General features: G+C 34.1%; 2 protein-coding genes and 3 non-coding genes across 5 annotated transcripts; 2 read left to right on the top strand and 3 right to left on the bottom strand.

Annotated features, from left to right (window-relative positions):
• Positions 1-7,254: 7,254 nt before the first annotated feature.
• Positions 7,255-11,873, bottom strand: LOC110659959 (putative leucine-rich repeat receptor-like protein kinase At2g19210). The gene is made up of 13 exons (XM_021818077.2): positions 11,700-11,873; positions 11,060-11,603; positions 10,456-10,937; positions 10,228-10,366; positions 10,066-10,137; positions 9,876-9,947; positions 9,713-9,793; positions 9,199-9,359; positions 8,836-9,065; positions 8,628-8,754; positions 8,433-8,516; positions 8,161-8,350; positions 7,255-7,829 (listed from the first exon to the last, which is right to left on the bottom strand). The coding sequence occupies exons 1-13, from the start codon at positions 11,767-11,769 to the stop codon at positions 7,421-7,423; spliced, it is 2,661 nt and encodes an 886-aa protein (XP_021673769.2). The 5' UTR covers positions 11,770-11,873; the 3' UTR covers positions 7,255-7,420.
• A 4,311-nt stretch (positions 11,874-16,184) lies between these two features.
• On the top strand, positions 16,185-18,043 carry LOC131180711 (F-box/LRR-repeat protein At3g59190-like). Its single transcript, XM_058148081.1, has 3 exons — positions 16,185-17,411; positions 17,539-17,733; positions 17,831-18,043. Exons 1-3 carry the CDS (start codon positions 16,185-16,187, stop codon positions 18,041-18,043), a joined length of 1,635 nt encoding a protein of 544 aa, XP_058004064.1.
• A 7,845-nt stretch (positions 18,044-25,888) lies between these two features.
• LOC131181234 (small nucleolar RNA R71) lies at positions 25,889-25,995 on the bottom strand. Its single transcript, XR_009149860.1, has one exon. It is a non-coding gene; the product is annotated as a small nucleolar RNA R71 (small nucleolar RNA).
• Positions 25,996-46,923: 20,928 nt separating this feature from the next.
• On the top strand, positions 46,924-47,031 carry LOC131181206 (small nucleolar RNA R71). Its single transcript, XR_009149834.1, has one exon. It is a non-coding gene; the product is annotated as a small nucleolar RNA R71 (small nucleolar RNA).
• A 19,553-nt stretch (positions 47,032-66,584) lies between these two features.
• On the bottom strand, positions 66,585-66,691 carry LOC131181076 (small nucleolar RNA R71). Its single transcript, XR_009149703.1, has one exon. It is a non-coding gene; the product is annotated as a small nucleolar RNA R71 (small nucleolar RNA).
• Between the last annotated feature and the right edge of the window lie 5,398 nt (positions 66,692-72,089).

The raw sequence follows: 72,089 nt of genomic DNA, 5'->3' as shown, positions 1-72,089 counted from the left end.
TTCTGAAAAAATTTATGTACTAACCCCGTGTTATGGGCTTCGTGTAGGTATTCTCAATTCGCGGAAATTGGAAAAGTCTCGATTTTGCCTACCCCCATTGTCGACGTCGGCGCGTCCGGAATCGGCAAATCGAACCTTGTTTTCGTAATTTTCTAGTGCTTAAATAGGATTAAAAATCCGTAAAATATTCGTGGTAGCTTAGAAAATTACGATTCTTTTTGCAATAGCTTAGTAATATTGCTAAGGACCGGGGCAAAGTTTTATAATTTTTAGAGCTTGTTTGGGCAGTTTTGCAAAAATGATCAATAATAAGGACTAAATTGAAATTTTGCGTATTGTGATGGATAATTGATTTGATGGGGTGTGATATGATTGATGATATATGGATTGTGAATATAGAAGTGCGTTTTTAGCCCTTTTGCGGGTTGGGTAGGTCCTAGGTATAGGGAGAGATTTTCGACACGACTTAGGGCGTAATTGGTCTTTTCTTTGTTTGTATTGAGTCAGATTGTATTAATTAGATGTAATGTAATTGTCCTTCTTCCTCAATTTGTCGTCAAGTAGTAAAATATTAATTTTAATTATAATTTCGATATTATTATATGTTCGACATGCCCATGCATCACTTATATGAATATATTTATGTAGTTAAACTCTAGGCACGATTTATGTTGCATTCATAGTTAATGTGCCATGAGTGTTGTTGTAGTAATTTGGCGTGCGTTGGCGTGCGTGTGATGTGGTGTGGACTATGGATAGGGCGGGGTAGTCACGGCGTTCTTGGGACCCGTTCCTTGAGGGGTAGTCACGGCTTGAGTTCTTGGGACCCTCGATTTGGTTTATTGCGAAAGTCCGCTTTGAGTTCTTGGCACGGGTTGGATTTAAGAGAGGCATGCAGGATCGGCTCCCAATATATTATGATTGATGCTACGAGTGCGTGAGTGCTCCAAATTACCTTTTGATGCTATGATGTGAATATGATGTTAATGTTGCATTTCACTCTACAGTTGCATTAGTTTGAGATAGTTATAGAGATTATAGTTAAGATTTATATTTTACTCTGCTCACTCTGTTCAAAAATTTTTGAGGATATTTTATTAGGTTAACTGCTTTTATCCTTGTTGTTTATCCATGTTTGTGTAATTTTAATTACTCCTAGAATTTCCGCATGTGTTAGCAGTATTTATTTGAATTTGGTCTGTAATATTTTTATCATGTTGGACCTGTAAACTTAAATATGTTATGCATGTTGATGGATTGGATGAGGGAGCTGAGCTCCCATTTATTTTATGTTGATGAGTATGTGGAGGGTGAGCTGAGCTCCCCAATTGAGTATTTATTGTGTTTACAGGTCGGGTGAGTCAAAAACTCCCCGTTGGAAAGTCCATTTTATGGCCGGACTCTGTCCGTTTGGTTTCTTGAATTTGGGCCCAATGGGCCTTAGAATTGGGTAAATGAACAGTTAAGGCTTACTACGGGCCTCGGGGGCTTTACTAGTCCATAGGTTGGGTCGTGACAAAATAATTTAACGAAAGTAAGATATAAAAACTAAGTAGTTTATTTTTAAAATACAGACCAAATAATTAATTTCAATAAAATACATAAACTAATTAATAATTTTCCCAATTTTTAAAGGTGACAAGTTGGGAGAGTTCATATTAGCTTACGAATCAATCCCGTCGATTTTTAGATAAACTCAACTGGGATTATTTTGAATTGTAAATTGATTTAGGTTATTTGTGGACACTGAATAGAAATGATTTTAGATGAATTTGATAATTTTTTTTAGTCAAAATTAAGTCTTATCAATTTACTTTTAGATCAAAATTCGGATTGAAACGAATTTGTTCAAATATATCAGTTTTGGATTGGCTCATATGATGAATTGTCATGTTGATCCTCAATTTTTTAAATCATCTAGTTCAAATAATTTCAAATTTTATGTAATGATGCGATCCATACAAATTTCTTATATGTATGAATTAAGGATGGTAATAGATCAGGTTTTAGTGGGTATTTGATCCGACTAAATTCTAATAGGACGGATTTAAGTAATATATAATTGGGTATGAGATGGGTTTAGGTTTGAATAATAATACTGTGACGGGTTCAGATTTTACAAGTTGAGTATCCGTTATCCAAAATCATTTATATAAATATTTAATTAAATATAAAATATATGTTTTTTATAATAATATTTGTAAATTTTTTTATATTTTTTTTATGCAAAATAGAATTTAAATATTTTATGAAATTATTAAATTTTTTAAAATGTATATTATTAATAAGAAAAATTTTATGGAGATTATTAATTAAAATATATAGAATTAAACGGTTTCAGGCATTTTTTGGGTAATAATCGGGTTTGAAAATGATTTGGATAGTTGAGAATAAATTTTAAACCGGTTTAGGATAGGATTAGATTTTGAGAATATTAATTGGGTTTAAGTTCAAGTAGGGTGATTTTTGCGGTTACCCTAATTATTCCCATCCCTAATATGGACCTACTAAATAGATAACAAATAGGTCAAAAGTCTACCAGGATTGTCTTGGTAAGAACCTTTTGACGCTTAAGTTAGAGTTAATGTAAAAGAATAATGTATTAAATTGAATTTGATTAGGAAAAATGAACTTACCTTCATATATGATATGATCTTTTATATAGGATACACACAAAAGTTGATTTTAGTAAGTCAACTACGTACTTTTTAGCTAATATAATTATAGGAATATATTTTTATTTATATTGTATAATTATAGGCATCATTATCTTCGACAATTCTATTAAGATAATGATTGTTATATTTGATTGAGATTCTTTCTTTTTATTGTATTATAGTGATTAAACCAATTTGAACAAACTTCGTAGTTGAACAATTAAAAATGATTAGGTATATTAGTTATCCAAAAACCCGAATGGCTAGTTAAGTGTATATATATTTTGGGGAATTATATAATTTGAAATATATTATAAATCATTTTAAATATGACAAATTCAAGTATAATATACACCTGCATCGCTTTGGTCCAGTGGCAAGAGCACAATAATCCTAGGGTCACGTCTTCAGTTTGATTCCCACCCTCCCCATGTATCTATTGACAAAATATATATATATATATATATATATATATATATATATATATATATATATATATATATATATATAATGTACGAGTTAAGTAAAAATTTGTTATCCCTAATTAATTTCAATCTCTTTTTATTTCCCATTAAATATAAATTTTATATATAAAATAAAGACTAAAATCATTTTTAAATCAGAAGTAAGAATAAATGGGAAAAAAAATGCATGCATGATAACTCAAACAGTAGCATGTAAAGAGACTTTGAGGTTTTCATCTTAGCGTAGAATATGGGGAAGAAGTTATAAGTCGTTGGAGTTGTGGAGAAAGACGAGCAGCTGCTTGTAACCTTGTGGTTCAGTCAATCAATGAAATAGACGGTCAGCCATTTTCTATTTAATTTGTCAATTCTGTGGCTTACCAAACCATTTAATATTTATTAAACAATCATGCACCTATTAATCAACCAACCTATTTTTTCCTCAAGTCTCCTACCATGGGCAGATACTGCCCCCATGAAATCCTTAATTTACATAGTTAGTTTATTTGCAATGTTGCCCCATTAAATTTGTGAATTTAATTTTCCCACATAATTCACTTAATTTTTTAAGTTATTTATTTATTCTACTTAGACTAAATATGAATTATTATTTTAATTTTATAATGCTACTAAAAATTAGAAAATAAATAGAATTATCATATTAATTTATTCATTGTAACATATATTTTCACTAGGTTCAATTTCATTGGTGACAATCCATCCTTAAACTAAAGAAAAAAATATTTTTTCTATGTATATTATAAAATTTTTATATTTATTGCACATTAGTTTCTTTTCTCAAGAAAAATGAGAAATTTATAATAATTGATTCAAATTAAATTTTCTATATATAATAGGACCCTCGTGAAGGAGCTAGTAATTTAGTTTTGGGGCTCAATTAGAATATGTTATTTATTAAATAAATAAAAATTAATAAATTTTTTTTTTTGCAAAAGTTAATATGTTATTACAATTAATCTATAATAACAAAATTAAATACCTTAATTTTTTTTAACAAAATTGACTTGTTAAAAATCAAATAGAACTATTGTCAATTCAAAAACATAATAAATGTTTTATATTATGAATATCTATTATGGCCTAAAATCGAAAATTTTGTCTAATTTATCTTAAATCTATTTTTTTCTAAAGCAATAATAAAAAGCAAATTTAATTAAAAAATATATATAAAGTTATTTTAACCATCTTAATTTTTGACATGTTTTTATCACACTCACATATGTTTAATGAATCTATAAATTATAAATATATATATTATTTAGATATAAAATATGAAAAGTGAAGAACTACCTTGTTTGATTTTGAAAATATAATAATTAAGCTGTTGGTTTTATCAAAATGACAAAAATTTAATTACTTCAATTGAAATGGGTTGGAATTAAGAATCTATCATTTGAGGGAAGGGAATAAATATTAATAAGAAAAAAAATAAAATTTTTATAAAAATATAGGGACTAAAATAAAAATATAAAATATTAAGATATTAAAATTAAATTATGAGTGGAATTTATATAACGATAAAAATATTGGAGGGACAAACAATAATTTTGTAAAAAAATATATTAAAATTTATAGGTAAAATTTTAAATTTAAAAATTATAGGAGGGTAAATAGTAATTTAAAAAAAAGATTAAATTTATGGGTAATTTTTTTAATTTTAGAAACTTGGGAGAGGGAGTGGGGGAGGGGGGCATGGCCCCTTATCTGTATATAGTTTTGCTATTGAATTGAAACCTTCGTTAACAATACAGTTTGAACTATTTTGTTGATGGATTATAAAATATAAAGTAAGTAATTTGTTTAATTTTGAAAATATATATATTAAATTATATATTTCACAAAATATTAAATACTAAAGTGTAAATTATCTTATAAAATATTTATTTTTAAAAAACTGCCATTATACTCTTAAAAATTTTTAAAATTTCAAGGGGATCAGTTCCCCTTACCAGAAGCTCCTTATGTCCCAGGGACCCTACTGTCTTTTTCACAAGACTAATGAAGTTTTTGAGAGAAGAAAAAATTTAGAAAAGTATATCATGCTATTTTATAATTTAATATTTAATAAAATTGTCATAAATAAAAAAAAATCTTATTTATTTGATATTTTTATATTATATTAATTAAAATTATATATATCGATTGATATTAGAATATAAAGTTAGAGATATCTTTTGAAAGTCTTATTTTATCTAAATATCTAAATAGAATGGAAGAAAAGTTTTATTTTTTTTATATTTACTTTATCATTTTATAGTTGTATTATACACTAAATTATATAATAATAATAATAATAATAATAATAATAATAATAATAATAATAAATAAATAAATAAATAAATAAATATACAAATCAACGTATCAACATTTTTCTCAGTGAGAAAATTTGTAAAAAATAATCCTCACTCAATAAAATATTAAGATAATCACAAGCAATGCTGTGTTAAAATGAGAAGGAATAGATAAATGAAAAAAAAAAAAAATCTATAAATCTATTGAGGCAATGATATTGCATTGATTTGTTAAAAATATCCACTCCAACAATAATTGACAAATTTCTCTATTTTATAAGGTGTTAAAAAGTCGAGCCACTTATAAATTACTCAAAGTTTAATTTATTAATTGTTTGATTCAATTCAAATAATTAAATTTGTGTTTAATTTTTAAACTCATTTAATAAATAAATAAAATTTAATTTATTAATATTCAATTCATTTAGAGTTGCAAATTAATTTATTTATAGGCTCATTAATGACTCTGGAAGCTGTCTTATTGAACAAACTTGTAAGTATCATTATTTTGCTGGCTCATAATCTGATATGTTTGTAAACTTATTTTAATTTTGTTTATAATTAGTTTATTAATTGATGTATTATCATGATAATTTAAAATTATAATACAATTAAATTATACAAGATATAGTATAATTAAAATATAATTAATCCCTTTTTGGACATTAATAATGTTATAAATTTTTATTTAAAATTGAATTTTTTTTAATGATTTTTATGAAAAGTAACTTAATTTTTTGTTAATATCAAAATGAAATTTAAAATTATGATGATAGAAATCTTTCAGTCTCGAAGTTGTATTTGAATTTAGAGCACCTCATCATTAGCATCTTATATATTTATTAAAATTAAAATATTCATTAAAATTAAAAAAGAAAAGAAAGGCACCAGTAATTCCATCTTTGCCCGGGAGGCTTTCACTTCCACAATTTCAGCAGGAGAATTTGACTGATAACTCTGTTTTCCCCTGTCTTAGCCATCTCAGTTGCTAAACACACATTCAATTCCACCACTTGATTCGTCGTTGACCTTGTAGCGGAAGTTGCAGATACACAAGCCATTGCTAATTCCACATCTTTCCATACAGAATTAATGTCGAAATCTCCACCTAATCTTGAATCTACAATGTTTTCAATGGCCCCATTTTGAATCATGGAATCAATCTACTGACTTAAATGAGTCCTGTCATGGGCTCTGGCGATCACAGGTTGGCATGTGATGCTTTCTAAAAGCTCACCATCCTAAAGCTGATTGTACGGGTAGCCGCAATTTGCATTATTACAATCTCAAAACTGTTTGGTTAGTGAACCTTGGCGAGCATCCACCTATTTGTAGCCCCTGTTCTAGAACAATATCAAGTTATGCTGGCAGCATAGTTTCCCTAAGAATCATGACAATTTGCTACCAAAAATAAGAGGCAGGAAGAATTGTTTTGAATTTCAGGCTGACTCCAGGTTTTAAGCTCAGATAAACACGAGATTTTGCGTTATTTGGTCTATCAATATTTATGTAAGGCTTGTATAAACATTAGAATGCCAGCATAATTACTCTAGTTTTTTTTTTTTTTGAATTTTTTTATTTCCTTTTTGTTTTGGTTTTACAGTTTCAGATCAATCCTCTAGAATCTTGATTGAAACTACTGTTTTTTTGTTAATTCTAATATTTGAAATAAAAGAATTTAATTTTTTTTAATTTAAAAAGAAAATTCATTTAAAACAAGTAAAAATCAAATATAATAGTGTGAGAATTCATTATTTTTTTTTTCTCGCAAATTTTGAAGGAAGTCATTAGTTAGTCATATTCAACCTCTTGCTTCTCAGCTAGAGAAAACAGGCTATTTTATATTCACAACATCATTCCAATTTATTATAACTACTACACATATTTGTCTTCTGGTTTGGCTACAAATCACAAGACAGAGAAACTAGCAGAAAGGGAATGAGGTCCGAGGCACAAAACGTGAACATACTCTAATTTCCTGAAAATACTACCTTGCCAAGGGAGATAGTCCAGCAGACAAATTCACACTCATATATTCAACAGAATTATATGATGGACTACGCCCCTCCCTTGTTCGAGCCATCTCTGTTGCTAAACACTCGTTCAATTCCATCACCACTTGGCTCATAGTTGGTCTTTCAGCAGAAGTTTCTGACACACAAGCCATTGCTAATTCTGTAACTTTCCATAGAGAATTGATGTCGAAATCTACATTTAATCTTGGATCAGCAATGGCCTTAATATCCCCCTTGTCAAGCATGGAACTGACCCAGGTGCTTAGATGAATCTTATCAGCGGTTTTGGCAATCACAGGTCGGCTTGTGATGATCTCTAAAAGAACAACTCCGAAGCTATAAACATCGCTTTTTTCTGTCAACCAGTTTGTCACATGGTACCTGCAAGCGAAAACATGTCATTAATTTAATTCACACTCATTTGAGCCAAGAAACTAATGCTTCTTGATTTCATCATTTAATCATTTCTTGGTTTTTTCAATGGATTCTTGGGTGATTCAATAAGAGCCAAGTGGTAGCCTTTCCTTGCTTTGTAACCTTCATCTCCCATTATTAATGATTTGAAAAGTTAAACCACTAAGATAATTGGTTAGTAATCTAGCTAATGGTTAAATAAATATATCTCATAGAATATAGTTTTGCTTAAGATTGACATAGGCATGCTCCAGAGTTCGAGGCCCAGCCAAATTAATTGTACAAAAAAAAGACTTACTCAGGATCAAGGTAGCCCGGAGTGCCAGCAACAGTTGTTGTCACATGAGAGTCACCTTCAGCTGCAAAATTTCTTGATAGCCCAAAATCAGCTAGTTTGGCTTGGAATTTATCGTCCAATAAAATGTTTGTAGTCTTCACGTCTCTGTGTACAATTGGTGGCTTGCAACCATTGTGAAGATACTCCAATCCTAAATTTTCCATTTTAATGTCATTTGCCATAAAAAATGGACAAGAAAATCTTGTACGTGAATCATATATATGCTTACTAACCCTGTGCTGCCCCAAGGGCTATACGAAGTCTCCCCTCCCAGCTTAAGATATCTGCTGGGTCATCGACTACATTCACACGAAGCCCTTTTTGGCACAACAATGGAATTTCATACAAGTTGACTAAATTATTATTTCACCTGATGCGCTTACTACAGCATAGGAAAAAATATATATATATATATAACAAAGGCAAACCTGATAGATGGTGTTTTAAGTCTCCATTGGCCATGTACTCATAGATGAGCACCAAGTGGTTGGCTTCCTCGCAGTATCCAACAAGGCTAGTCAAGTTTTTGTGATGAACTCTCAAAAGAAGCTTGACCTGCCATTGGAATGCACACTATATAGTATTATCTCCCAGGGAAGAGAAAAATTTATGTAAGGCATGCTTTTACACAGATACCTCGGCCTGGAACTCCTTGTAGCCTTGAACTGAAGATGGAGAGACCGTCTTTACTGCTACTTCAATATCATCCAAGTAGCCATGGTAAACGGATCCAAATCCTCCCCTACCAAGAACTCTCTCAAAGTTGTTAGTAATTTCCAGGACTTCCGAGTAGGTGAATTGTCGTTTTCTTGACTCTAATGCATCACTAGTTTTCCTGGTTTGAGCTTCCATCATCTCACCAGCTACTGCAACATATATGTAATTTCATATATCTTCTTACATGGAATATATAAGTAATTTCATTCTTATACTACACGTATATCTACACTGAAAAGAAATAAACACTGTCTGCAAGTAGTATTGCTCATATAAACATACCTGCTGCCTGTTTCTTTCTTCTTTTAAGACATATTGCCAATAATATTGCAGCTACTATCACAAATAATGCAGCAACCGATACAGTTACTGGAACAACGTACTTCTTATTCTTATTATCGTTGCATGAATCCGATGCACAAAGTTCTGGATTTCCGTCAACACTAGAATTGATAATGACAAAAATAAGAAAATATAGAAGACTTGGATATAATTCTTGCTCTTTTTAAAAATTATTTTTTCACAAGTCAGAGTCAATTTTATTAATGAAAAAGTAAAGAAAAACTTAGCAAGACATATTCAGACTTAGTTAAAATTGGGAGACTAAATAGTAATTTTTCCTAATTTTAATTATTTATTTTATAAAATTATTGATACTTTTGATAAATGAAATTATAATGCTCTTTATACATGTGGACTCTTTATATTATGAAAGATCATAAATTTCACCAAGTAAGAACAGAAAATGAGTTTCACATGCATCTTTAAAAGGTAATATGATTCTTGGAAGCTAGACCTTAGCAATAGCAAACCACTTTGCGATCTTTTCAAGAGGTCAACTGGAACTGTACCTGTGAGCCTGTTACCTGTCATGTTTCTGCAGAGGCATATAGAAGAGACTCATATGAGAATTTCTTATCATAAAGCTTCTATGCTCAGTTTAATCACTATTAACTTACAGGACTTTCAAAGACGCCAACTGAGAGAGGAAATCAGGCACAGGTCCAGTTAAACTATTGTTTGACAAGTCCCTGGCATTATAATGGAAATTGAAACTAAATTTTTTTTCCTACTTCAAATTGAGAAATTTTTTTTCCTACTTCAAATTGAGAATTCATGGTGTTCAATTAGATTAATTAAGATACTCACAGAGATTTTAGTGATTTCAGATTGGCTATATCAGAAGCTATCTCCCCTGTCAATCCACTCGAGGACAAGTTCCTAATTGAATTTTCTTGAATACTCGTTAAAAGGAGATGGAATTAGAAGAAAATTCAATTCATTATGCTAACCCAGAAGGCATAAACTTACAAGGATGTGATTATAGGTGGAGCAGTCCCATTATAGCTGCAGCTAAGACCATCCCACACATAATCCTGAGGAGCACATGGATCTCCTTGCCAGTTTCTTGTTATTCCATATGTTGACTTGATTTCCATGATTGCGTCAACTATTATATGTTCAGTTGTATAAATGGTTATGAAATAATGCAACAGACAAACACTGATATTTAACGTATGATCATACTAATAAACATACTATCAGCTTGGCTAGTTTCTGATTGCAAGAGCTCAACCACGTAATAAACTTCAATTGCATTGAGAAGGGGAGGCAGGGTTGACCCACCAACTTTGAAGAGAGAAAAATCATAGTTTCCTCCAGTGATGGCTGATCCGCTATACGCAGTGATTGTGTACAAGTAAAGAGGAATAATAGGTCCAGCCCAGAAGGTTCCATTCAAAGAAATGTTGAATTTACGGGATTGGTTGGCTTCAAGCTTCTCAATTTCAGCAAAATGCATATACACATAAAATTGGTAAGTTTTATATTCCACACTATCGCCTATGGATACTAGCAAAGGATTGCTGCTGTTTGCTTGTGTGACTGCGCTCCTCATCACAATTGATGGTGGCTGGTAATCATTATGGCTCCCAAAATCAACAGTCAGATTGGTACTTATATCCGTCAGTTGTATTAGATGAAAGGGATGCCATAGACGATCGTAGACATCATCAGGATACCTGAGGGTGCGCACACATGCTTGTTAAAATTAATGCAAACAGTATACTTTGAGTTCGAATCCTAGTTAGAGCACTTAATTACTTATTGCAAAGGAAGTTGGAGATATAGAATAGTTCATCACCTGACTGTTTGATTGGTTATGGAACCAAGATCCAGCCGTTTATTTAAGAGTGCAAGCGCTCCGGACTGGGCTACATATGTGGTATTCTTCAAAGGCCTTAATTCCAATGTTGAAATGAAGGGTGTTCCTGAATTTTTATTTACAAGACATACGCTTGTGTATTTCAATGGAGCATCATATATGATCTCCTGTACTAGAGGAGTGGATGCATTGAGAATTTGCACCGTAACCCATTTATTAGGTCCTATATGCAGATCAAATACTGGTAGCTGATTTAGGTTATCATAATTTCCATACATGAAAGTAGCTTTGATCAAATATTTGGTATCCGCAATAGTTGTCACATTGTAGCAATTTCTGCTGCCCTTAGGAAAGCTCCTGACGTACCATAGCGGCCTGTCAATGCTATTTGTACTGAATTCAGATGATATACTCTTAGTTACACCACTGTTAATGAATGATGCATCTGAAATATAATGGAGGCTGGTTTTTGGATCAGAATAGCTAGCATCTGCTGGCAAGCCACAATCAAGGCTAAGGAAGCCTGAACAAGGAAAAGACATGCATGTGGTTAACAAAAATGAAAATTTAATTATTTAAACTGATATGTCATATCAAGAAATTGAGATTTCTTATAGACCTGATTGATCCTGGCCCTGAGCCAGACTTGTAAGAGCTAAAACACCAAGAACAAGAAATGAGATCTCCATGCATGCATTCCTGTTTAGAGTTTCTTCATATAGAAGTAATTAATAGTCTCTTCATAGACTAGCAAAATCATATGGTGATATGATGAAATTTAGCAAGTGACTAGCTCAATAGAAACGGCTTTAAGTTTTCTCAACTAGCCTATATTGATCTACAAAAGAGAAAGGTCAATTTACTTCTTAAAAAAGTAAAAGAATAATGTCAATTTATTGAAAGCCGAGGAGATAATGTTTGAAATTTTCATTATCGATATTTTTTATTCAAGATGTGCAGGTAATGTGGTATGCAATCTAACAACTCCTAAAACATAACGTATCATACTAGTAAATAGCTATAAAAAAATTAAATTAAATATTAAAAATAATAATAAATGCAATATTGATTGACGTTACTTTTTTTTCGAAAATATTAATGATATAAAAGGGGTAGACATCTGGGTTAAAAAAAAAAGCATAAAATAATACTGATGTTTGATACATAATTTCTGCACTATCTCCCTCTTAAGTGTAACCACATAGTTATCGCTTGACAAGTTAATATTTAACTCAATAACAGTGCAATTACTCTGATATCATAATAAATTTTGAAGAAGACACTAGGCAAATTCTATATGAGTTCATTTTTAATATGAGTTTATCAAACATTTGAGTTATTTTACACTAGCCAAGTCAATGTTATAACCTATCTATTCATATTCACTCTTTAATATAATCCCAACAACAATTAAATTGGAGATATAATTGATACTTTTGAAAGGAGAAGTTAAAGCTAACATTCACCAGTATTGAAATTTTTTTAAGTGATTTGCTGAAGCACTTATAACACAACCTAATTTTGTTTACCACCTCAATTTCACGAGTCATTGTCTGAAAGTCACCCCTTAACATAGTCTACCACCTTAACATAGTCTGAAAGTCACCCCTCTGCAACTTGTTCGTTTTAAAATGATCAGATGGATTCAACTTCTTATAATAAATATTTTTGGCAAAATCCCAACGTCACTATAGAAGATTTTAGTTGAAAATTATGCTGCAGAATTTGTTTGACTTGGAGGATATTTAAAAAAAAAAGGCAAAAATATATATAATTAAAAGGTAAAAATATTTTTCACAAAACCAAAAATGAATATTCTGTTTGTTTCAATTTTATATATCCACACATAAGATTTAAATTAGAAATTAGTTTAAATAATTTTTCTTAGAAATTTTTTAATAGATATATTTAGAATTTTTTTAATGTATTTTAGATTTTAACTATATTTTTTACATTTTTTTAATTATTGAGGCTTCATTATGCAATATTAACTGTTTTAATAAATATTAATTATTTTAATAATTGTTAGCCATTTTACTAGCCGTTAGCTATTAAATATTAGTTGTTAGTGATTAGCTATTTATATAGTGATTTAAAACAGAAGTGTTCTGTAAAAATAACTGTTGGATTAGTTGTTAAATGTAAAACTCGTGGTAACCCTCGTTAAAACGATCTCCTAACCTATAAAAGTTGGGAGATGTTACTCATGAACCATTCTCTCAAATTCTAATTACTATAAATACTGTGTTAACAGAATAAATAAGAGAATTAGTGTTTTGATATTAACCAAAATATTAAACACTACCTTAAATTCTTTTGCTGAACGGCGCCTAACAAATAAATAGATGAAGTGAATTAATAGTTTGATTTGAATGACTCAAATATCACAAACTAATTATTTTGATTTTCAAGCAGCCATGAATCTACTAATAATTATGATCTAATTTAGAGCCAAATTATAGTAATTCACTTTTTTATATAATTTTAGCTAATTTTAAAGAATTGAATTTAAAATTCAACCCTTCTACACATTGCTCGCATGAAAAAGTACAACAGGGTTTGGTTAATTTCACCATCATGTGAGAAACAGTCATAGATTCATTTAAGGGAAACATGAATTTTGAGAATTGGTAAAAGTCCACTGATCTTATTTATAAATATTGATTTGAAGGTCTACTAATTAATTTTCTGACAATTAAGAGGGGAAAAAATATATGAAATTCAGATTAAGAGTTATCAATGGTTTGGCATTATTATTATTAGTAATATGAGAGTGTGTAAGTCAATATAAATATATCAATTAAATTCAATAAAATAATGTAATCCAAATAGATCATGGATATATAGATATCCAAAAATCTCCCCTGTTTTACATAGATATGATGTATAGAATGCTCAGATTTGCTGTATATATGAGCCTGCAATGTGTCTAAAGCTGGAATAGCCAGTCTAAGAGAGAACTCAGGTTTAATTCTTGCAGAAAACATTGCTGGGAGGGGATCTTCTGTGGACAACGGACATAGAGAATATCTTAACGTACTAAAAAAAATTAAACAAAAAAAAAAGCAAAAAAATACTTCTTTGTGGCAGCGGCGGCGTAGGAGTCAGCGTGTCCGCCTCCTCCGCCCAGAAATCACAGAGAATAGAAAGCTAAGTAGTTTAGCTACGAACAAGCATAAGAGACACAAAGAAGATACAGCCATCAACAATGCAAAACAAAGGACAATCTTTGAGGTTACTTCATCCAAGATTCTGGTAAACAGTTTGTTATTCATGGATGAAGTGGTGTAACGAAAAGATTGATCAAAGAGGAGAAGTGAAATATGAAGGGTGCTTATGCTATAACGATGCAGATATTTATACTGGATGAGGGAATACTTAGTTTGGTGCCCGAAAGCAATACGTTGCTTCCATGCTGGTTTTCGCATCAACCTTTCTCCAAGAAATGCCTATATTCGTCTGTTTCTTTTTACCAGTTAATAATTTTATACCATGTTCAGTATTTGTTTTCACTTTCCATGAATGACATTTATAAGGTAAATAAATGGCAATCAAATGATTTCTAATGACTTTCTTTAGATATTAGATCAATTTGCTTTAGAGGATTTCATTAGATAACTACAATTATTTCAGAATTCAGATTAAAGTTGGGTCAGAGATAAGTTTGAAAGAGCGAAAAAGAACAAACTTAAACATAAGAAATTTATGACACCAACACGTGGGTATTATATATTTAATATGGAGTTTTGATTTTCATAATGGACTAAGGAAGAATTTCGCTATCTTCCTATAATATTCTTTTTAAAGATAGCATGCCCTTAATGGTGGCTTGTATTTTAGATATATATAGGCCTTATTTGATTGAGAGTAAACCAATAAAGTAAAACTTCTTAGGAAGTATAAAAAAATAGTCTTATTTGATTTGCATTATCAAATCAACTTGGTAAAGTACTCCAATTCTTTTGTATAAGGGAAGTAACTTATCTAGCAAACTTAAGCATAAAAAATTTATGACACGAACACGTGGGTATTATACATTTAATATGCGAGTTTTGATTTTCATAATGGACTAAGGAAGAATTTCACTATCTTCCTATAATATTCCTTTTAAAGATAGCATGCCCTCATTTAACGGTGGCTTGTATTATAGATATAGGCCTTATTTGATTGAGAGTAAATAGACCAATGAAGTAAAACTTCTTAGGAAGTATAAAAAAATAGTCTTATTTGATTTGCATTATCAAATCAACTTGGTAAAGCACTCCAATTCTTTTGTATAAGGGAAGTAACTTATCTAGCAAACTTAAGCATAAAAAATTTATGACACGAACACGTGGGTATTATATATTTAATATGCGAGTTTTGATTTTCATAATGGACTAAGGAAGAATTTCACTATCTTCCTATAATATTCCTTTTAAAGATAGCATGCCCTCATTTAACGGTGGCTTGTATTATAGATATAGGCCTTATTTGATTGAGAGTAAATAGACCAATGAAGTAAAACTTCTTAGGAAGTATAAAAAAATAGTCTTATTTGATTTGCATTATCAAATCAACTTGGTAAAGCACTCCAATTCTTTTGTACAAGGGAAGTAACTTATCTAGGTAGAGTTTGATTAGTTGCACTTTTCTTAGTTAAGCATAATGAATTTATTAATTTGTTATGTATTTTAAATTATTTTATAAGCATTATTATCTTTTATAATTTAAAAGCAAATTACTTCTTAAGAATATGCTTCCCGAAAAATATACTTCTCAAAAGTAAAGTATTTTAAACCAAAGAAGGCCATATTTTTTTATTGAATTCGAATTATATTCGACTTAAAAATTCCACTTGGTTGAGGAATGTAAATCCTAGTAATAGCAGGCTATTGAGCATTCTCTTGAGACCCAAAAGCCTAAAATTAGAATTTGAATAGGATTTGGAATTGGATTTGAATAGAATAACCGGTTGCCATTCCTGGCTGAGGCACCTAGCACCACTCAGTCGGTAGTCACATATATATAAAACAGAGTCGCGAGGGCACAACCTGGTTGTGAATTGTGATCTATAGCGTCGGAGTCCCTGTCTTCCATGTCTCTCTGCGATATCAGGGCGGATATGGAGGAAAATACTGCAACTCCCAACAAGAAGCAAAAACGAACCAAATACGATGGCACGATGAACACAATGCACACCGCTGATCCTTTATCTCTATTGCCCGAAGACCTTGTGCAACATATCTTATTCTTTCTACCACCAAGAGATGTGGCTCGTACCTCTATTTTATCCAAGTCATGGCAGATATTCTGGAATTCTCTCCCAACACAAAATTTCACATTGAGCTACTACCACGACGATAGAAGGGAAGATTCTGAAGCTACTAGCAAGTTCATCAAATTCGTTGATGATTCGTTGCAAAAACTCCGGGGCCAGATAGCAAAAATCAAATCATTCTGCTTATTTATATCCAATTATCAACAAAATTTGTGCTCTTGCATGGATGATTGGATCGGATTAGTAACCAAGAACTGCATTGAAGAGCTAGATATTTGCATTTTCGTTATCTCTGCAGAAGGGGTCAAAAGGTCCGTTTTGCCTCAGGCCACTTTTCTGGCAAAATCGTTGTCTGTATTAAGGTTACAAGGTTTTACTTTGGAGGACAGCTTGTTGAGAGGTGATATGATGCTGCCTTGCCTGAAAATTCTGTCTCTATCCCACGTTCATCTTAGTGAGTTGATGACAGAAAAGCTACTGTCTTCTTGCCCTTCACTTGAGGAATTTTCTCTCTTAACATCAAGAGTGGTGAATCTTTATGTTCCAAACCTTCCCAAGCTCAAGAAGGTAGAAGCAGATGTCTTTAATAAAATTCAGATTGAAGCACTGAATCTTCAAATTCTTGATTGTACATGCATTCTATCTGAATTAGAGCTGAATAAACTTCATTGTAATAATCTTAAGGAGTTAAGATTATCTTCCCCCATTACCAACCGATGGATTCAGGAACTTTTTGATAAATTCCACTTTCTTGAGACCTTGCACTTGAAATCTTTGAAACGCTGCCAATGGGCTTTTATTTCAACCCATAAGCTCAAGAGATTAAGCGTGAATTTGGACATATATCATCCAGAGGTACTTCATATTGATGCTCCAAATTTGAGGTCATACACTTACCAAGGTGATATTGTCCCTTCTTCTTTTCATATGAATACTTCAGGTCTACAATTTGCCGAAATAAAAATGACTGCCACTAGTGACCTTGACATCTCGTGGTTTCTCAAGTTGAATAAGTATCTTGGAATGTTCCACAAACATGATGTTTTGGCTCTGGTTATTCACTCTGATGTGGTAATAACAAAATATTCTGTTATTCTCTTTGTTTTCTTTTTACGTTTCTGCAATAGGCTTGTGTATGAATTTCCTTTGTCCTGACCATATATTTTCTGTTTTCCTTTCTTTGATTTAATGGATGAAGATTACATTCAATCCAGAGGAGTGGACAGACATATATACACCTCAGCCTTGCAATCTTGATCGTATAAAGATTATTCATATTTCATCAACAATTTTCAGCAACTATTCAGCTCTTTTGGATGGACTATTATGTTGTGCTCTTCCAAGAACTCTACAAGTCAAATATGGATCCGGGTGCAACAATAAGCTCATCAAGGTAATATAGATCATTGTACAATATCCAACTGGTAAAATGTAATTTGACAGTTTGAGGATCAATTGCTTATGCATGATTTGATTTCATGATGTTGCAGTTCCTTTGTAGGACTTTCACCAACAAGGAAGAAATTCAACAGTGTTCGTTTAATTGCAATTTCTTGTGTTGGCGGCATATCTTGAAAGATGTTAAGATCAAGACTCAGTCTTACAGTGGTACGGAGGCAGAAGTTGTTGAGCAGAAACGAGTATTTGAGTCTCTGCAAAATCTTGAATATGGGGAGCAAGTTATCTTTGAATTTACATGGTGAGGAGAATATCTCCTAGTTGATTCGACTATGAAGTTATCATCTTTTTGTTGAATTTGATAAAGAATTTATGGCGTCTAGATTTTTATTTTAATATTAAGAGAGGGAATATTATTTGATTATTCAAATTTTGGTAGCTTTTATTATTCCAATTTTTATTTGTCATATTTGAGCTCTACTTATAAAAACATACTAGTAATTGACTAAATTATCTTTATCTCATCTAATTACAATTTGTATAAATATTTATTATATTTAATAGAGATAAAGGGTAAAATTATAAGTAAATAGTTAATGTTCATTAATTATCTAATTGCAATAGATAATTTTGGACAAAAGAAAATTTAAATGTGAAAGATAAAAATAAACGGAAGGAATATCTTTTAATTGATAATAGTAAGCATCTTATGGACTTATGTAAAAACACAAATGTATAATTCAAATAAGATTTTATAATAGACATCAAAGGTTTTTTATATAAATTTGGAAAAAATTTAGAAAAATAGATATGATGCGATTTAATAAATAAAAAGAAAAAAGAGTAAACCAAAGATTGATCATGGTTACTTTCTCCTGAAAATACAAAAGCATTAATTTCCCATTTCTTAAATTCAATATAATAATGTAATCCAAATAAATCTTCTCATGGATGTATGGATGTCCAAAAATCTCCCCTGTTTTACATAGATATGACATATTGAATGCGCAGATCTGCTGTATGTATGAGCCTGAAATGTGTCTAAAGCTGGAATAGCCAGGCTACAAGATATCAACAAATGTCCCTGTCTTAAATCCTAATCTTAAAAGAAAAGCCAAAAACAAATGCCCCTCTTCACCACCATGAATTTTGCTATTACAAATGGACAATTACCAAAGATTTATTAATGAAAAAAGTTCGGCTAGTTAGAGCTGAATATATGGTATCATCTATGGCAGCAATTTTTCACCACTAAATCATTTAATCGCCTCCAAGATCATAGTGTTGATTTGTCCCAACTAGGAGTCTCTTTAGATGATGCTCTGCACATTCTTTCAGATACAGAGTCGACTGCTACAATTGTTCAAATACTGCTGCAGTTATCCAGAGATGAGTTAGTAGAGCTGATCTCCATGGAATGGCTGACCAACTATGAGAAACTTCACAACAATTCCCATCCTATACAACCCACAAACTCTAGATTGCCAAAGTGAGCCAGATTCTCATTTAATTAATGACTCCCAAACTCCATCTAATCTACCTTATAAATATTCCGTTCGAGTTAGGGCCTAGCGTGCATATGATACAGACAATTCTGGTTAATAGTTTCAGTGTGATATGGGAAATATTCTAGTGTTATTTTCAGTTTACATTCTATCAAGCTTGTTGCTGCTAAGCAATATTGTTCTGGGAAATCTGATTAATGCTGGCTTAACCTGAATCTCTTACACCTTGACTCCTTAGAGTCCCCTTTATACTAGGGCAATCTTATCGATATTCAGAAACTCCAGAGGTTTGGTGACATCTCCAGAGCCCGTGCCAATTGCCTTCCCCATATGCAAGAAAATAGAAATGCAGCTACATACTCCCGAATGGAACCTGTTTGCTGTAAATCATTTAATTTGCACCGTGTATTATAGGCAACATTCTCAGGGTAAAATTGTGCTTTAAATTCCCTTTTAAAGTCATCCCAACTAGCAATTGAGCACTGACCTAATATAGTTTCTTCCACTTTCGTACGCCACCATAATTTGGCATCCTCAGTTAAGTACATGGGCACCATTTTCAACTTGCCTTCATCAGAATTATTTTTAGTAGTATTGAAATATAATTCAATATCAAAGAGGAAATTATCTACCTCTTTCGCATCACGAGCACCCCGAACTCTTTCGCATCACGAGCACCCCGAAAAGCCTTCGGCTCAGGGATTTTGGTATTGCCTACCTCGTAAGACCCCATGATAGGGTTACTGGTAGCTCTTATTAGTAAGTTTACCTTCCCTTCCAGTTCATGTAATTCACCTTGGATTATCTTCACGGTCTCCCTGACATCCTCTTTTATATCATCCACAGCTCCTACAAGAGAATTATGAGAAATAGTAATAGATTTTAAGCTTTCAGCAAGCTCTTCCATATCGGAGGCCACTGCCTCAAGATTTAGCATTCTGCTCTCAAGGTTTCCAAATCGGGTATTTCTTTTATGCATAGGATTTTGGGTGGCCTCAAGCTCTATTGGCACACCCTCACCTCTGGGATTTTGGGTGGCCTCAAGCTCTATTGGCTCACCCTCACCCTCAGATAGTTTGGCTACCATAGCTAAAAGATACTCAGTTTTCTCTTCTAGCGCTTGAATGCGCTTATCTCGTTGTTCAACAATGAGGTAGACTGACTCAAGCTCTCTTGTCAGCTCCTCATGAGTGGGCTTCTCATTAACCTAGGCAAGAATTTCTTCGACCCTTTTCTCCAGGGCCTCAATGCGTACGGTTGATTTTGTCATGCTTTCCAGCCATTCAAGGATCAATTGCTCTGATACCAACTGTCACGGGCCCAGGTTTTAACACTCACTTGGGACCGTGTGGCACTTGGCTTAAACTCTTTCAAGACAAGTCAGCCAGGAGATTCTCACAATAATCTGCACATCAAAAGGGTATTTCATTAGAATAGGGCTTTAGCAAGCCAATTAAGGGAAATTCTCCCACATGTCTCATATAAGCAAGCATCCCAAGCACAATAGACACATCAAGCAACAGGGCAATAATATATATAAATAAGCATCTCAAGCTTCAAGAACAACGAGGCACAGATATATCAAGAACGGGCTACTTATTTCATTCGAATATCATAATCAATACAATAAAATAGAGATTCCTCACTTTCACTTGTAGGCAGGGGGGAAAACCTACAAGCAGTGAAGAATAGGGACTCACCAACCGGTGACTGTCGGGCCCAGCACTTGTCGACTAGTCACTTCTCCCTAAAGAGCATTAAGAACACAATGAGGTGTGACAGGAGGAGACATCAATATGCTTGAGCCATCACACCCCAAATAATCATAAATAGAAAATAATTACAAAATATCCCCTTTAGTCCCTGAAATTTACATATTACTACTTAAACTTTCTAACCCCCTGACATTCTCCCCCACTTGAATGGTCGACGTCCTCGTTGACTAAGCTTATGGCAACTCTTCAATCTTCGGTGCATGTGGTTGTAAGATAAGTGATGGGATACTGCCTCATTAAAAAACCTTGACCAAGTAAAACCCAGTGGGAAAAAACCCTGGTGAGGAAAAAGAGTGCAGTGCGTATTTACAACCAAGATTGCACTTGCAAGAACTTTCCACTGTGCTGCCTTTGTGGTTGGATGTCTGTTTCTAATTTGATGAGGTACTCCTTGTATGCCTGACGCTGGGTGATTTTGACAGCTTGCTCTAGTAGGATTTCATCTACAGCTCTGGTGGATTTATCACGGCTAGGATCTATCTCTTTTGCATGGTGTTGCTTTGTACTAGTAGGATGGCAAAGTGATTGAATCTTCATCCATTTTGATAACTCTGCTCTGCAAATTAGCTGGTCGACCCCGATAATCAGTGATATTGGCTTCTTATCCTTGTGAATTGGTCTCTTATTTCGATTGCGAAGGAGTTGTAGTTGGTCTGGCAGTCGTATCATCATCATTTGATCTTCAGCTTGCGATTCTTGTGGCTGTTGGATTTCATTTGCCCAATCCTTCATCTGATTTGATGCTTGTTCTAATTGGACCCTTGCCTTCTCTCCATTTTGATCTCACTCCTTTAGGAAGTAAGTTGTGGTGTGATCTCTAATCTGCTGGGATTCATAGCTTAGGAAGTTGACTTGCGTCTTCCGGAACACCTGGTTTGCTATAGTGCAACAAGTAGCCAAAGTATTTGTTAGTCTAAAAGGCATAATAAGAAGTTTATAGTTATCATACCAGGTCACAACAATGATTTCATGTTTGTCTCTTGTACGTGTTGGTTCCGTATTTTTGACACTCCTTGTGAGCTAAAGAGAGGCTATTAATTTCTTTTCACAAATGGGATTAAAGCTTATGGGGACAATGCAAGGTTTATCCCCCATCAATAGGAGACAGTCTGCTATTGGAATGGGGATGGCCCGTGCTTTCTTCAGAAATTCCATCCCAATCACCACATCAAAATCATCGAGAGGAATTACTGTAAAATCAATCTCACCATTCCAAGACCCCATTTGACAAAATACTCTATGAGCCACTCCCACAATGTTTGTTGCCTTAGAGTTAACTACTTTGATCTTCCCTGTATCTTCTTGCATGTTTAGATGAAACTGTAATGCTGCCATATCAGCTATGAAATTATTAGTGGCTCCAGTGTCCACCAAAGCTCTTGCTGCTTTTCCATTGATCCATAAATCAATATAGATCAATCCTTTCTCAGTGGATGGTTTATGTTTTTGCTTCTCCAGAGCTCCAAGAAAGCATATGGCACCTATCATTAATGGAGTACTATCATCCTCCCTTTGTTCCTTTCCTTTGAGGCCTTTCTCTTCTTCTCGAATTGCTCGCAAAACATTTAATGCACCCTTATGTGGGAAATCAGTGAAACGATGTGGTCCATCACAAAGATAGCATTTTGATTGTTTGGGCTCAATCATTATCATGCTATTTATTCTCGGGGATTAATCATTCCATGATCCTCCATCATTTGGCTCTTTCCCCAAATTGGTTGGCCTATATGCTCTAGTCTTAAAGCCCCAACTCTTACTTTTTGTCCCTTCAAATGGGGAGTAATCCTTGTTCACTCCCCCACTTGAAGTCTTGCCCCATTTAGGGTGATTTTTTACGCTTGGTGAGGAATCAAACTTCCTTTTGGAAGTATTAGTAGAATAATCATCTAGACTTTTTGCTATGGCCAAGGCTGTCTTCAGCTCTTTCACATTGTGTCTCATTAACTCGTTCCTCGCCCCAAGGTTTCCAACCTTTTAGAAAGTTGAATAGCCTATTTGTTCCTGTCATATCCTTGATATTTAGCATTAATGTCATTCTGTCGGCCTGTCGAAGTTCAACCCCCTTCCATCTTCATGGTTCAAGTAGGCATTGTAATGTTCCCTAATCAAAATCCTCAACACATACCATACTTTTTGATGTTTGATACTGGTAGTGACCTCACATGGGTGCAATGTGAAGATTGTAGATCCTCAGGCAACCATTGTTTCCCTCAGACAAAACCTCTTTTCCCAAGTAGTAGGTTAGGAAGCTATCAACCCATCCCTCGTAATGACCACCGGCATTGCACATCAAAACGATGCAAAGGTGATAAGTGCATAATTTATTAATTTTACTCCCATCACGTTTAGTATTTCTAGTGTTTTTTTTATGTTTAATTCAGTTGGTTAGGCATTTAGTATCAATTAGGCATGACCTTAATGAGTTTTTGGAATAATGGCATTAAATTGGGGAATTTCCAGCATCTTTTTACCTTGACCTTTGTTTAGTTTTTCAGGTGAAACTTAAGTTTTAGGTTTTCAAATTGAGTGTCGTTTGATCCGTTGGAAAGTTAAGATAGAGTACTACAAACATCTAAAAGGGATCAAAGCCCAGTTCAGCCTCGAAGATAATCAAAATTATCCCTGAATCCAAAACATATTTTTAGTATGGACCTGTGAGACCATGTTTAGTGTTTATCTAGAGCTCTAGATGTCCAATCAAGGCAAACTCAGGCCCATTCAAACCTCAGAGGCCGCCTTTACAATTGTTTTGAAGGGCTGGAAGCGAGATAAGGCCGTTTTAATTGTCAAAAACAATAGCAAAGTCGTCATTTTGGGCTGGATCGCTTGACATAACCTGTTTCGATTTTTAGCCCATAACTTGGGCTGTAGACCTCCGATTTGGACAAGTGAGTACTCGTTGGAAAGCTAAGAAGTAGGGCTACAACTTTCCTAACGAAGTTAGAGACAGAATCGCAAGGGAAATGGTTAAAAATTGGCCATGATTGTAGAGCAGAGAATCTATCTTTTTGAATTTCAAAAATCTTCCAAGTTTGGTTCTTATTTGTGGATTAGGTTTTTGATTATAAAGATCATCTTAGCAGTAGAGACAATTCATTCACACCTTCAACACCTTCATTACACCTTCATTCTCCATTCACGTCCATAGTTTTAGATTTCTCCATTTTATTTTTCTTTGCAAGCCATGAACATGAGCGGCTAAATTTTTAAATTCAGTTCAAGGGATTTTAGTTCTTATGTATGATTTGTGAGACCAGGTTCTTAATTTAAATTATGCCTTTTTTAATATCTATTGTTTATCAATTTCATTATTTTTGATCTATTGAATGATTTGCTAAAAAGGCCTATAAGTTAATTGTTTGATGTTATCAATTGCTAGTTCATCTTCATAACCCGTAATTGTTGTGTAAGATTGAATGTGAGTAGCAATTAGGTTTTATTGATTATGATCTAAGTTTTCAATAATAATCTAAGGAAATAATAGGGTGAATTAAATGATTTATGCTTTATAAATAATTGTTCAAGCTTAACTACTTCCTGTTCTTAAAACAGTTATTAATTTGATGAGGATTGCTTAATACCAATTCAGTTAATAATTAGAGTCAACGAGAGTGCTGGGCTCGAATTGATGAGTATAGGAAAGTTAGGGGTTTTACCTCGCTGTTTGGTAAATCTATATTAAATATTCAATAAGAGATAATTGTATTTTTTTTGTCTATGATCGAGTCATGCATTGGAATACGAATTACCTTGGACTGAAGTTTTTTTAAATTGAGAGTTTCATATCTAAATTTAGTTCTTTAATTTCTAAACTTGATTTCTTTTGATTTAGTGTTACAACAACCCCCCCCCCCCCCACCTTTTCTTTTCCTGTTACACAATTGCACGAAATTTAGTAATTCAATCTCTAGGGTTCAACCTGGATTACCACTTATTGCATTCATTCAGAAAATATTTCATTACTGGTAATTTCAGTTAATTTTTGATGGAATCGGCAACCATAAAAAATTTTAGCGCAGTTGTCGGGGACTGAAAGTTTATTAGATTTCGTGTTTTTAATGTTAGGATATTTTGTTATTAACTCTGTTTGTGAAGTGTTACTGTTTTTAGGTTTTCGGTGAAAATTATGGTGTTACTATTCATCGATAGAATTTTGGTTGAAATAGGAGGGCGCTCTATACTTATTTTGAAGGAAACGACGTTCTGAACAAGACTGATAAATCCATAGGATTCCTTGGCCCCACCCTCTTGAGGCCAAATTCCATCATCTTCTAGGGTTTTGAGGCATTTTTCTATTTTTAGTTTTTTTTTTTTTTTTTTTGTTTATGATAAGAACTTCTCAATCTGGTGAGTTACTCTTTGATCCAGAAGTAGAAAAAATAGCTAAACAGTTGAGAAAATTGGCTAAGCAAACTAAGCAGATTCCGAGTACATCTGAAAGAGTCCAATCTCCAAGGGAATTAAGTTCGGATTCAAATTTAGAAAATGAAACCATGGCTGCTAGGACTTTGAAAGACTTGGCTGCTCCTAATCTAAACCAACAGCCTTGGTGTATTCAATTCCCTGCTTTAAATGTTGCTTTTGAGTTATTGCTTTTGAGTTAAAGTCTAGACTAATCCATTTATTGCCTAAGTTTCATGGTCTTTCAGGTGAGGATCCACATAAGCATTTAAAGGAATTTCGTATTGTGTGTTCTAGCATGAAACCTCAAGAAGTTTATGAGGAGCAGATTAAGCTTCGAGATTTTCCCTTCTCATTGGAAGGTGCAGCAAAGGATTGGTTGTATTACCTTCTGTCTGGATCTGTAAATTCATGGAATGAGATGAAGCAGATTGTTTTAGCGAAGTATTTTCCTGCTTCCCGTACCGCTAACATAAGAAAAGAAATTTGTGGCATCCGGAAGTACAATGGAGAGAGTTTGTATGAGTATTGGGAGCGATTTAAGAAGCTGTGTGCAAGCTATCCCCATCATCAAATAAGTGAGCAGCTTTTGATTCAGTATTTCTATGAGGGACTTCTACCAATGGATCACAGTATGATAGATGCTGCTAGTGGAGGAGCTTTGGTTGACAAGACACCAGAAGAAGCAAGGAGGCTGATTGCTAACATGGCAGCAAACTCTCAGCAGTTTAGAATGAGAATGGATCACACACCTAAGAAGGTTAATAAGGTAAGTACATCTAACCTTAAGAAACAGATTTTTGATTTAACTTCTTTGGTGAGGCAACTGGCTGTAGGGAACATTCAAACTGTTAAGGTATGTGCAATTTGTTCGAGTTCAGGTCATGCTACTGACATGTGTCCTGCATTACAAGAGGATGAATTAATGTAATATGCCAATGCAGTAGGAAATTATGGACAACCACAACGCAAGTATGACCCCTTTTCTAATACTTATAATCCGGGATGGCGAGATCATCGCAATTTGAGTTATGGGAATCAACCAGTACAAAACCGATATCAGCAGTAGAGACCACAAGTGAATTAACCACATCTGCCTCCTTCTCCTTCAAATCAAGGTATGTCACTCGATGAAATTGTTAAGGCTTTGGCTAGCAATGCACAATAGTTTCAACAAGAGACCAGAAATAGCATTCAAAACATAGAGAGGCAGATTGGTTAGTTAGCTTCATCTGTGAGTAAGCTTGAAGCTCAAGGTTCTGGAAAGCTTCCATCACAAACAGTCATGAATCCCAGAGAAAATGCGAGTGCTATAGTATGGTAGAGTGGGAAAAAAGTTGATAACCAGACTCCACATGAGTTAATAAAAAAGAAGAAGCAAGGAGCAAAAGAGTCTGAAGTTCCTGAAGTTGAGGTAAATACTGAACCTAAACTGAATAAGGTTAATAACTCTGTTCTTCCTCCATTCCCCTATAGGTTGGCTAAGACTAAGAAAGAAGAATAAGAGAAAGAAATTTTGGAGACTTTCAGGAAGGTAGAGGTTAATATACCTTTACTTGATGCGATCAAACAAGTTCCTAGGTATGCTAAATTCCTTAAGAAATTAGGCACTACAAAGCGCAAGTTGAGGAATAATGAGAAGATTAGTGTGGGGGAAAATGTGTTGGCATTAATTCAGCGAAAATTACCCCCTAAGTGTAAGGATCTACGTTCGTTTTCTATTCCCTGCAGAATAGGTGATTTTAAATTTGAACGTACAATGGCAGATTTAGGAGCATCTATTAATGTCATGTCATATTCAGTTTTCCAAACTTTGAATTTGGGTCCATTGAAAGAAACCAGTGTCGTTATTCAGTTAGCTGATCATTCTAATGCTTACCCATTGGGAGTAGTTGAGGATGTTTTGGTGCAGGTTGGAGAATTGATTTTTCTTGCAGATTTTTACATTTTGGATTTGGAGGATAGTGCTCTCACATCAAAGTCAGCTTTGATTTTGTTTGGAAGACCTTTCCTAAAAACTGCCAAGATAAAAATTGATGTAGATGATAGTACCTTAACTATGGAGTTTGATGGAAAGACTGTCAAATTTAGTATCTTTGATGCCATGAAGTATCCTGCTGATGATATTCTGTCTTTTTTATTGATGTTGTTGATACATTTGTGCAGGATGTCTTTGAGTTAAGCATGGAGGATGAGTTAGAAGTGGTGATTGGTCAAGGAATTCAAGAAGTTAGTACCAATCAGCCATTAAGTGTAGAGGTTCAAGATGCAGTAATGACATTGCAGTCATTACATTCTATTCCAAGAAGGTATGGAGTATCAAAGATTGACTTACCTGTATCTCACACAAAATTATTACATTCTATTGTGCAGGCACCAGTTCTTGAACTCAAGTCTTTACCTCAGCATTTGAAGTATGTTTACCTGGGAGACAATGAAACGCTTATAGTTATCATCTCAAGTAATTTAACAAAGATTTAAGAGGAAAGATTGATTAGAGTTCTGAGAATATACAAGGAAGCAATTGGATGGACAATAACTGACATCAAAGGTATAAGTCCATCAGTGTGCATGCACAGGATTTTACTAGAAGATGATGCTAAACCAAGTAGGGAAGCTTAAAGGAGGTTGAACCCATAGATGATGGAGGTTGTGAAGAAGGAGATTTTAAAGTTACTGGATGCAAGGGTTATTTACCCAATTTCAGACAGTAAATGGGTGAGTCTAGTCCAAGCAGTGCCAAAAAAATCAGAAGTCACTGTGGTAGCAAATCAAGATAATGAGCTTGTTCCAATAAGGATTTAGAGTGGATGGCAAATGTGCATAGACTACCACAAGCTGAATTCGATAACAAGGAAGGATCACTTCCCATTACCATTCATTGATCAGATGCTTGAGCGGTTAGCAGATAAGTCTTATTTTTGCTTTCTTGATGGCTTTTCTAGATGTAATCAAATTGTGATTGCACCAGAGCATCAAGAGAAGACTACCTTCACTTGCCCTTTTGGAACTTTTGCTTTTATAAGGATGCCCTTCGGGCTTTGTAATGCACCTGCCACATTTCAGAGATGTATGATGAGCATATTTTCAGATTACATTGATAATTGCATTGAGGTGTTCATGGATGAATTTACTGTGTATGGTGATTCATTTGATGCATGTTTACATCATTTGACTTTTGTTCTTGAGTGATGCATTGAGAAAAATCTTGTTTTGAATTATGAGAAGTGTCATTTTATGGTGGAACAGGAGATTGTTTTGGGTCATGTTGTCTCTAATAGGGGTATTGAGGTGGCTAAGTTTGAAATTAATTTAATTGTGAAATTATCCTACCCCTTAACTGTGAGGGAAGTACACTCTTTTCTTGATCATGCAGGATTCTATCGCAGGTTCATTAAGGATTTCTCTAAGATAGCATTACCTTTGTCTAGACTCTTACAAAAAGATGTTTCTTTTGAGTTTAGTGAAGAGTGTAAGGAGGCTTTTGACAAGTTGAAATCTGCATTGACATCACCCTCTATTATTCAGGCTCCTAATTGGACTATGCCGTTTGAAATTATGTGTGATGCGACTAATTATGCAATGGGAGCAGTTTTAGGGCAGCGTGTTGGGAAGCTCTTTCATGTAATTTATTATGTATCTAGAACACTTAATTCAGCTCAGCACAATTATTCTATGACTGAAAAAGAGCTTTTGGCCATAGTTTTTGCTTTAGATAAATTTTGATCATATTTGCTTGGCTCTAAAGTAATTGTCTTTTCTAATCATGCAACTTTAAAGTATCTATTGGCCAAGAAGGAAGCGAAACCAAGATTGATTAGATGGATCCTTCTGCTGCAAGAATTTAATCTTCAATCAAAGATAAGAAAGGAGCTGAGAACCTGGTAGCAGATCATTTCAGCAGGTTAGTGACACAAGAAGAGTCAGTTCCTTTGTGAGAACTTTTTCCTGATGAGCAGTTATTTAAATTGTAAGGTATGATCCCTTGGTATGCTGATTTGGTGAATTATTTGGTTACTAAGATTGTGCCTTTTGATTTAAGTAGAGTTAAGAAAGAGAAATTGAAAAGTGAGGCTAAGTATTATGTGTGGGATGACTCGTATTTGTGAAAATTTTGTTCAAATCAAATTATTAGGAGATGTGTTCCTGATAATGAGATTCAATCTATTCTTGCTTTTTGTCATGCCTATGCTTGTGGAGGTCATTTTGGACCTAAAAAAATGGGTAGGAAGATATTGGACTATGGTTTCTATTGGCCCACCATATTTCGTAATGCTTATATTTTTTGCAAGAATTGTGAGCAATGTCAAAGAACAGGAAGTATATCTCATAGGAATGAGATGATTCAGAATCCAATACTTGTTTGTGAGATTTTTGATGTGTGGGGTATTGATTTTATGGGTCCATTTCCTTCTTCTTTTGGCTTTGTTTATATATTACTTATTGTTGATTATGTTTCGAAATGGGTGGAAGCCAAAGCCACCAGGACTGATGATTCTAAAGCTGTTGTAGGTTTTATCAAGTCAAACATTTTTAGCAGGTTTGGAGTTCCTAGAGCTTTGATCAGTGACTGAGGCACTTATTTTTGTAATAGAACTGTTGAGGCATTATTGAGGAGATATGGTATTTTCCATAGAGTATCTATAACTTATCATCCTAAAAAAAGTGGGTAGGTTGAGGTGTCTAACAGAGAGGTAAAGTCCATTCTAGAGAAGACAGTGAAGCCAAATTGGAAGGATTGGAGCCTTAGATTAGATGATGCTTTGTGGGCATATAGGACTGCCTATAAGACACCCGTAGGTATATCCCCCTATAGATTTTTATTTGGTAAGTTATGTCACCTTCCTGTGGAGTTAGAACATAAGGCTTATTGGGCTGTTAGACATTGTAATTTGGATTTGGACACTGCTGGTGTGGAAAGAAAATTACAATTGCATGAATTAGAGGAAATTCGACTTGAGGCTTATGAGAATTCTAGGATCTATAAAGAAAAGACCAAGGCATTTCATGACAAACTAATTTTAAGAAAGCAGTTTGTGGTTGGGCAAAAAGTTTTATTGTATAATTCCATATTGAAGCTGATGCCTGGTAAGTTGCATTCTCATTGAATTGGACCCTTTGTTGTTACTAATGTGTTTCCTTATGGTGCAGTTCAAATTCAAAGTTTAGGAACTAACAAAGTGTTCCAGGTCAACGATCATAGACTCAAGCCATTTTATGAGGGGTTTCAGGAGTATTCAGTAGAGAAGCTCAAATTGAGTAACCCAATTTATTTAGATTAAGGAGCTTTGTCATGTCGAGCTAACGACGATAAACAAAAGCGCTTCTTGGGAAGCAACCCATGGGTGGCTGGTAGCCACGATCAGATTTGTTCTCCTCTTTTTCTTTGACTTTATTTTATGTTATTTCCATTTTTTTTACATTGGGGACAATGTGAGGAGTAAGTGTGGGCGAGGAGTTTGAAATTTGTTGTCGCAAATTTTTTTAATTAACATCTTAAAAAGAAAAAATTCATTCTCATAAGCTTGATTCATGATTCTATATTAACTCTCGGAGAGAAGTGCTTTGTCCTTGAAACGACTTTTCTATTTTAGGTTGAATTTTTAAGATTTTAGGCAAGGTAATAGTAACTTTAATAATGGATTTTCCCTCTTTTTCATACCATAGAGCAATTTTTTTTCTTACATAAATCATTTAGGCTTGATTTAATGGTGAAATGATTAGTTATGTGTGCTTTAAACTAGTGTCATGCATATTTCAGAACTTTGTTTAATCTATCAGGGCATTTTATAATATGTAGATGCATAAATTGGGAAAAATAAAAGGCTGAACTTGAAAATTGCTCCGCTATTTTAGTTAAGCAAAGTAACCAAGGGTCTTCATAAACCCCATGTCGATTCTCAGGCCAAAAGCTAGCTAAGATATGAGCAAGGTACTTTTCTGAAGGTGACGGTTAAAAAAAAAAAAAGTAACTGTGACGAGAGAGAAGTACCAATTTCAAATTTAAAAAAAAAATAAAAAAAAGTGCCATTTCTATCTCCCCTAAGATTTGCAAAGAGCTATAATTGTTGTCCCTTGATAAATTAGCCTTGTGTTTTGGTGTGTACTGATTTAAAATTTTATGGAACTTTAATTGTATGAACTTAATTGATTTCAAACCTTTTGTTTTGTGTTGGAGAATTGTTGATATATTGGTATGGTGTTGATGGAATTTGTTGTAATAGTTATTACCTTACTTGCCTTTTCTTTCAAACTTTTAATCTTTTGTTAAAGAATGTTGTGATAGGGTGAAGTTAAGTGATCTTTTAAGTGGAGTTGATTGAGAGTTTAAGTCATGCTTGAGGACAAACATGGAATAAGTGTGGGGGAATTTGATAAGTGCATAATTTATTAATTTTACTCCCATCACGTTTAGTATTTCTAGTGTTTTTTTTAATGTTTAATTCAGTTGGTTAGGCATTTCGTATCAATTAGGCATGATCTTAATGAGTTTTTGGAATAATGGCATTAAATTGGGAAATTTCTAGCATCTTTTTACCTTGACCTTTGTTTGGTTTTTCAGGTGAAACTTAAGTTTTAGGTTTTTAAATTGAGTGTCGTTTAATCCGTTGGAAAGCTAAGATAGAGCACTACAAACATCTAAGAGGGACCAAAGCCCAGTTCAGCCTCGAAGACAATCAAAATTAGCCCTGAATCCAAAACATATTTTTAGTATGGACCTGTGAGACCATGTTTGGTGTTTAATTCATATCTGGAGCTCTAGATGTCCAATTGAAGCAAACTTAGGCCCATTTGAACCTCAGAGGGCTCCTTTACAATTGTTGTGAAGGGCTGGAAGCGAGATAAGGTCGTTTTAATTATTAAAAACAACAACAAAGTCGTCATTTTGGGCTGGATTGCCTAACATAACCTATTTCAGTTTTTGCCCCATAACTTGGGCTGTAGGCCTCCGATTTGGGCAAATGAGTACTCGTTGGAAAGGTAAGAAGTAGAGCTACAAATTTCCTGAAGAAGTCAAAGACAAAATCACAAGGGAAGTGGCTGAAAATTGGCTATGATTGTAGAGCAGAGAATCTATCTTTTTAAATTTCAAAAATTTTCCAAGTTTAGTTCTTATCTGTGGATTAGGTTTTTGATTATAAAGATCATCTTTGACAGCAGCAGAGACAATTCATTCAGACCTTTGACACCTTCATTACACCTTTATTCTCCATTCACGTCCATAGTTTTAGATTTCTCTATTTTATTTTTCTTTATAAGCGATGAACATGAGCGGCTAAGTTTTTAAATTCAGTTCAAGGGATTCTAGTTCTTTATGCATGATTTGTGAAACCAGGTTCTTAATTTAAATTATGCCTTTTTGAATATCTATAGTTTCTCAATTTCATTATTTTTGATACATTGAATGATTTGTTAAAAAGGCCTATTAGTTAATTGTTTGATGTGATCAATTGCTAGTTCATCTTCATAACTTGTAATTGTTGTGTAAGATTGAATGTGAGTAGCAATTAGGTTTTATTGATTATGATCCAAGTTTTCGATAATAACCTAAGGAAACAATATGGTGAATTAAATGATTTATGCTTTATAAATCGTTGTTCAAGCTTAACTACTTCCTATTCTTAAAGCAGTTATTAATTTGATGAGGATTGCTTAATACTAATTCAGTTAATAATTAGAGTCAATAAGAGTGCTGGGCTCGAATTGATGAGTATAGGGAAGTTAGGGGTTTATCTCGTTGTTTGGTAAATCTACGTTAAGTATTCAATAAGAGATAATTGTATTTCTTTTGTCTATGATCGAGTCATGCATTGGAATGCGAATTACCTTGGACTGAAATTTTTTTAAATTGAGAGTTTCATATCTAAATTTAGTTCTTTAATTTTTGAAGTTGATTTCTTCTGATTTAGTGTTATAACCCCCCCCCCCTCCCCACCTTTTCTTTTCCTATTACACAAGTGCATGAAATTTTTTAATTCAGTCTTTAGGGTTCGATCTGGATTACCACTTATTGCATTCATTCAGAAAATATTTCATTACTGGTAATTTCAGTTAATTTTTGGTGGAATCGGCAACCATCAAAAGATAAGTTTTTCACATATTTCATGGATTATCAAGATCAAGCTCCAAACTACAGGAATTCTTGCACATGAATCATTCGCTTTTGGTTCGAGTACTGGCCATGGTCTAGATGTAAGTATTCCAGTGACGTTTGGCTGTCGATTCGACCAGATACATTTTGATTACATTACTAACACAAAAAATAGGATGGCTGATTATCTGGGTTTGGGAGTGAGTCGAACTTATTCTTCTTTCATTGATCAAACAAGGTCTTAAACTGATGGCCATTTCTCATATTGTCTCCCATCTTCGAGTGAGGATGGTCATGAGCCTCCTAGTTTCTTAAGATTTGGTGCAGACATACCAAGAAGACATGATTTACATTCAACGAGGTTAAGAACGTATCCAGATGTACATGATTTTTTCTTGACGCCGAAGGATTTGAGACTTGCGGGCCAGCGGCTACACATTCCTGAGAGTTACTTAGAAAGAGGATCCAGAGGCAGCCTTGGGTTTGTAGTAGACTCACGAAGTGCATATTCTTTTGTTGGTGATTACCCTTTTAGTTTATTAAAAGTTGCAATGATAGATTTCTTCCCTGGCAATTCTGGCTTTCGCATAGTCGATGAATTGTTTGGTTTCAACCTTTGCTACGAGAGGCCAGAATTTGCAGGATACAGACAACTTCCTAGAATCACATTCCATTTTGAAGGGGATGATATTGTAGTTAGCCCTGAGAACTTGTATTTACCTGGTGATTTGGGCATCTGTAAATTTTTTTGCTTGAAGATATACAAATCATCAAAAGGATTGAACATTTTAGGAGCATAACAACAGGTAGACCATTGCGTTATATACAACACTAACCATATGCAACTGCATTTTGGTCCTAAGGATTGTGCTCATAATGCGTGAGATTTGCCTTGTTTTTTTTTTTTTTTGTGTGTTTAACAGTTAATTTGAAATAAATTAATCATTCACATGAACAATTTCTCTATGTTATTGGCTTCTTCTGATTAATTTCTATTGTACTCCCTATAGTATTGTTAGAGTCCAAGTTCAATTGGAATTAGAAAATATAATTAATTTAGGAAGTTTAGTAGAATTTAAATTATGAAATTTAATAATTAGAGTCCTAAAAGGACTAAGTTTTAGTGGTCTATATATATAAATAGTTGGTTGGTCATTATATAGAATGTATTGCAGATAGCCCACAAAGTGGAGAGGTGTGTTGAATTCCGTGAGTTTTGTTTGAGTGATTTTGAGTGTGAGAAAAATAATTAATGGTTGTAATTATTTTTCTTTGATAGTGAATTTGTTGGTGGAGTAGGATTACGCTGAACCACGTTAAATTTTGTGTTTCTTATTTTGTGTGGGTGTGATTTTTGACAAGTGGTATCAATTTGTTGTGCACTGCAGAAGCCTGTTAACTGCAAAGAAATAAAGCAAACACATAAAATACCAATATTTACGTGGTTCACTCTCTCAACATAGAGTTACATCCACAGGCATGCCATCTTCCACTATCATCAATAAATAAATCATCATTATAAGCTCATAGCTATACTACCCATCAACCCAATTGCACCCAAAAGATCTCACAGTACATCAAATTGCTCATAGTAAATATATTAGTTAGTCCGTCTCAGTCTCCTTTGGATATAACCCAATATATTTACTATTACAACACTACATTGCAAAGGGTGCCTTCAACTATATGGGCAAGAGCCCTCTCACCACTGAACAAGAATTCTTTCCTTTTGAATTCTATGTCCTTACTCTACCTTAGGCCGAAGCTTCTCTCCACTGCAATGAGCAAATGGCTCTCATCAATGGGCAGAGCCAAATCCTCAGCAATTGGCAAAACCATTCTCTATAATGGGTGACAGTCTCACTTCATGGGCTGAAAGCCACTCTAGTCAATGGGCAAAAGTCAAATAACATTTTCTATCATTTCCCTCAATCCTTATCTAATTATGAGTCCTACTCAATTTAGGAATAACACTAAAATAAGAGTTCTACTCATTATAGAAAATATTCCTCTATCTAAATCCCATTAAGATTTTGAGTCATAATTCTAATAAGTATATTTGTTCAATGAACTTTGCCAGGTGTATTAACTTACTACATCCTGTATAGGTGAAGCAGAAATCACCTGTCTTTTTCTCGTGTACAATTTTCCTACCAATTTCTTCTCCATTGCTGCAATCAGAAGATGCAATTTGACTAAATAATACAATGGCCATGAATCTTCTATGAAAAATTTAAATTGCAGGTAGAAAAGCAGCAAAGATGGATTAAATGAGGGTAAAAAGGGGGAAAAATGGAAGCTAAATTGTTTCATTAAGAAAGGCTTCAAACATCCCCATTAGAAAGTAACCATCCACCTCCCCAACCCACGCCTCTGTTCTCATCGATCAGTTTTGCTTTTCATTGTCATTGATATTCTCTTCCCAACTGGAGGCAGAAATGCAACCATTCACTTCCCTCACATGACGCCTCTCCCCTCATGGATCGACAGACGGTGGAATCAATTGTCTTGATCTCTTAGTGTCACGGGCATACTCTGCTTAACCCAAGGCTAAGTGGAAATCCGAGCTTGCATGGCTGAGAAATATTTTCTATTCCATTCATCTATTCATTTTTTTAACTATTGTTTTTAAAATTACATATCTGATTTTCATATGAGATTCATTTGCGCTTTTTCAGGGGGCCAGTCGAATTCGCAGAAAGACAAAGATAAAAAATTGTGGACTGGTGGTTTAGTTTGATACGGCATGAACCACCTTGTCATCATGCAGATTGACGGCGATGAGAACCTGACATGAGTTTCACTTGAGGTCTGATTTCTGCTTGTATCATTTCCTTTTATATGCAACATGAATGCGATGGGTAAAGAATGAATGCGGCGTCGTTTTGGATGAGAGCCATGGTCAAAAGAGGACAAAAACAAGCCAGATGGCATCGTTTTGAATGTGGGCCTCAGCATGGGGGCATATAAAAGAGGGCCGAAAACGTGCTTTCAATTTCAATAATAAAAAAAAAAAGGGCTTGAAGGAGAACGAAACACAGGGCAACAAAAAAGAATTTAGTAGGTCAGGTATTTTAGGCATCAGATTTGGTTGAATACTAACAGAATAAATTTAGATCGTATATATTCAAATTTGAGTTTAAATTTTAGTATTTATGATAGATTTAAATTTTATATATTAGGTATTTATTATTTGAAATATTTATATAAAATTTTATAATAAAATAAAATTAAAATATTTTATGAAATTATTGTATTTTTAAAATATAAATTATTAACAAAATTTTTTTATGTAAAATTTTAATTAAAATATATAAAATTAAATATATTTGAGTATTTTTTAAATAATAATAATTAAATTTGAAATGAATTTAGATAGTTGAAAATAAATTTTAATTGAATTTATATTTTAAAATATTAATTAGATTTGAATTTGGGTAGTGTGATTTCGCAATACCCTACCTATAACTATTCCTAATTTAGTTTATATCTTATAGAATATCCATAAAAATTACTCTAATTCCTAATTTAGTCTATATCTTATAAAATATTTACGAAAATCATTTTACTTGAATCTAAATTTGATTAATTTTTTTAAAATTCAAACTCATTTCAAACCTGATTAAAATTTATTATTAATTATCTAAATTTATCCCAAATTTATTACATTTAATTTTATATATTTTAATTAATAATTTACATAAAAATTTATTTTTTATTAAAAATATATATTTTAAAAATTTAATAATTTCAAAGAATATTTAAAACCTATTTTATTTAAAATAAAACATAAAATTTATAAATATTATTATAAAAAATACATATTTTACATTTAATTAACTATTCACATAAATAGATTTAGGTGTGGTAAAATTTAAATATGACTCAAGCCCATACTTGAAACCGTTCTATTAAAATTTAATGGTTCGAATGATCGCAAAAACCTTTCATTGCTATTTCTAATGGGCAAGGACAAATTTATATTCATAACTCCTGAAAATCAATTGCGGAATCACTGTACATTTCACTGTTCCAGCACAACTCACTTTTATCATATAGTAACAGTAATATAAATTAGAACCATATGAAAACTAAGTGTGCGCTTATATATATATATATATAATTTAAATATCAATTTAATAATTCAATTAATGAAGTATTAAATTAAATTAGATAAATGAATATTTTGAAAACATATTAATTAAATATTAAATAGTTAATTTATTATATATATTTATATAATATAATTTAAAATCTAAATAAAATTTAATTATTATATTTAATAATATTATAAAATTAAACTCGCATATTTAAAAATATATTTTAGTCAATTATAAATATTTTAATTAATTATAAAATATAAAGAATCTGAATAGTATGCTCTCTGGTAAAGAATACCTTTCTTATTATTTTCGTTTCTTATTAATTTCTGGTTACGTTTATTCTCAGTCTTGGTTTCTTACTCTTTGTTTGGATGGAGTGAGGGAAGAGTAATTAAAGGGAGGGTGAAAAGAGAGAAGGGTAAAGAGGATTACAATAAAAAAAAATCACATATTTAGAAAGAGGTGAATTAATAGAAAGGAAAGGAGAAATAATGTATATTTTTTATATTTGAAAAAAGGTTAAAAATGATAAATAATTATTAGAAGTACAAAAATATCATTTCCTATTAAATAAAAATTTATTCTTTAGAATAGATTATTTAGGAAAAAAAAGTTGATAATTAAAGCATTAAAATTGTAGTAAACTATTAAAAAAACAAATGATTTAACAATTTAAATTAAATAGAAAGGTAAAACTAATCTTGTTTCTGCAAGAATTCAAAATCTATGAGAGAGAGTAGATAGATCAGGTATGGCCACTTGAGAGAGAAGATATTGTTTCTATTGGTAAACTAGATTTATTTTTAATGGCTATTATTGAATTTTTAATAAAAAATTGAGGACACAATAGAAAAATAAAAAATAAATTAATTTTTAGCTCTCACCTTCCCCTGTTTATACCACAATTTGGGGTATAAGAAAAATTGAGATTTGAGAGATAAGAGAGGGTAAGCCTTACCCTTACTTACTCCTACCCTTCACTAACTCACCTCTTTCCAAACACCAAAAAAGGTATAACTTACCCCTCCTTACCTTTATTTGCCTTTCCCTCACCCCCATCCAAACAGAGCTGTTTACTGGTTGAAGCAGGCCTTTTGGGAAACAACCACTGGTGTAGACAATCCTTCACTTCAATGAAGGCGTTGAAGAATCAATCGAGCTCGGCATCTTTGGAGAGCCACAAAGATTCAGTCGAGAATTCTTGAGGGTGGTGGTGTTGATTATCGGGTGGCGCCTAAAGTCTCACGTCACAGAATAAGGTGCCATTCTTACTCATTTCTTTAATTTATATCATCATTTATCATGATAAATTTTGATTTTTTTTTCACCCCGATGCGCATAAAGTAGAGAAATTTGAGAATCAAATGATGATTCTGATGAATCTTGAGACAAGGACAAGGTGCCATTCTTACTTGTTTCATTATCAGTTGGATCATAATAAATTTTGAAATTTTTTTTCATCTTGATGCCCATAAAATTCTAGTATTTTTCTGGCCTCTTTTCTATTTGGATCCTACTCCCTTCATCGTCTTTCTGTAGACCCCAAAAAAGAGATGGGATGACATTTCTGAATGCTAGCCTAATGATTCTAACTACCCTTTTAGAAAATAACATATTATGTTCAATAAGGAATGGTAAGCACTTTGGAATATCCATTCTTTTGCTTCAAGCAATTTTTTTTAGGAAAATAATTCACATCTACGATTAGGCCCTAGGCTACTTAGTTTATTATTGTGGTGGACAAACGTATGAAGTTTCTTTATGTAGGTTTTATAAAACAGATCAGAAACTGGTTAATCTTTTCTGCACACTTCTTTGATTTCTATTGTTCCATATATATAGAGTACAATGAGTATCTTTAGCAAATATACAATGAGACTAAATCCCTGCATAAGAGGAATTGATACAATAGAAATCCCGTAACAAATGGGATTAGAATGGACTAATTTAAAATAGAAAATCATATCTATCATCTTTCTTTAATATTCCCCCACAAATGGATGGGAGGAACAACCAGTAGTTGATGTGTCCCAACCGCAAGTGCACGGGTCGTTCAAGTAGTATAGAAAAAGATATCGTTCCCACGAGGAGTTGTGTTAATGATTGAATTTTTAATGTAAAATAAAATATGTTAAAATTGTATTTTAATCAAATTAATAAAAGAAATTTAGGAAATTGAAGCATAAGGTATGAAAATGCAAAACTAAATTCAAACAATGACTAATTTAATAATTCGCAAAATAAAGAAATTGATAATAATGAAAATTAATAAAATGAGATTAAACTAAACACTCAAAAGTAAAATTCCAAGCAATAATTGATGAAAAACGATTCTGGAGTTAAGGGTTCATATTTAAGTCATTTTGGGATTTTCCCTAGCTAGCCCAATCCATGAAATTTATGGGTTTAAAGGAGATTAATTCTAAAATCCTTTGAAAACTCTTTCGAGTGAGACAAAGAGTGCCTTAATTAACTTAATCCTACTTTCGTGGAGTTAAAATTAACCAAGACCCATTAGGTTTTTTAATCAATCTATTAAACCCTCTTAACCCTTAGTCTATTTCTAGATCTAAGTTAATTAAGTCCAATTTCTTGATTAACTATCACTTGGTTTTCTCCTTTCGGTGCTTCAACCAAGGATTAAGAACATAACTTAATGGGACCCTTCATTAAGCATGTGAATAAGCACACAAGAAAAGGATTAAACCTCATAAATTCATTAAATTGGGACTAACCCAGTTCAAATCCACAAAAATAACTAAATATTACATCCCTTACTCCAGAATCAAAGTAAAACTACTCACTATCCATAATGTTTACAAGAAATTCTGAGTTTATAAGGAAATAAAGCTTTTATCTAAGCTAAGAAACAAGAAACTAAACACTAGAAATGTAGGAAAAATGTAAGAAAAGAAAGAAATCTCCAAATCTGGTTGGAAATGGAGTGGGAGATGATTGTGACTCTTCAGCTGCTGCCTCCCCTATTCCTTTTCTTCCTCTATTTGCTTCCCCTCCTTTCTAAAATGGGAAATGGGGCTATTTATAGCATTTTCTGGCATGGAGCCCTAAAATGGTGTGTTTTAGGAGGGATTTTCTGAGGGAATCTTCTGCCAGCTCATTAATGAAATCTTTGTGGGACTGCATAAGTGGACTGCATAAGTTATGCATTCCATTATGCTTCTGGTTCACTTATGCAAAACTGCATGACTTGGCGCATAGGTTATGCACATTTCCGTGAGATTACATAAGGGAGGCGTGAATCTGCATAAGCTATGCACTCTCCTTATGCACAATTCGGTAGGTGTTGGAACAGTATTTCTTCTCCTCATGCGGATCTGCATAGCTTATGTGGCAAGTTATGCGCAATTTTGTCAATGCATATTTCCACTTGAAAACTTGTTTTTGACATCTTTGGCTGTAGAAGTCACTCCTCAATGGCAAAATTTCTTTTCAGTCCTTCAAAAATACCATTTTTCCTACAAAACAAAGTAAAAATTACAAATTAATTCAAAATTGACAATTATGAAAAACTAACTAAATAACTAATGAAATTTGCTAAAAGTGACTAATAATCAAATAAAATGGCTATGAAATTAAACCTAAATGATTATGCAAAATGTATGCATCAAATACCCCCAAACTCAAGCTTTTGCTTGTCCTCAAGCAAACTTTAAAGTGTGATGCAATTTTTAGGGGTGCCTTATCCAAAGAGCTATGAAAATCACCTATTAAAGTAACTTAACACACCTTTAGCCATACCAGCAATCCATATACCCATCCTTCAAAATGCAAAGAATCTAATGCTTATCCAAGCTTTCATCGCTTAGCCATCAAGTCAATTATCATTCAAAATCCCCAAACCAACCAATCAAAAGAGAGAGTCATGCTCAAAAGGAATTCTAGGACAATCAATAGTCAGAGTGTCTCTATATGGAATGATGGAATTGAATGAATGAATGAATAGTTTTCCAATCCCATAGGCAAATTCCCTACTCCCATCTCCACTAATGTAGCAAGTACTATCAAGAGATCAAAGGTCTTTTTAGGGATGTAATGGGGCCATGGGGTTCAAAATGAGGCTAAGAAGAAAGATGGGTAAAAAGGATTCAAAGCATGAGAATATTTTCAATCTTGACAACATAAGGTACACTTCTTATTTTATTATTTTTTTTCTTTTTCTCTTTTTTTTTTTTTATATATGGAGGAGCGAAATACACAATGAGAATTGTCAAGTGCTAGCATAGTTTACAAAACACATAAAAATGGAGGGACATTTTGATACTTTAAACTTGTATCTTGCATTTTCTTTTGATGATTGTCCCTAAAAATGCCACCCCCAAACTCGTTTCTTTTAATACTTTGGGTGGATTTCTTTCATTTTGAATGACAATAGTGAAAAGCACATATACTAGCACTTTTACAAGATGACAAGCACTTCTTCTCCCTTTTATTGAATTTTTTTTCTTTTCTTTTCTTTTTTTTTTATGTACCTAATGTTATAAATAATTATTCTTATGAAAAAGGTTGGAGTGTTTGGTTCATTGGCTAGGTAACAATAAGGATTTCAAGAAAAATTAGGGGTAAAAAGGCTCAAAGGGGTTTGCAAGGGTCAATTTTAATTAGGAAAAGGGCCAAAGGTTTAAAATGAGAAGGTTTAAATCAAAGAATGCCTAATCATCTCTCTTTTCAAGTACAAGCTGGTATTTCACCTTGAAAGGTTTAGAAAATTTGTTCTAGGATTGGTGAGACATCATTTGACTACCTTATATCCAATAACTCCCTCTAAACACTCCAATCTCTAAAGGACTAGTTGGGTGGCTTTTTGGCTAAGAAGATATAGGCAAGGGATAGACACTTCAAAACCTTGCACCTCTTAGGAGACTTTCAATCCACAAGCCCAACTAAAGGTAAGTCAAATCACTCTCATAGGTAGCTTTTCAATACTCAAGGGATTTGGCAAAAGATTTTAATGCATGATGATTTTAATGCATTATGCATGATTCCTAAAAATGAGCAATGCATTAACTAAATGGAGTGAATCTATTTGTCTATTTGTGTGCAATGTGTACAATTTCTAAGTGATGTATAATGTGTGTATAAATGTGTTATGTATATGTATGTAAGGATGTATATGTAAAATATTTACAATATATGTAAATGGAATGGGATGAGATGCTCCTATACTCAAAATGTGAAAATGAAGCAAAAATCAAAATGTGCACCCCCAAACTCAAAATTAGACATTGTCCTCAATGTCTCAAGTAGTGCATTATCAAAACTCAAAGTGAATTACAATTGTGAGATTTAAGAGCAAAAAGAAAGAGTTACCTGGTATAGAGCAGATGAGAATTCAAGATATAATGGGAATGCATAAGAAGCTGCATAGGTTATGCAAAGTAAAGTGCTGTCCAGAACAAGTGCATAAGGAAGGTGCATAAGCATGAGTGGCAATAAGGATCAGATATGCAAAATATTTGCATAAGGGTATTCATAGCCTATGCAAGATATTCAAAAGTCTGCATGATGATGAGCAAGGGAAAATGTGCAACCACCGTAGAAGCATGTAATATATACAGTATGGACAAATATGCACAAAGTGAAAGATGCAGAAAAGTTAGGGCAAATAAATAGGAGTGGAGAAGAAGAGGAGAGGTAATGCCGGAATAAATGGATGTGGGGGGAAAAAGGAGTGAACAGGAATATCGGGAGGTGGAGGTGGGAAAAATGGTGCCGAAAACAAATTTTTTATTTGAACAGGGCATGTGTTAAGGTTGCATAAGTGAAAAATGAGTGTGCATAACTTATGCACTCTCTTATGCATGTTTCGGTGGGTGATAAAAAGGTGTGAAAAACTGATTATGCAGGAGTGCATAGCTTATGCACTAACTTATGCAAGTTCCGGCTTGCTTTGGACTTCAGAGAAATAGCTCATGCAAAAGTGCATAAGTCATGCAAGTTTTGACTTTCAGGGAGAGTGGTCATGCGGAAGTGCATAAGCTATGCACTCTGCTTATGCACCTGTCGGCATGTTTTGGTTTTTGGAAAATGTGGTCATGCAGTTGTGCATAAGCTATGCACTCTGCTTATGCACTTTTCGGTGGGTTTTGAAATTTGGGTTTGGTGGTTATGCAGAAGTGCATAAGCTATGCACCCTCCTTATGCAGGTCTCAGCAGATTTTGGTGTTTGGAAAATGTGGTCATGCAGTTGTGCATAAGCTATGCACTCTGCTTATGCACCTCTCGGCAAGTTTTGAAATTTGGGGTTGGTGGTTATGTAGAAGTGCATAAGCTATGCACTCTGCTTATGCGCCTCTCGGTAGGTTTTGGATTTCAGAGTTTCTGGTTATGCGGAAGTGCATAAGTCATGCACCCTCCTTATGCAGACTTCGGCAGAGAGAGAAAATGCAGGATTTGAAGTCATGTAGTTGTGCATAAGTCATGCACTCACTTATGCAAGGTTTGACAGATATGAATTTTGACAAAATGAGGCTATGCAGAATTGCATAAGCTATGCACTCTTCTTATGCACTTTGCAATAGAGATGAAAAATGGCAAGAATTGTGGTTATGCAGGATTGCATAAGCTATGCAGTTACTTATGCACAATTCAACAAGATGGAGAGAACAATTAAAAATGATTTGCAAGTGTGAAAAATACCCCAGAATGAAGAAATATAATTCTATGAAGCATAAACCATGAGAAATTTTCACCAAAAACACATCAATATATATAAAGTCCATCAAAATTTCATCACACAAGCTTGTAGAAATGGATCCTGCATAAAAGACCTTTGTGAACCATGCCATTTTGACTCAAATCCTGCAAATCAACATTAAACACATTAAAACTTAATAAAATCTGCATAAAGTTGCATTTTTCCACAAATGAGAAATGACTCCCCAAGTTATGCCAAGAAAATGCAGCATATCCACCTTGAATCTCACAATCCAATTAAGCTCAAAACTACAAAAATGACCACCTTACCACCACATAAACATGATAAGCACAAATACTTAAAAATTACACACCCAACCTCACCAAGAACATAAGTTATCAATGTCAATAAATTATGCAAAAATCAATCAATTTTGGGAGAGTTTAAGGAAAAAATTTTCAGGTTAAGAATCACTCCAGCAGTTCACCAGCCTTCCTCCATTGAAATACATCTACAAGGGACAAAATTCAACAAATGTCAAAAATTGAATTTGGGGAGATTCGAGATAAAAACAAAAGTAATGAAAGTAAAAGTAAATCAGCAAAATAAAAATAAAAGGACTTGGGATGCCTCCCAAGAGGGCTAATTTATAGTCCTTAGCTGGACTTTTGTCATTTTTCATGGTGGCTGGAATTGGAATTTATTGCCTCTGTTTCTAATAGGTGCTTCAATGAATCTATACTTCATTTTATTTCCATCACATGAGAAGATCCTTGTTGCTTTGTCTAAAAATCCGACCATTTCTTTCTTGACAACCTTTGGTGTATCTTTTTCTTTGAGAGATGGTTGCTTGACCTCACTTTTCTCCACTTGCTCAAATTGAAAGATTGATGCCATATGACAAGGTGGATTACCCTTTAAATGTTGTGCAAATGCAGCCTCTTTTGGATTTTCATCATTGATACTCCCTTCATGGATAAGACAACTTTCAAGAGAAGCCTTCAGATAGCTCTTTCTAAAGTGCTCTTTTACTAACTCATCAACTATATCAATTCTCAAACAAGAGTCTACATCTTCATGTTGCTTCTTCTTATCATTGCCAATGTTGAAGACTAAATGATCCTCTCCAACTCTGAGAGTAAGCTTCTCACCTTTCACGTCAATCAAAGCACTAGCTGTAGCTAGGAAAGGCCTCCCCAAAATGATTGGGATATTAGAATCCTCTTCCATGTCCAAGATGACAAAGTCAACAGGTATATAGAATTTCCCAACCTTCAGAGGTACATTCTCTAAAATCCCTTCAGGATACTTGATTGATCTATCAGCTAACTGAAGAGAAATGTGGGTTGGCTTAAGATCTCCCATGTTGAGCTTCTCATAGATGGAGAGGGGCATAAGGCTTACACTAGCCCCTAAATCACATAAAGCTTTTATAGAACATGATTCCCCAATGTGGCATGGAATTGAAAAACTCCCTGGATCCTTGAGCTTTGGAGGAAGTTTCCTTTGGAGGATAGCGCATTCCTCGATTAAGGCCTCATAATCTTCAAGTCTTCTTTTGTTTGAGAGAATTTCTTTCAAAAACTTAGCATAAGAAGGCATCTGGGAAAGAGCATCAATAAAAGGCACATCTATATATAGCTTCTTTAAAACCTCTAAGAACTTCCCAAATTGCTTATCAATCTTGGCTTTTTGAAATCTCTGTGGAAAGGGAAGCTGTGGCTTGTAAGGCTCTGGAGGTATATATTTCTCTTCTTTCTCTCCAACCTCCTCTTTACCTTTTCTTGCACTCCCTTTTTCACTCTTTTGTTTTTCATCTCTCTCAACATCTTTCTCATTTTCTCTCTTCTCAACTTTTTCACTCTTCTCAAGATGCACTATTTTACCACTCCTCGGTGATGGCATGACATTGCTCCTTGGATTTTCTGTTTGACTAGGAAGTTTCCCCATAGATTTGGTACTTGATGAGCGTGCTTGTTGTGCAATCTGATTTTCCAGATCCTATTGTGTGTTTGCATCTGCCTTGCTTTCATCTCTCTCATCTCTTCATCACGCTTAGTTTGATTAGCAAGAATTTGTTGTAATAAAACCTCGTGGTGGAACTTTGTTCTTCTTTGTTTTGGTAGAGGTGCATTTGCATTCTTTTGCTGAAAACTAGGTGGTGGTTGCCAAGGTTGTTGGTATTGATGCCCTTGTTGTTGTGGTGGAAAGTTCTGAGTTAAAGCTTGAGTTTGCTGATTCCCCCATGAAAAATTTGGATGATTCCTCAAGCATATGAAGGATAATCTACTCCATAGCTCATTGTTCCTTCTGCATAAGTAACTTGTTGAGAATTCCCAGAGCATGATGATGAACTGACTAGCATACTTAAATCCTCCATTTTCTTAGCAAGGACATTAGTGAGTGCATCAAATTTGGCATTGATCATGTTGAATGGATCAAGCTCATACATTCCAGCAGCTTGCCTCTTTTGAGTTGGAGTTGGTCCTCTTGGACTACTCCAAAGATGAGTATTCTTTGCTATTTTCTCTAACAACTCATAAGCTTCATCTTCATGCTTAATGATGAATTCCCCTCCAGTTTGAGCATCAATGATTCCTCTGATAGCAGGAGTGACATTTGTGTAAAAATTCTGGTTTATCATCCATTTAGGAATGGCATGATGTGGACATTGTCTCTCCAACTCCTTCCATCTCATCCATGACTCATAAAGAGTCTCATCTTCTCTTGGTCTAAAAGCAATCATTTGATTCCTCAACTCTTGAGTTTTTCCAGGTGGAAAGTATTGGGCAAGAAATGCATCAGAGATCTGCTCCCAATTTGTAATTGAGATGAGATGTAAAGAATCAAGCCAATCCAAAGCTCTATATTACAAAGAGAATGGACACAATATTAGCCTAGCTGCATCATCGACACTCTTGGTTGCTTTTGCATGTCACAGATCATAACAAACTTCTTAAGATGAGTATGAGGATTTTCTGAAGGATGACCTCCAAATTGAGAATTCTGAATCATTTGTAGTACTCCAAAATCCATCTTATAACTATTTGCATCAATTCTTGGTCTTGCTATACTCTCTCTTAAATCATCAAAATGAGGAAATGCGTGATCCATCATACTTCCCTTAGGCACATTAGCATTTACAACTTCTTCACCATGAGTTGCATTTTCATTATTTCGATCATTTCCAACATTACCTCCACCAATTCTGATTCTTTCATCAGCCATGTCTACTTCTAATTCAGTTTCTCTCAATGCTTCTTTTCTTTTTCTGGTTTCTTTCTTGTTGGCTTTACAAAACTTCTCAATTTCAGTATTAAATAATATGGATGTATCACTTGTGCTTCTAGCTCTTCTCATAAAAGATTAAGAGTACCTAAAAAAAAAAAACAAACAAACACAAAATGAAAAGATAACAAAGATAAAACTATAAACAACTAAAATAATCAAGAATTCAATCTTAAACAAACAACTCAAAACTTGATGTGTCCCAACCGCCAGGGCACGGGTCGTTCAAGTAGTATAGAAAAAGATATCGTTCCCACGAGGAGTTGTGTTAATGATTGATTTTTTGATGTAAAATAAAATATGTTAAAATTGTATTTTAATCAAATTAATAAAAGAAATTTAGGAAATTGAAGCATAAGGTATGAAAATGCAAAATTAAATTCAAACAATGACTAATTTAATAATTCGCAAAATAAAGAAATTGATAATAATGAAAATTAATAAAATGAGATTAAACTAAACACTCAAAAGTAAAATTCCAAGCAATAATTGATGAAAGACGATTCTAGAGTTAAGGGTTCATATTTAAGTCATTTTGGGATTTTCCCTAGCTAGCCCAATCCATGAAATTTATGGGTTTAAAGGAGATTAATTCTAAAATCCTTTGAAAACTCTTTCGAGTGAGACAAAGAGTGCCTTAATTAACTTAATCCTACTTTCGTGGAGTTAAAATTAACCAAGACCCATTAGGTTCTTTAATCAATCTATTAAAACCCTCTTAACCCTTAGTCTATTTCTAGATCTAAGTTAATTAAGTCCAATTTCTTGATTAACTATCACTTGGTTTTCTCCTTTCGGTGCTTCAACCAAGGATTAAGAACATAACTTAATGGGGCCCTTCATTAAGCATGTGAATAAGCACACAAGAAATGGATTAAACCTCATAAATTCATTAAATTGGGACTAACCCAGTTCAAATCCACAAAAATAACTAAATATTACATCCCTTACTCCAGAATCAAAGTAAAACTACTCACTATCGATAATGTTTACAAGAAATTCTGAGTTTATAAGGAAATAAAGCTTTAATCTAAGCTAATAAACAAGAAACTAAACACTAGAAATGTAGGAAAAATGTAAGAAAAGAAAGAAATCTCCAAATCTGGTTGGAAATGGAGTGGAAGATGATTGTGACTCTTCAGCTGCTGCCTCCCCTATTCCTTTTCTTCCTCTACTTGCTTCCCCTCCTTTCTAAAATGGGAAATGGGGCTATTTATAGCATTTTCTGGCATGGAGCCCTAAAATGGTGTGTTTTAGGAGGGATTTTCTGAGGGAATCTTCTGCTAGCTCATTAATGAAATCTTTGTGGATCATAAGTTATGGTTCACTTATGCAAAACTGCATGACTTGGCGAATAGGTTATGCACATTTCCGTGAGATTGCATAAGGGAGGCGTTAATCTGCATAAGCTATGCACTCTCCTTATGCACAATTCGGTAGGTGTTGGAACAGTGTTTCTTCTCCTCATGCGGATCTGCATAGCTTATGCGGCAAGTTATTCGCAATTTTGTCAATGCATATTTCCACTTGAAAACTTGTTTTTGACATCTTTGGCTGTAGAAGTCACTCCTCAATGGCAAAATTTCTTTTCAGTCCTTCAAAAACACCATTTTCCTACAAAACAAAGTAAAAATTACAAATTAATCCAAAATTGACAATTATGAAAACCTAACTAAATAACTAATGAAATTAGCTAAAAGTGACTAATAATCAAATAAAATGGCTATGAAATTAAACCTAAATGATTATGCAAAATGTATGCATCAGTAGTTTGTCCTTCCAGTGGAGGAATCATTGCTTGGACAAGGGCTTGGTCAAAACATCTGCTAGCTAGTCAGCAGTTGGAATGTAAGACACTAGAAGATGTTTCTGGCGAACCTGATCATGGACAAAATGAAAGTCGAGTTCCAAATGTTTGGAACGAGAATGGAAAACCAAATTGGCCGCTGGATACATGGCAGCAACATTATCACACCGGATTTTCGGTATTGTAGTAAGAGGTTGGCGAAGCTTGCGGAGAAGACACTGAAGCCAATAAACCTCAGATGCTGCCAAGGCTAAGGCAAGATATTCGGAGTCAGTATTGGACCTCGCTACAGTTTGTTGTTTCTTCGAACACCATGAGTTCAAATTAGAACCATGAAACACAGCATAAGCCAAAGTACTCTTGTGATCGGCTTTGTCACCGCCCCAATTCGCATAAGAAAAAAGCTATAAGATTATTAGAATGGGAAGAATGGAGAACCATGCCATGATCAGCGGTGCCTTTGAGATAGCGAAGGATCCGCTTTACAGCTTGCCAATGATTAACAGAAGGAGTATGCATGAATTGAGCTGCTTTATTGATAACCATAGTATTATCGGGACGAGTAAGTGCCAAATATTGAAGGGCCCCCACTACTTGTCGAAACAGAGTTAGTTCTTTAAAATGGTGAGAAGAATCAACTTCCAAGAATTTTTCCAGCGAAGAAAGTGTTGAAATAGCAGTAGCCTCATGCATATTAACACGGCGTAAAAGATCCCAAATTTACTTGGATTAAGAAAGCTAAAGGCTAGTTGGAATCCAAGCAACTTCGACACTAAGAAAATATGTGAGAGGGACCAAATCCTTGAGAGTAATTCTAGTCCTAAGCGACTGAATTAAAGTGCGAAGTAGAGTAGGTGTAGAACCTGTCAAAATGAGATAATCAACATTCACAAGACAATAAGCAATATGATCACCATTGTGATATATAAATAAAGAGCTACCAGCCTTTGATCCTTTAAAGCCAAGATGTTGTAAGGCTTGGGCAAGGTAAAAATACCATGCCCACAGAGCCTGTCATAACCTATGTAACACCCCTATACTAAGCAGACTATACATTCTACTATTCTAGTAACTAGTGTCTGCCCGGACAGTCAGAATATCTAGAACTATATTGGTGACACCTAGAAAAGCCATAAATAAAAATTAATAGAAATTATATGAAGGTGAAATGGCAATAAAGAAAACACAGCATAATGGGTTAAATGAGCCAAGGCCAAAATGATGGGTGATTGAATTGGGAAGTGACTGTGAGCTCAGTCGCTGCCCTATTTTCGAGTGGGACCCTATGACACCTCAGGCCTAGGGATAATTGTGAAGCTAGGGGAAATGTGAAAACCATAGAAAAGAGCTGAGAACCAGCTTAAATAATTGAACCAGAGTTCAGAAAGCAATCTAGTGTTATTGGAAAAACGGAGTAGACTGTAAGGGGCAATTTGGTCAATTCACTCTTAGAGGTGACTCATGGCCTAAATGTTCATTAAAATGTAGGAAATTAAATTTATGAAAAGTAATTAAAAACATGAAGAGGTGTAGGAAAGGGAAAGAAAAGAAATTGGAATAAATAAATTATGACATCATCATGCTTGAGTAAGAATGACACAAATACTAATTTTCATTTCTAATTTTTTTTTATTTATGGGATAATTACTTACATAAGAGACAAATGAAAAAAAAAATTTAAAACCTCATCTTCTTCACTCTCTTATCGTCCACCTCTCTCTCTTCCTCTCACTCTCACTTCCATCATTAAAGCTCATTTTGAGCTTGAATAACCATCAAATTTAGCCATAAATTTCCTAGTCCCCTTAATTAAAACTTGGCTTTGAGTCTTGAAAAGAAGATTGAGAGCAAGAAGAGTGCAAAATATTGAAGTAAAGGAGGGATTGAAGAATTGTTAAATTGAGGTAAGTGATCTCTAAATCTTCTTTCTTCTTTTATCTTTGGAATTGAGTGCAATTGTAAGGATTAAGTTGATAAATGGAAGAAATTATGCTTGACTCTTAAAGATTGAAATTCGGTCAGCCATGAAGGGTTTGGGTTTTGTGTGCTTTGGCCTAATTGAATATGAACTCTAATGTTGGTGAAGTTATATGTATGTTTAGAGTATTGAAATTGCATGAATTGTGACAAATTGGAAATTAGGGTTCTTGATGAATTAGGGTTTTGGTAGCAATTAGGGATTTTGGTGAATTGATGCCCATTTGACATAATTGATGCTTAAATTAGTCAATTGGTGTGATTTGGAGCGTGAGTGAATGATTAAAATTGGAATTGAGTTGTGAATGGTAATGTCCAATTCTGGACAGCCTGACTATGGTCCACTCAAATGGCCATAATTGAAATTACGTTGCTCCAATTGGTGTTAGGCCAATTGAAGATGAAAATTAAGACCCAAAGAAACAATTTTCATGCGGAAACCTTGCCCTAAAATCGATCACAAGTTAGTGTAAAATTTGGTTAAATCCGGATTTGGTACCCTGCTACTGGGCAAAACTGACCATATGAACAGTATATGTTCAAATAGTCATAACTTTGTGTAGAAAGGTCCAAATGACCTGATTTTTAAACCATTGGAAAGCTATGACATAGTAGAACAACTTTGATGAAGAACACAAGCCCAAATTCGGACGATAACCTAGTCAAATTGCCAACCAAATTTGGCTCCCCAAATCTGCCAGAACCAGAATTGGCCCAGAATTATGGATTTTTGACCAATTAGGCCAGCTTTAGAAAAAGAGGCATGACTTGAGCTACAAAACTCCAAACAGAGTGATTTAAAAAAGGGAATTAAAGCTAGGATAATAAGGAACAACTTTGATGGAGCAAAGTTGGCCAAATTCTCACTGTAGAAGGTCCAATGGAATAGTAGAACTAAGTGACCCAAAACTGAAATTTTAGAATTTCACTTAGAAAGTTTGGGATTTCAATTGGCAATCAATGCCAACACAAAAGTAATCCAAAATGTGGTATGTAGGAGTAATTAGAACTAATATACCTATTAAGTATGAAAAAGTCAACATTTTAGAGAATTGGTCAAATGAATAGTAACTACAAATGCACCTAATGCAAAGGATTCAAATTTATAAATCTTGTTGGGGTAGATTAGGTTTACAAAATTTAAATGTTGGATTACTTATTAGAAATGAGTTGAATGAGTATTGAAATACTTTAAATTGTGTGTGTTTTAGTAGAAAAAGACACTGGAAAGAATAAAAAAACAGTGAGTCAAGGCAAAGAGGCGACTCATTAAAGGTTTGTGCATAGTAATTTACTTCTATTTGATTTTCGATTTGAATTTTTAATTGAATGATTTGTGAAATTTATTTATGACTTTATGGATATTGAATACTCTGGTTGACAAAGAATTATAGTTGACCCAAATTTTGGGAAATTATTTTGAATGAAATAAGAATGTAAATTGATTGATGTTTTTGATGATTGGAAAATTGTTAAAATAGTTGAAACCACAGTTGTCATGACTATATGTGTGAATTCCTCACTAGTTTGCTTAGTAGGATGAATTGGTTTTGTATTCCCTCTCTGGCTAAAGTGTTGAAGTGTGTGCCGGTTGAGGACGAATTGGATGAGTACTCATATATTTGTGCCAGCTAGCCTTGATATTCCTCATTAGCCTCTGGCTAGTGGGATGAATTGGATATTGGAGTCATGATTAAGCTGTGTGACTTTCAAAATTGATTTTGCGATTATGGAACGAAATTTGGTTTATTTAAGAAATTTTTTGGCTTTAGAAATAAAGCATAATTTTATATGTGTTAATATTCAAATTGATTTACTTTAGAAAAATTGTGATTGATTATTGTGTAAATTATTATTTTCTTTAAGTTGTGCACCACTGAGTCTTTGGCTCAGCGATAACTTCTTAATGTTGTCGCAGGTAAGGAGACAGATAAAACAGCAGAGTAGGCTGCTAGTGACGTGCAGTGGTCCTTATTTTAGAGATATCACCGAGTGTATAAATTATACCCTTGTAAATTTTTATTTTGATGTATATGTCACTGTATGTATGTATATTAGATTCGAGCAGTTGTGTAATAAATTTTGGAATTTATTTTTTATATGTGTAAATGGTTGGAATGAAATGCTTCCTTTTATTTTTGAAATAATTTTTTTATGAATTGCTTGAAATGGTGTTGAATTGAGACTGGATTGTGATGAGAATATTGGAGTTTGAGATTTAAATGTATATTGGAAGTGTTTTCATAGGCTTTTGAAGAACTGTTTTCCCAAATTAATGTGGGCACTCTGCCGAAATTTCTGTAAAATTTTTCGAAAATTTCAAATTAATTAAAAATTTGATTTATGATCTAAACTCAAATTAAAGGGTTTTAATAATAATTAAATCTTACCCACCATTTTAAAATGATTGAAAATTGATTTAAAATCCCTAGTAGTATATTTAATGAGTTATCAGTAGACGAAGTTCGATAATTCATTAGGTATACTACGGGATCATGTTACGCCTTATGTAAGGATAAGGTATGATATGTTTTAGTCATATCAGAGTTAGTTTTCAAAGCATACTTTGAACAGTGAATTTAAGTATTTTTCTTTGATAAGTATAACTTGTAACGCCCTCCCTTTTGGTAGTCCGTACATTCTCCTGTTTCGATGACTAATGTATATTCAGACAGCTAGGATGTCTGAAACTATACTTAAACTAGAGTGAGGAGTCATAAGAAGGGTAAGTAAAGATCGAGAAAAATTAAAAAAAAAATAAAAGAAGTGAAGTGAAACTGGTTAAATGAGCCAAGATTTCGGCGATGGGTGACCTCATTGGGAAATGATAATGAGTTTGTTATAACTCTAAATTCAAGCCGAACCCTATAAAACCCTTAATGAAGACTTAATTAAGGGAATTTATATGAAGTAATAAGGCAAAGAAATGAAATAAAATAAGCACAAAGCAAAGAAAGATAAGGCATTATCAGAAATTATGAAAAAGACAGACATAAACCCGGTAAGAGCTAAACTTGGTCAATTAAATTTGAAGGTCCAATATTGACAAAAAATGAGAGAAATTAATTTAATGAAGCTAGATTAATTTAATTAATTGAGATTATGAAAATTAAATATAATTATTGAAAAGTCAAATTATAATTATTATAAACTTCAAAATAATTATAAAATTGCCATTTCTACTTATTTATAAATATGCCATTGAATATTAAATTAATATATATCAATAATTGATCAAATTTTCTGCTATCTTCTTCCTTGTTCCCGTCCATATGCTCTCTCCCCACTTTCTCTAAATTCCTTCCTTCCACCATGGATACACTATCATCAAAGCTCCCAAATACTTACCTATCTTCATAAATTTTGTTGGAAACTTAGAGAAACCTTTATATCCATCCTTGAAGTGAAGAAAAAACATCAAAATCTCAAGCAAGAGTTCTGCCAAGAAGTGGTTCTATAAGGGAAAGTGGAGTTTTGATTGAAGTGAAGGTTGATTTAGGCTAAGGAGAGCTTGAAGACAAGGTTAGTGCTAACAATCCCTATCAATTTTGAAGTTTTAAGAATTTCATTTAGGGTTTTGACCCAAAAAAATTATGGCTCATGTGTATTTAGATTTTGTATTTTGATCACTATACATAAGTGACGTTGTAAATCACTTTGAGATAAGTAATTAAATTTTTGGATTGTATATAATTTGTACATTATTGTATATAAATTTTATATGAATGAAATAAAATGTATTTTCTTGAAAGTTTATATGAGCAATGATGTCATTTATGGACATATAAAATGGATATAAATTGTTTTACTAGGTAAATAAGGAAACCCACCATGCACTAATAAAATAGTGAAGACTATGCCTGGGTCTCTATAAAAATGAAATGGGATTAAAAAAAAAATTCTACACGTAAGATAATATAATTAAATAGACATTAAATTAATATTGTACACGACAAGACAGGATAGGGTGCTCCGGCACCGAATGTAGCACACCTTGCTCGACTACGCTGTAGACGGGTGAGGGGTGTTACACAATTGCTCAATGTCATTGTTTGATACATAAAGTACTTTACATTATGAATATGAACTGATGGAGGAAATCTCCTTGTGTTGTTTGTTCAGGAGATGGAATACCCTCTAACTAACTATGGAAGAAGGGGATCGCTCAATTGAGCAATCAGTTGAAGCTGAGGCGCAAGAGGAAGCCCTGGCTCTTCAGAATGTTAGTGGGTCAGTTGCACCAGCTCCACCCATGCCGCAGTTTCTTGGTCAGTTTGCTCAGCAGATGGTTGCTTTGTTCCAACAAATGGCTGGGAACATGCCTACTCAAGCCCTAATTCAAGCACTGGTAATGCAATCACAATTGCCAGCCAGACAATATGATAAGTTAATCAAGTATGGTGCTACTGAATTCAAAGGTATAGTAGACCCATTGGAAGCAGAGCAGTGGTTGGAAAGAATGGAAAGAGTGTTCAAGAAGCTGCATTGCATGGAGGAGTTGAAATTTGAATATTCAGTCTCATTACTACAGGGAGATGCATATGATTAGTGGAAGACTATCCCCCCATAGTTTGGTGGAACCTCCAATATTGACATGGGATGATTTTCTTTGAGAATTCAGACAAAAATATATTTCGAATGCGTATGTGGATATGAAGCTACAGGAATTCTTAAGTTTGAAACAGGGGAATAGAACAATGGCAAAGTATGAAAGGGAATTCTCCCATCTTAGCCACTATGCTGGGAGTCTACTCACCACCAGCAGAGACCGGTGTAAGCAGTTTGAGTCTCGTTTGAAGTCCAGTTTGAGAATGCAAGTGGTTAGATTCTGGCATGATAACTTCTCTGAACTGATATCTCAAGCCCTAGAGTTAGAGAGTATAGAATCAGAAGGAGCACCTGAGAAAGAAAAGACAGAAAAAGAGAAAAATGGGAAGCCAGTGGATCAGAGTTTCAGTGGTAATACTGGAAAGAGGAAAAACTTCGGGGGACAGAGCAGTAAAAAGTCTGGTACGAGAAGATTTTTGGGACAGAGACCACCTAAATTTGGTCAGCAGACGACCAGAAGTTCCTTTCCTCCCCATCCCTGTGAGACTTGTGGTAGGAACCATGGTGGGGTATGCTATAAAGCTATTGGTGCTTGTTATAATTGCGGTGGTATGGGACATTTTGCAAAGGATTGCACTAGTCCCCATAGATCTGGGCTACCTACTACTATAGCAGAAGGATCTGTTCAAAGTTCTGCCACCAAAGGTTCACAACCAGCTAGTAGAGGTAGAGGCAGAGGTAGAGCGTTACCTCGAGGCGATCGAGCCTTTGTGTCAGTCGAGCGGTAGTGCTTCAGCCAGAGTATACACTATGCGGCAGAGAGAAGAGGCTGAGACTTCTAACATTGTTGTTGGTACTTTCTCAATCTTTGATCAAGATGTATATGTCTTGTTTGACCCGGGTTCTACTCACTCATATGTTAGTGCTAGCATTGCTTGCTTGACTACTGTCCCTTATGAGAAAATGAATTTTGAGGTGTTAGTGACTAGTCTGTTAGGATAAGAGATTAGGGTCAATAGAATGTATAAGGATTGTCCTTTGGTGATCTAAGGACACACTTTCCTATCCAACTTGATTGAAATGCCCTTTAGAGATTATGATATTATCTTGGGCATGGATTGGTTAGCCAAGCATCATGCCATGATCATGCCATGATTGATTGTAAACTAAAGACAGTCACTTTTGGTCTCCTTCAATATGGTGATGTGGTTATACATGGGGAGAGGCAGTTGCTGCCATCAAACCTTATTTTTGCTACACTTGCCAGAAAAATGATCTGAAAAGGGTGTGAAGCTTATTTGGCCCATGTGATAGACACCCAAGTAGGGAATCTAGCATTGAGGGACATTCCTACAGTATGTGACTTTTCGGATGTGTTTCCTAAAGAATTACCAGGATTACCTCCGGAAAAAGAGGTGTAGTTCGAAATAGATGTTATGCCTGGTGTGGACCCAATCTCTATTACTCTGTACAGAATGACATCTGCTAAATTGAAAGAGTTGAAAGTACAATTGCAAAAGTTGCTTGATAAAGGCTTCATCTGCCCTAGTGTGTCACCTTGGGGAGCGCCAGTGTTGTTTGTTAAGAAGAGAGATGATACTCTTCGTTTGTATATCGATTACAGACAGTTCAATAAGGTGATAATAAAGAACAGGTATCCATTGCCCTATATATATGACTTGTTTGATCAGTTGAAGGGTGCAACTATGTTCTCCAAAATTGACTTGAGATCGGGGTATTATCAGTTGAGAGTGAAAGAGTAGAGTATTCCAAAAACTGCTTTTAGAACTCGATATAGCCATTATGAGTTTCTGGTTATGCCGTTCGGGTTAACTAATGCTCCACCTGGTTTTATAGACCTGATGAACACTATCTACAGGCCATATTTAGACTAATTTGTTGTGGTGTTTATTGATGACATATTGGTCTATTCGAAGAATGCAGAGGAGCACGATAAGCACCTGCGGATTGTGCTACAGACTTTAAGGGAGAAAAGCTGTATGCCAAGCTATCGAAGTGTGAATTTTTGCTGAAAGAAATCTCTTTCTTAGGGCACATTGTGTCAGATGAAGGCACTAAGGTAGATCCCAGCAAGGTCAAAGCTATCCTCAATTGGAAGCCACCCAGAAATGTTATAAAAGTTCACAGTTTTCTGGGTTTAGCTGGATACTATTGCCATTTTGTTAAAGAATTTTCTATGTTGGCATCTCCATTGACCAAGCTAATTCGAAAAGATGTGAAATTTCAGTGGACTGATAAATGTCAGCAGAGTTTTAATGAATTGAAAAGGTGTTTGATTGAAGCTCCAGTCCTGACTTTACCTACTCCGGGTAAAGAATATACTGTTTATAGTGATGCTTCTCACAATGGGATAGGCTGTGTACTAATGCAAGACCAAAATGTCATTGCTTATGCATCACGTCAGCTAAAACCACATGAGAGAAACTATCCTACACATGACTTAGAGCTTGCAACTATTGTGTTTGCCCTGAAGATCTAGAGACATTATTTATATGGGGAGAAATGTTATATCTACACAGATCACAAGAGCTTGAAGTAATTGGGCACCCAAAAGGAACTAAATTTGAGGCAGAGGAGGTGGTTAGAATTGATTAAAGACTATGACTGCTTGATAGATTATCAGCCAGGAAAAGCAAATGTGGTAGCAGATGCCTTAAGTCGCAAGGCTATGGCTAATTTAAGGGTTTCTCCTCTGTCTATTGTGTATGAGTTGAAAGCACTGTATGCTAGTTTAGAGATAGATAATGAGGGACAGATGAGAGCTACATGGCAAGTGAAACCAGTGCTGATCGATCAGATAAAAATAGCTGCACAGAATGATGAAAAGTGTCAGAAATTGATGGAGGAAGCTCGGGATGGCAAGAAACCTGGATTTTGGTAAATGATGATGGCTTGCTACTACACCGGGGCAGAATGTGTGTTCCAAATAATGTAGAATTGTGACAAATTATTATGAAGGAAGCACATGAGTCTCCTTTTGTTATGCACCCTAGTGGAACCAAGATGTATAGAACCGTGAAAGAGCATTATTGGTGGAATGGGATGAAGAAAGATATAGCAGAGTTTGTAGCCAAATGCTTAATTTGTCAGCAAGTGAATGCAGAACATCAAGTGCTAGCTGGGTTGTTGCACCCATTGCCAGTACCTGAGTGGAAATGGAAAAGAATCACGATGGACTTTGTGATGGGACTTCCGAGAATATAGAAGAATCATAATGCAGTATGGGTCATTGTGGATAGATTAACCAAGTCTGCTCACTTTCTGCCAGTAAGGATGGACTATAGCCTAGACAGATTGGCTAAGTTGTATCTTGATGAGATAATGAGACTCCATGGAGTACCTATCGATTGTGTCAGACAGAGATCCAAGGTTCACTTCTAGATTTTAGGGTAGTTTGCAAAGAGCCCTAGGAACTAGATTGAACTTCAGTATGACATTCCATCCACAGATAGATGGCTAGTCTGAGAGGGTGATTCAGATATTGGAGGCTATGCTATGAGCTTGTGTGATTGAGTTTGAAGGTAGTTGGGACACACACTTGCCTTTAATTGAGTTTGCTTATAACAATAACTACCAATCAAGTATAGGGATACCTCCATATGAAGCTCTGTATGGCAGGAAGTGCCAAACTCCTCTATGTTAGGATGAGGTAGGTGAAAGGAAATTGATTGGTCCAAAAATTGTTCAACAGACAGAGGAGAAGATTAAACTCATCAGAGATAGACTTAAGGCTGCATCAGATCATCAGAAGTCCTACATCGATCTGAAAAGAAAAGATATTGAGTATACAGTGGGTGATAAGGTATTCCTCAAGGTTTCTCCATGGAAAAAGATTATGAGATTTGGTAGAAAGGGGAAACTAAGTCCTCGCTTTATTGGACTGTATGAGGTTCTAAAAAGAGTGGGTTCTTTGGCGTATAGATTGGCAATAGCTCCAGAGCTAGAAAAGATACAAAATGTCTTCCATGTGTCGATGTTGAGGAGGTATATATCAGACCTCTCTCATGTTCTACCTGTTGAGGAGATTGAGGTGAATCCAGACCTCACATATGAGGAAGAACCCATTGAGATTCTGGCACATGAGGTGAAGCAGCTGACGAACAAGCAGATACCATTGGTTAAGGTGCTGTGAAACCATCATTCAGGCCAGGAGGCTACTTGGGAGCATGAGGAGGATATGAGGAGGCAGCACCCATAGCTGTTCAGAGACTAATATCAGGAAAAATTTCAGGACAAAATTTAAATAAGGGGGGGAGAATTGTAACACCCCTATACTAAACAGACTATACATTCTACTGTTCCAGTAACTAGTGTCTGCCCGGATAGTCAGAATGTCTAGAACTATATTGGTGACACCTAGAAAAGCCATAAATAAAAATTAAAAGAAATTATATGAAGGTGAAATGGAAATAAAGAGAACACAGTATAATGGGTTAAATGAGCTGAGGCCACAACGATGGGTGACCCAATTAGGAAGTGACTGCTAGCTCAGTTGCTACCCTATTTTCGAGACCTATGGCACCCCAGGCCTAGGGATAATTGCAAAGATAGGAGAAATGTGAAAACCACAGAAAACAATTGAGAACCAGCTTAAATAATTGAACCAGAGTTCAGGAAGCAATCTAGTGTTATTGGAAAAATGGATCAGACCGTAAGGGGCAATTTGGTCAATTCACTCTTAGAGGTGACTCATAGCCTAGATGTAAATTAAAATGTAAGAAAATAAATTTATGAAAAGTAATTAAAAACATGAAGAGGTGTAGGAAGGGAAAGAAAAGAAATTGGAATAAATAAATTATGACATCATCATTCTTGAGTAAACATGACACAAATACTAATTTTAATTTCTAATTTTTTTTATTTATGGGATAATTACTTACATAAGAGACAAATGAAAAAAAAAAAATTTAAAACCTCATCTTCTTCACTCTCTTGCCGTCCACCTCTCTCTCTTCCTCTCATTCTCACCTCCACCATTAAAGCTCATTTTGACCTTGAATAACCATCAAATTTAGCCATAAATTTCCTAGTCCCCTTAATTAAAACTTGGTTTTGAGTCTTGAAAAGAAGATTGGGAGCAAGAAGAGTGGAAAATATTAAACGAAAGGAGAGATTGAAGAATTGTCAAATTGAGGTAAGTGATCTCTAAGTCTTCTTTCTTCTTTTATCTTTGGAATTGAGTGCAATTGTGAGGATTAAGTTGATAAATGGAAGAAATTATGCTTAACTCTTAAAGATTGAAATTCGGTCAGCCATGAAGGGTTTGGGTTTTGTGTGCTTTGGCCTAATTGAATATGAACTCTAATGTTGGTGAAGTTATATGTATGTTTAGAGTATTGAAATTGCATAAATTGTGACAAATTGGAAATTAGGGCTCTTGATGAATAAGGGTTTTGGTAGCAATTGGGAATTTTGGTGAATTAATACCCAATTGACATAATTGATGCTTAAATTAGTCAATTGGTGTGATTTGGAGTGTGAGTGAATGATTAAAATTGGAATTGAGTTGTGAATGGTAATGTCTAATTCTGGACAGCTTGACCATGGTCTACTCAAATGGCCATAATTGAAATTCTGTTGCTCCAATTAGTATAAGGTCAACTGGAGATGAAAATTAAGACCCAAAGCAACAATTTTCATGTAGAAACCTTGCCCTAAAACTGACCACAAGTTGGTGTAAAATTTGGTTAAATCCGGATTTGGTACCTTGTTACTTGGCAAAACTGACCATATGAATAGTATATGTTCAAATGGTCATAACTTTGTGTAGAAAGGTCCAAATAACCTGATTTTTGAACCATTGGAAATCTATGACATAGTAGAACAACTTTAATGAAGAACATAAATCCAAATTCTGACCATAAACTAGTCAAATTGCCAACCAAAATTGGCTCCCCAAATCTGCCAGAACCATAATTGGCCCAGAATTCTGGGTTTTTAACCAATCCGGCTAACCCTAGAAAAAGAGGCATAACTTGAGCTACAAAACTCTAAACGAAGTGATTCAAAAAGGGAATTAAAGCTAGGACAATAAGGAACAACTTTGATGGAGGAAAGTTGGCCAAATTCTCATTGTAGAAGGTCCAATGGAATAATAGAACCAAGTGACCCAAAACTGAAATTTTGGAATTTCACTTAGGAAGTTTGGGATTTCAATTGGCAATCAATGCCAACATAAAAGTAACTCAAAATGTGGTATGTGAGAGTAATTAGAACTAATATACCTATTAAGTATGAAAAAGTCAACATTTTAGCTAATTGGTTAAATGAATAGTAACAACAAATGCACCTAATGCAAAGGATTCAAATTTATAAATCTTATTGGGGTAGATTAGGTCTACAAAATTTAAATGTTGGATTACTTATTAGAAATGAGATGAATGAGTATTGAAACACTTTAAATTGTGCATGTTTCAGTAGAAAAAGACACTGGGAAGAATAAGGAAATAGTGAGTCAAGGCAAAGAGGTGACTCATTAGAGGTTTGTGCACAGCAATTAACTTCTATTTGATTTTCAATTTGAATTTTTAATTGAATGATTTGTGAAATTTATTTATGACTTTATGGATATTGAATACTCTGGTTGACAAAGAATTATATGTTGTTGGCCCAAATTTGGGAAATTATTTTGAATGAAATAAGAATGTAAATTGATTGATGTTTTTGATAATTGGAAAATTGTTAAACTAGTTGAAACCACAGTTTTCATGACTATATATGTGAATTCCTCACTAGTTTGCTTAGTGGGATGAATTGGTTTTGTATTCTCTCTGCGGCTGAAGTATTGAAGTGTGTGCCAGTTGAGGACGAATTGGATGAGTACTCATATATTTGTGCAAGCTAGCCTTGGTATTCCTCATTAGCCTTTGGCTAGTGGGATGAATTGGATATTGGAGTCATGATTAAGCTGTGTGACTTTTCAAAATTGATTTTGCAATTATGGAATGAAATTTGGTTTATTTACGAAATTTTCTAGCTTTAGAAATAAAGCATGATTTCATTTGTGTTGACATTCAAATTGATTTACTTTGGAAAAATTGTGATTCATTATTGTGTAAATTATTATTTTCTTCAAGTTGTGCACCACTGAGTCTTTGGCTCAGCGATAGCTTCTTATTGCTGTCATAGGTAAGGAGACAGATAAAGCAGTAGAGTAGGCTGCTAGTGACGTGCAGTGGTCTTTATTTTAGAGATATCACCGGGATATAGATTATACCCTTGTAAGTTTTTATTTTGATGTATATGTCACTGTATATATATATATATATATATATATATATATATATATATATATATATATATATATATATATATATATATATTAGACTCGAGCAGTTGTGTAATAAATTTTGGAATTTATTTTTGATATGTGTAAATGGTTGGAATGAAATCCTTCCTTTTATTTTTGAAATAATTTTTTTTTATGAATTGCTTGAAATGGTGTTGAATTGAGATTGGATTGTGATGAGAATATTGGAGTTTGGGATTTAAATGTATATTGGGAGTGTTTTCACAGGCTTTTAAAAAATTGTTTTTCCAAATTATAGCCAGCACTCTGCCAAAATTTCTGTAAAATTTTTCAGAGATTTCAAATTAATTAAAATTTTGATTTATGATCTCAACTCCAATTAAAGGGTTTTAATAATCATTAAATCTTACCCACCATTTTAAAATGATTGGAAATTGATTTAAAATCCCTAGTAGTATATTTAATGAGTTATCAGTAGGCAAAGTTTGAAATTCATTAGGTATACTATAGGATCATGTTATGTCTTATGTAACGATAAGGTGTGACAACCCATATAAAGATTTCTTTAAAACACACACATGATTGGGCTTTGTGCGATCCAAAAAGCCTTGGGGCTATTCCATATACACTGGTTCTTCAAGTGTCCCACGTAAGAAAGCATTGGAAAAATCGAGTTGTCAAATGGGTTAGTTAGAATTGACCGTAATAGATAAAATGAGACAAACGGTTGTTGGTTTTATAACAGGACTAGATGTTTTAACATAATCCACGTCGGGCCATTGATGAAATCCTTTGGCCACAAGTCTGGCCTTGCAGTGGTCAATAGAACCATTTGGCTTGGTCTTAATTCGATAAATCCACTTGCAACCGATCACATTAGAGGCCTGTGTTTGCGGTACCAAATCCCAAGTGCCATTGGACATTAGCGCTTTAATTTCCTCTGACATGGCTTATCACCAAACCTGATGCTTGGCTGCTTCATTGTATGTGGATGGAGTTATAAAAGTGGCAGAAGTAGTGAGATTAGCTTTAGGTTTGAGGCTGCCAGTTTTAGACTGAGTGACCTGATAAACCCATTTTATATGGATATTTTAGGATAGTTTTACATCCATTTTGTCCTTTTTAGTTTAGTAATTTTATGCTTTTAATGCTTATTTTAGTTAATTTATTAATTTTAGTTTCATTATATTTGATTTTTGGATTTTAATGTTTTTGATAGGTTTTAATAAGGTTTAAAGGCAAAAAGGTCCATATAGAAGAAATTCAAAATGATTTAGAAGCTTAAAGTAGTGTGAAAAATGAAGAAAATTCACTTAAAGAAGAAGACTAGTTGAGATTTTTAAGGGCTTCAACATGCCCCGTGTTGAGGGTCATGTAAATTCAGATGAGGCATGTAAATTCAACACTGGGTCGTGTAAACAAAGATTTTGGAATAAAACACGCCGAATTCAAGGACTTTAACATGCCCCGCATGGCGGGTCATGTAAATGCGGGTCATGTAAACAGAGATTTTGGAGCAAAACACACCGAAAGTTTCAGAAACTCCCACATGCCTCGTGTAACTGTTTGCGCAGAATCTAAAGGCTCCTCCTCCGAATCAACATGAGGCATGTTGAAAATAACTTGAATCAACATGAGGCATATGGGATGGTGCTGGCAGATTTGCTGACATGGAAAAATTTTCTCTTTTCACACCTTTTACACCTTTTGTCTTTATTCCTTTAGAGACTATTTTTAGGGTAAACCTTGAGGGGATATATAAGCATCATATTCTCATTTTTACCAAAAGGAGAAAGAGAGAGAAAAATCAGAAGAGGAAGGAAAGAAGGAACCATGCCACTTTTGGAGGAAGAACACCTGCAGAGTGTCGTTTTCCAGCTTCTATTTTCAAAGATTTAGATTCTCTTCTTCTGGGTTCTTTTATTTTTAGTCTTCTTTTCATGTTTTCTTGCTCTATTTCATATTTTCTACTTGTAAATACAAACATGAGTGAGTAGATACTTAAGATTTCAGAGTTGGGTATAATGATTTAAGTTTTATTTGTGGATTTGGACTAATTTTAGCCAGATTTTAATATATATAAGTTTTGATTTTTATCTTGTGTGCTTATTTACATACCCATTGTTGGTACCCCTTGGGTTTTGTTCTTAATCTTAGATTGAATGACCGAGAGGTGAAAATCTATGATAGATAATCAAGATAATGAACTTAATCACCTAGTGTTAGAAATAAACTAGTGGGTTAAGAGGAATTTCAAGTTGATTAAAGTGCTTAAAGGGTTTTGGGTAATTAAACATCGCATGAGAATGGGGTTTAGTTTCCTTTAAAATACACTTTAGTTTGCATGAAAGAGAAATTAAAAGAAATCAGAATCAACTTCCTTCAAACTTGTATTTTCCTTGATCTTGGTTTTGCCTATCCAAATCCCAATGAAATTTACTTCATGAACTTCAACTCTGAAATCAATTTTTACAATTAATTAATTAAATCTTTTGTCACTTGCTGAAATTTTAGTAAATTAGTATAATGCTTAGAATTTTAATTGCTTAATTCATTATAATTTTCTTACTTTCTCAATTTATTTTGCTGCATCTCTTACTTTACTTTTAGAATACATTATCGATAGCTCAAATAATCATGACTTTTATAGTTTAGTACTCAAACAATAAATCTCTGTGGGACGATATCTTTTCTTTACTACTTGAATGACCCATATATTTGCGGAGTACGCAACCAAGTTTTTAGCGCCGTTGCCGGGGAATTGTTTTTGTTTGATATTAAACTATTGATTGTTTGGTTAATTTGGCCATTTTATTTTTAATTTTAATTTCTTTTCTTTATTATTTTACTTTGAGATTTTCTTATTTTGGTTTTTCAGGTACATATCTTTTATATGAGAAGAACAAAAAGTGCAGAGATTGATTTAATTTTTGACCCTAAGATTGAAAGATAGCTAAAGCTTTGAGAGCAGAATCTAAAAGAAGAAAAGCTGAACTCAGAATTCAAAGACAGAAAGAGCAACATCAAGAGCAACAAGTGATAGAAGCTATGGCAAACAACAACTGATCAATTAAGGATCATGCTTTTCCTAGTTTTGAAGATTTTAGACTAAGTATTACAAGGCCTAGAGTGGAATCAAATAACTTTGAGTTAAAGCCCTCACTTTGTCATATGGTTCAACAATCACAGTTTGGGGGAGGCCCTACTGAGAGTCCACATGTGGACCTTGCATATTTTCTTGAGATTAGTAACATGCTAAAGATAAATGGAGTGTCAGATGATGCCATTCGGTTGAGATTATTTCCTTTTTCTTTGAAGGATCTTGTAAGGGAGTGGTTGCATTCATTACCTCTAGGTTCAATAACTACTTGGATGAGTTGTCACAAGCTTTCTTGGCTCAATACTTTCCTCCTAGCAAGACTGCAAAATTAAGAAATGAATTAACTTCTTTCAGACCAAGGGATGATGAGAGTCTCTATGAAGCTTGAGAGAGATATAAGGATCTTCAAAGGAGATGTCCACATCATGGAATCCCTAAATGGATGATAGTTCAACATTTCTACAATGGTGTTTCTCCAGCAATTAGAAGTATAATTGATGCATCTTCAGGAGGTGATCTTATGGAGAAGTCAGAAGATGAAGCTTATTCAGCATTGGATAAAATTGCTTATAACAATTATCAATGGAGCTATGAAAGAAATGAAATGAAGAAGCCATCAGCTGGTGTATATGAGTTAGATGCCATGAGTATGTTCAATGCCAAATTTGATGCTTTAACGAGAAAAATTGATAAGTTAAGCATGAAGGTTAATTCTTCAATTGGAGGATCTAGTCATACAGAAGATGTTGGTGCAGGAAATATGCATTGTATCAATGATTTTCCTTCTTATGGGCAAGAATTTGGAAATGAGCAAGTTAATTTTGTTGGGAATTACAATCAGAAGCTAGTTGGTAATCCTTTTTTTGCTACATATAATCCAGCATGAAGGAATCACCCTAACTTTTCTTGGGGAGGTCGATAAGGACAGCAGCAGTAGAATTATTAACAATCTCCTAATTTTCAGTAACAACAGCAGAATTTTCAGTAAAATAGAGTAACACCTGGATTTTTACCACAAAGGAATCAAAATGCACCTGTTCCACAACTACCAGTTCAGTCTTCAGACCAAGATTCAATTTTGAAGTCTATGATGGAGAATTTCTTAACTGCTCAACAAAAACAAGGAGAGGTGATTCAACAATTAACTTCAAGGATAGATCAGCTTGCCACTCATAATAGGATGTTAGAAAACCAAATAGCTCAACAAGCAAGCTCTTCTAGCAAAGCACAAGGAAAACTTCCAAGTCAACCAGAGAATCCTAGAGAACATTGCAAGGCAGTGATCTTAAGGAGTGGGAAAATTGTGGGAGATGAAAAGGAAGATAAGGCAGAAGAGGAAAAGAAGAAAGAAGATGAAGACAAGAATGAATCTATTTCAAATCATGATGAAGTTAATGAGGACGCAAACAAGAAGAAGGAAGTTAAAAAAGAAGAAGGAGAAAAGTAAGTGCCTCCAGCTCCATACAAGCCACCATTGCCATATCCTCAGAGGTTTCAGAAAGTAAAGCTAGATAAGGAGTTTGGGAAATTTTTAGAAGTTTTGAAGAAATTATACATTAACATCCCATTTACATATGCAATTTCTCAAATGCCCTCATATACTAAATTTCTAAAAGAAATTTTGTCAAACAAGAGGACATTAGAAGATTATGAAACTGTGGCATTAACAGAGGAGTGTAGTGCTCTCTTACAGAATAAGTTCCCAACGAAATTGAAGGATCCAGGAAGTTTCTCTATTCTTTGTCACATTGGGTACACTAGTATTGACAAAGCATTGTATGATCTTGGAGCTAGTGTAAGTTTGATGCCACTCTCCATTTGTGAAAAGTTAAAGGTAGGAGATTTGAAGCCCACCACCATTTCTTTGCAACTAGTTGATAGATCTATCAAATATCTAGTAGGAATTTTGGAGAATATGCCCTTAAAAGCTGGAAAATTTTTCATTCCTGTGGATTTTGTGGTTCTTGAAATCGAAGAAGATAATCATGTACCTAGCATTTTAGGAAGGCCATTTTTAGCCACAGCTGGGGCTATAATTGATGTGAAGAATGTTAGACTGACATTAAAAGTTGGAAAAGAGGAGGTGAAATTTAATTTGAATCAGACTTTGAAGAAACATCATGGAGTTGATCCTTATTTAAGGGTGGATATTATTGATGAGATCGTGAAAGCAGAATTTAGGAAAAGATATCCTGAGGACCCTTTGGAGAATTGTTTGGTACATAGTAGAACAATAAAAGATGAAAATCCGGAAGTTGCAGCTTTTGCTCAAATTTTGGAAGCTACTCAAGAAGTTATAGGAGATCAAGTTTTGCAAGTTAAAGAGTTGAAATATGAAGTTGCACGACCACCTTTGCTAAATGAGAAGGAAGCACCACAGGTAGACCTCAAACCACTTCCATCTACGTTAAGGTATGCATTTCTTGGACCTAATTCAACTTATCCTGTCATTATTAGTGCAAGTTTGAGTGATGTACAAGTTGAAAACTGCTAAAAGAGTTAAGAGCACATAAGAAAGTCATTGGTTACACCATTGATGACATAAAGGGTATAAACCCTACCTTGTGCATGCATAGGATTCTTTTAGAAGATAATTTTAAAGCCACCATAGAACATCAGAGAAGGTTGAATCCTAATATGAAAGAGATGGTGAAGAAAGAAGTCTTGAAACTGCTTGAAGCTGGGATCATTTATCCTATTTCTGATAGTAGTTGGTTTAGCCCAGTTCATGTAGTTCCCAAGAAAGGAGGTGTGACCGTTGTAAAAAATGAAAATAATGAGCTGATACCTACTAGAATTGTTACAGGGTGGAGGATGTGCATAGATTACAGGAAGCTTAATAATGCCACTAGGAAAGACCATTTTCCCTTGCCTTTTATTGATCAAATGTTAGAGAGGTTAGCAAAACATTCATATTTTTCTTATTTGGATGGGTATTCTGGTTTTTTCCAAATCCCAATACATCCTCGTGATCAAGAGAAAATCACATTCACATGTCCATATGGCACATTTGCATATAGAAGAATGCCTTTTGGCTTATATAATGCACCAGCTACTTTTCAGCAATGTATGATGGCCATTTTCTCTGATTTCATTAAGGAAATTATAGATGTTTTCATGGATGATTTTTCTATATATAGTTTTTCTTTTGATAATTGTCCATCTAACCTCTCTAAAGTGCTTAAAAGATGTGAAGAAACAGATTTGGTACAAAATTGGGAGAAATGTCATTTTATGGTGCAAGAAGGCATTGTTCTTGGACATTTGGTATCACATAGAGGAATTGAAGTGGACAAAGCCAAAGTAGAAGTGATTGAGAAGATGCCTCCACCAACTTCAGTGAAATAAATTAGAAGTCTTCTTGGGCATGCTGGTTTCTATCGGCGATTTATAAAGGATTTTTCAAAAATCGCTAAACCTCTTACAAATTTATTGAATCATGATGTTCCTTTTAATTTTGACCAAGCTTGTTTTGATTCTTTTAACAAGTTGAAGGAAGCTCTAACAATAGCCCCTATTATGCAACCTCCAGATTAGTCATTGCCATTTGAGGTTATGTGTGATGCTAGTGACTTTGCTGTGGGAGCTGTACTTGGTCAGAAAAAAGAGAAGAGGTCTTATGCAATCTATTATGCTAGCAAAACTTTAGATGATGCTCAAGTAAATTATGCCACCACTGAGAAGGAATTTTTAGCTGTGGTATTTACTGTGGAAAAGTTTAGGTCATACCTGATTGGATCAAAAGTGATTGTCTATACAGACCATGCCGCCATAAGATATTTGATGAATAAAAAAGAAGCAAAACCAAGACTGATAAGATGGGTTCTATTGCTACAGGAGTTTGACTTACAAATTAAAGATAAAAAAGGAGTTGAAAATATTGTAGCGGATCATTTATCAAGGATTAAGTATGAGAGTAAAGATGGAAATGAAAAGGAATTGCCAATTGATGAGTTTTTCTCGAATGAGCAACTGCTGGTTATTATTGCTGCATTGCCATGGTTTGCAGATTTTGTCAATTACCTGTCATGTGGAGTTCTCCCACCAGATTTGAGCTATCAATAGAAAAAGAAATTTTTGCATGATGTGAAATTTTATACATGGGAGGATCCATTGTTATTTAAGAGACGTAATGATGGCCTAGTTAGAAGGTGCGTGCCTGAAGAGGAAATAGGAAACATTTTAGAGCATTGTCATTCTTCTGACTATAGAGGTCATTTCAGTGTGGATAAAATAGTGGCTAAAGTACTTCAAGCTGGATTTTATTGGCCACACATATTCAAAGTTGTGAGAGAATTTGTTTTGAGATGTGATAGATGTCAAAAAGTGGGGAATATTTTAAAGAAAATGGAAATGCCACAACAAGGAATTTTAGAGATTGAGTTATTTGATGTTTGGGGCATAGATTTCATGGGACCATTTCTATCATCTTTTAGGAATAAATATATTTTGGTAGGTGTAGATTATGTGTCAAAATGGGTTGAGGTCATTGCTTCCCCTACAAATGATGCAAGGGTAGTAGTGAAATTTTTGAAAAAGTTTATTTTCAATAGATTTGGAGCTCCAAGAGCTGTAATCAGTGATGGCGGATCTCATTTCTGTAATAAACAGTTTGAAAATCTTTTAAAGAAATATGGGGTTACTCATAAGGTAGCTACACCTTACCATCCTCAGATCGGTGGGCAAGTTGAAGTATCTAATAGGGAATTGAAAAGAATTTTGGAAAAAATTGTTAATCATTCAAGGAAGGATTGGTCATTGAGGCTAGATGATGCATTATGGGCATACATGATAGCTTATAAGACACCCATTGGAATTACACCTTTTAAGATAGTCTATGTGAAATCATGTCATTTGCCAGTTGAGTTGGAACACAAAGCATATTGGGCAATCCGAACTTTGAATTTTGATTTAGAAAGTGTTGGAGAGAAAAGATTGCTTCAATTAAATGAACTTGAAGAGATAAGGTTGGATGCATATGAGAATGCTCAAATTTTTAAGGAAAGGACTAGATTTTGGCATGACAAGTATATTAAAAGAAAGGAGTTTAAAGAGGGTGACCTTGTTTTATTGTATAATTCTAGACTTAGACTCTTTCCTGGGAAGTTGAAATCAAGATGGTCTGGTCCTTTCAAGGTCGTCAAAGTTTATCCACATGACTCTGTGGATATTTGGAGTAAATTTTGGGCTTTTTAAAGTTAATGGTCAAAGGCTCAAGATTTATACCACAGGCCAGCCCATTGATAAGGGAACAATTTGTTTCCTTGATGATCCACCAATTCACTAAATTAAGGAGGGTTAAGCTAATGACCTAAAATTAGCGCTCTTTGAGAGGCACCCTAAAATTTTACCTTATACTTAATCTTTCTTTTATTTTGTTTTATTTTATACCCCATTGAACTCAAATTTGACATTAAAATTTCTTTCTGCAGGTTAATAGAGATTTTTAAGCAAATGTGTATGCTGAATTGAAAGAAATAAGTGTTCGGGAAGTTGCTGAACCTTATATTTGTCTTCCATGATGCATACTGTTCTTAACAAAGTTAAATCTGAACTAATTTAAGCTTTATGTCTGATTGCAACAACATGGTGGAGTGAAAAGGCTATTTTTGTTTCAACATTTTGAGGAAATTAGTGAGAAATATAAGAATTTTCATGGTAATCAATAGCAACATGCTATTGATTTTACTTTTTGGATAATTAATTTTGATGTATTGTACTGAGATTGACATATTTGCTATTGAAAATTTTGTGAAATTTCATGATACAATTCTGCAGAATTTAGTCATGTGAACAGTGTCTGCAGCAGAATTTTGTTTCTTGTTCATGA

This window comes from Hevea brasiliensis, chromosome 6 (genome assembly GCF_030052815.1).
Source record: "Hevea brasiliensis isolate MT/VB/25A 57/8 chromosome 6, ASM3005281v1, whole genome shotgun sequence".
In the NCBI taxonomy this organism is placed as follows: domain Eukaryota; kingdom Viridiplantae; phylum Streptophyta; class Magnoliopsida; order Malpighiales; family Euphorbiaceae; genus Hevea; species Hevea brasiliensis.
Note: the sequence above shows the minus strand (reverse complement) of the source record. Positions and strands in the feature narration are given on the sequence as shown.

Excerpts from the sequence above, each read along its gene's own strand:
- LOC110659959 (XM_021818077.2), bottom strand. The coding sequence starts at position 11,769 with ATGGAGATCTCATTTCTTGTTCTTGGTGTTTTAGCTCTTACAAGTCTG. Across the intron at positions 10,938-11,059 it reads ATAACCAATCAAACAGTCAG|GTATCCTGATGATGTCTACG; the intron begins GTGATGAACTAT and ends GCGCACCCTCAG. Across the intron at positions 8,351-8,432 it reads AGCCCTTGGGGCAGCACAGG|GATTGGAGTATCTTCACAAT; the intron begins GTTAGTAAGCAT and ends TGGAAAATTTAG.
- LOC131180711 (XM_058148081.1), top strand. The coding sequence starts at position 16,185 with ATGGAGGAAAATACTGCAACTCCCAACAAGAAGCAAAAACGAACCAAA. Across the intron at positions 17,412-17,538 it reads TGGTTATTCACTCTGATGTG|ATTACATTCAATCCAGAGGA; the intron begins GTAATAACAAAA and ends TAATGGATGAAG. Across the intron at positions 17,734-17,830 it reads GCAACAATAAGCTCATCAAG|TTCCTTTGTAGGACTTTCAC; the intron begins GTAATATAGATC and ends ATGATGTTGCAG.